At 43.9% G+C, this 72,089-nt stretch overlaps 2 long non-coding RNA genes across 7 annotated transcripts; one reads left to right on the top strand and one right to left on the bottom strand.

The window, feature by feature from the left end:
- Nucleotides 1-22,104: 22,104 nt before the first annotated feature.
- On the bottom strand, nucleotides 22,105-50,427 carry LOC112646112 (uncharacterized). 6 transcript variants are annotated; one of them, XR_003127465.3, is made up of 7 exons: nucleotides 50,278-50,427; nucleotides 44,435-44,606; nucleotides 44,186-44,345; nucleotides 40,768-40,952; nucleotides 25,793-25,913; nucleotides 25,475-25,560; nucleotides 22,105-23,035 (listed from the first exon to the last, which is right to left on the bottom strand). It is a non-coding gene; the product is annotated as an uncharacterized LOC112646112 (long non-coding RNA). The 6 variants fall into 6 exon arrangements; XR_007411092.1 differs by adding an exon at nucleotides 46,479-46,608 and having other exon boundaries at nucleotides 25,475-25,913; nucleotides 50,278-50,420; XR_004816864.2 differs by adding an exon at nucleotides 46,053-46,238 and having other exon boundaries at nucleotides 25,475-25,913; nucleotides 50,278-50,420.
- On the top strand, nucleotides 38,896-41,028 carry LOC125755218 (uncharacterized). The gene is made up of 3 exons (XR_007411093.1): nucleotides 38,896-39,397; nucleotides 40,615-40,684; nucleotides 40,777-41,028. It is a non-coding gene; the product is annotated as an uncharacterized LOC125755218 (long non-coding RNA).
- Nucleotides 50,428-72,089: the final 21,662 nt, after the last annotated feature.

Genomic DNA, 72,089 nt, shown 5'->3' with positions numbered 1-72,089 from the left:
TTTTTAGGTAGGCTCCACTCCCAACATGGGGCTTGAACTCATGACCCTAAGATCAAAAGTCTCTAGCTCTAGTCAGGGGCCCCTATCTGCCCTTTGGTAAACAACTTCTTATGTACTTGCAATATCCCACCTAATCGTAAAGACTTTCGTGCATTTGTCTCAATCCTTCTACTCAAAGAATTTAGAATCCACTGGGGGAGATATCACAGCCACCTTTGTACTCTCCCAGTACACCCCAAACTACAACCCACAATGTTTGGCACATACCTATTCTATATGGGTAAGTGGAGACCATTGATTTGGCATTTCATTATGCAGTGTTTCAGTAAGTCTTGTCTTTCAGTTACGCAAGTGCGCTTGCACACATTAAATGTCACACTCTACAGGTCAAATCCTGTTGTAAGGAGAGGTGCAAATACTTTTCATTATGCCAGCATTGTGTCATAACAAGTAGTTTGAAGTAGGGAGATAATAGAGGTTTGGGACTATGAGATTCTAGGTATGAAGAGATCCTGCTGCAACTCTTTTTGTGAATTTGACCTGTGTCTGCCTTAATGAATTTTGAAACTATCCTCCTTCAGGCTGCCAATTACAGTCAATTTGCACTCATCTAAAAATCATAAACAGTAAATTAAATTGCACATTATTCATTTAATACTTCCCTGTGGGCTTTTCATGTTTCCCTTCCCAAATTAAGACCCCATTGAGTGAGTAAGTAGAAATTCTTAAGAAATTGTAACTTCATTTTTCTAGGCTGAACTCAATTTCTGTCCCGAGTCCCCATTTCCCCACCCCCCACCCCGTAGATGAAAACGTCATCTTGCTAATGCACAGTGGACTCGGTTAAATGAACGTTCTTTCCTGCCTCTCCCTAAGGCCACCCCAGTCCCTTGACACGGCATTTAGGTTTCAGCACATCACCTTGTTAAATTTATGAAACGATCTTTCAAGACGAAGCCTTCTGCCCCGGGCGTGGTCATTCCTCCGTGCTGACATCTGGGGAGGCGTCCCCGTCTGATCTGAGACACGGCCTGAGTTAGGATTGTGTCCCGCCGCCAATCACTGTGGTCCTGGCTTGCAGCTCCGCAGTCGGGTTCCCCACCCCGGCGGCAGCAGCGTCACCTGGGGACGTGTCAGAAATACAGATCCTCGGGCTCCCCGCCAGACTGCTAAATGTGAACCAGCAATCTGCGCTCCAGCAAGCCTCCCAGGTGGTCCTCATGCATGCCCAAGCTTGAGAACCACTCCAAGGGAGCTTCTTGTCCTCACAAAGCATGATGTCTGGAGGTTAATGGCTATCGCTGGGTGACATCAGGGCCCCTCCTAGCTGCAGTGAAAGCGGGAGAGACACCAGGGAAAGGTGGCGGGGGGATGGCCGGGCGAAGGCCGCTGGGTCAGCCAAGGGGGCAATCCTGCCCTACAGTTGTCGTTCTTTGCATGCGGGGTCCCCTCTGTGTGTGTCGCCCTTCCTTCGGGGTCCCGAAGCTCCACCTGTTCCCACTTTGATGGTTCGGGGCCTCGGGGACCTTGGTTTCTCATCCTCCAGCCCAGATTCCAGCTGCTGTTACTCTTGCAGGATGCCAGGACAAACAGCTCCTGTCCGGCGGCCACCCCCTGCAGCTCAGGTCCTCAAACTCCTCAGGAATTCCTTCACCACCCCACTTTGGCCCTGGGGCACAGGGAGGGTGGGGGAGCGGCAGGGCACCCAGCACCCTCCTGGCTGCTCCACTAACCACCTCCGCCACCCCAGGGAGGAGTCACCTCTTTCAAAATCTCATCTTAAATAGAAAGAACAAACACGGGGACAGCGTGTATCTCCCACACATCTCTGACAGACACCAGGACTGCCTCTTAAAAGCCAAGCGCCGGAAGCTTTTTTTTCTCTGACTCTGTTCTCGAAGCAATGGGAGCCTCAGATACAGTGGTCTGTAGGAGGTGGGGGTGGAGGCAGTGGTTGGGGGAGAAGAGAGGGAGGGCGGCGGAGGCACTGAGGACTTGACAGCAGCCTGTCAAATCCGGGATGACTTCATAAACAGTAGCTGCTGTTTTCAAGAAACATCTCTGGAAGGGAATATTGTAGGAAGGCTGGAGTGTGTTGGTGGGGGGTGTCTCCCCAGTGCTGCGTCTACAACGTCCAAAATAGCAGCCTGCAAAGAAATCACAAACCCGATTATTTTGAGAGGAAACCTAGTGCAGTGGAAGGAATACTGGGGTAAGAATTGGAAGACTTGGATTTCTCTCCCGATCTGTCCTAGCTGGGTGTCCCGATGCGTCCTAGCTGGGTGATCGCAGCCAAGTCCCTCCATCTCTCTGGATCACGGATGATGGAACCCACAGAACAGAAGCGAAAACACCTGCTCTGCCTGCCCCGCGTGGATTTTCATACCCACTTTACAGATTCTGGTTGTAAAGGGTCAAAGGAACTAAGGCACATAAAAGTTCTTCGGAGTAAATCAGCATTTAAGCAAATGCTGTTTTATGAGCCAAAGGGGAGATTATGATTTGCTTTAATAGAGGCAGATTTTTTTTTTAACCAAATTAAATTCCAGTAGCATTGCAGCTTCTCTTCAGATGTTTCGAAGAGGTCAAAGAAACAAAGACAACGAAATAAAGAAGTGAAGGAAATGAGAGACAACAGAAAAGTTGGTTTCCCATGTAACCCAGCAGGTTATTTCAGGTCAAGTATCCTCACTGATTTCCTGCCTGCCTGATCTACCAATTACCGAGAAGAGGCATGTTGATGTCTCCAGCTGTAACTGCGGATTTGTCTGCCTCTGTCGGTTCTGCCTTAATATTTTGAGGGGTTATTTGGCACGTACACTTTTAGGATTGTTATATCCTCTTGGAGAACTGACCTCTTTATCATTATGCAATGCCCCTGTCTCTCCCTGCTAATTTTCTTTGTTCCAAAGTCGGCTTTTATCCGAAATTACCGGAGCTCTTCTAGCTTCCCTCCCGCTGGTGTTAACATGGTGTATCTCCCCCCACCCCGCCGCCTTTACTTTTTTCTCATTTCCCTTTTTCTTAATTGAAATATAATCGATACACAATGTTTTACTACTTTCAGGTGTACAACTTAGTGATTCAATGATCCTATACATTACTCAAGGCTCACCACGATGAGTGTAGTCACCATCTGTCACCGTACAATGTTAGGACAGTATTATTGTATTATATGCTTTTCATTTCCGGGACTTATTTATTTTATGACTTAAAGTTTGCACCTCTTCATCTGCTTCCCTTATTTTGCAACCCCCCCCCACCTCCCCTCTGGCAGCCTCCTCTCTGTTTTTAAGCGTCCGTTGGGGGGTGTTTCTTTGTTCTATTTTTTTATATTTCACATATAAGTGAAATCAGATGGTATTTATCTTTCTCTGACTTATTCCCTCAGCATTAGACCCTTAAGTTCCATCCATTTGCTGCAAACACCTTAACTTTTAACCTAGGGGCGCCCAGGTGGCTCAGCAGTTGAGTATCTATCTGCCTTTGGCTCAGGTTATGATCCCAGGGTCCTAGGATCGAGTCCCACATCGGGTTCCCCGCAGAGAGCCTGCTTCTCCCTCTGCCTATGTCTCTGCCTCTCTCTGTCTCTCCTGAATCAATAAAATCTTTTTTTTTAATTTTTTTTATTTATTTATGATAGTCACAGAGAGAGAGAGAGAGAGAGAGAGAGAGAGAGAGAGAGGCAGAGACACAGGCAGAGGGAGAAGCAGGCTCCATGCCCCGGGAGCCCGACGTGGGATTTGATCCCGGGGTCTCCAGGATCGCGCCCTGGGCCAAAGGCAGGCGCTAAACCGCTGCGCCACCCAGGGATCCCAATAAAATCTTTTTAAAAAAACTTTTAACCTACCTGAATCTCTGTATTAAAAGTGGCTTTCTTGTAAACAGCGTAACTGAGACTTTTCTTGTTTTATCCACTGTGACAAAACCGTCTCTTCATTGGTGCATTTAGATCATTCACTTTTTAAATTTTTTTTGGCCATTGGACATTTTTATTTTCAAAGTTCTTGGATTACATTGCCACATTTTTCCCCCAAAGATTTTTGCCAATTAATACATGCATCAGCAATTTAACATAATAAGTGCCTGCCGCAAGCCAATCCCTGCGAATAAATGATGGGTCCTTGTATAAAATCCGGTTTCTCCACATCCTTACTGGCATTGGGTTTGGGTTTTCTTAGACTAAATAAATATAAGATCCATTTTAGTTTGTGTCTCTCTGACATTAGGAAAGCAGAACTTTCATGCATGTCCGCTTACTACTTGGAGCATCTTCTGATTGTATGTATGAGTTGTCCATTTGTATCTTGAAGTGTTGATGGTTTTCTTACCTACATTCTTTGTATTGTAGAGATAGTTGCCCTTTGTCATTTTGTCCCAGAGACTTTGCGAACTGAGCAAGGCCTGGAGTTCATTTGGTCTAAATCCCTTGTCAAATGCTGGCCTCAAAAAAGATATGTCTATGATCTAATCCCCGGGACCTGGGACATGACTTTCCTTGGAAAAAGGGTCTTATTCGTAGACGTAATTAAGGTTAGACCATCACATTTAAAGGGGTTATTGAAATAGTTGGATTATTGCCATGCTTGAACTATTTTACTGTTTTTTATTCATTATATTTGTTCTTCAGGTTTTTTCTTCCCTCTTTTCTACCTTCTCTGGTTTTAATTGAACATTTTAGATGATTTCATCATATCTCAGCTCTTAGCCTATCAATTATAATTTAAAATAAAAATTTTAGTGGTTGTCCTAGAGTTTCCCGTTACATTTTTAACTATTCTAAATCCGCCTTCAAGTCACACTCTATCACTTCACATGTAGCCAGAGTGTGCCCAATTTGTCCCTTACGTTCATTATGACATTGCTGGTATTCATTTCACTTCTCTGTATGCTGTGTTTACCCAAAGAGTCTCTCCACTCAGGCAAGTCCACACTCAACCTCCAGCGACTGGTCAGAATTACCACTGAAGCGTCCCCTTTCATGGCTCCCAGTGGCTTCAGGTTCAGATGGATAGGTCTTGACCATGACCGTCTGGGCTTGCCTGTCTCCAGATTTCAAGGTGATAATTTGCCCTGCAACCTCAGTTCTCTAAGGGCTCCAGGAAAAGTCATTGGTTTTCAGTTTGTTCCACTTTTTCTTGTGGTAAAGCAACCAGAGCAATGGCTTCCAAGCTCTTTACATGTACGGGCTGAGCTAGAAGAAGCCCAGCAGGTTCTTTCACATCACGGAGATGATAGCTGTGTTTGCTGGTTTTTGAAAGCATCCAGCACCATCAGCTCAATGATGCTCTAGCCAGCTGGCCAGTTCTGTACTAAAGACAAAAAGCAGTTCTTAACCCAGATGCCAAGGGATAGCTCCATCTTCCAATCTGATCTGAGGACCCCCTGTGCATGGTATTACTGCACAAAGCAAGAACAAGTAAGTTTCTGCCCTGTGCTAATTTACAATCTTAGGGGCGCTGGTATGATTATTCCAGGATGTGACTGCTATCTTTCCATGCCCAAATGTCAACTGCCCTCCATACATAACCAGTATGTATACAGGAGCTCATCTCCCAGAGAACCACTATTAATTATACTCTCGTCCACCCAACAGCTCACCAGAATTAAACTGCTCTGTCAAAAAAAAATCTTTTTAATCAAGGATTTGATTATAGTATGTACTTTTCAAACACTTAAGCAAATTGTTGCTTTAAAAAAAGAAGAATTCTCATTTCTCCAGAACTATCAATCTGAACTTCCCAACTGGCAGCTCCATACAATGAGAATTGTGCTTGTATGGACGATCCTGCAGCACTACAGGATTCTGGAGGGCTTTTGAATCTTCCAAAAAAGATTAAATTATGTTCAGTAGCGCTTTCATGTTAAGTGCATCTTACTTATACCGTATTCCACATCGATGGGATCTGACCATTCATAGAGGCACAAGGTGACTCTCTTCTTGCCCAGAAGCCAATTCACTTTAGTTCAATTTGAATTACAAAGGTTTACTGAATACCTACCTCACATCCTGCAGCATGGTACACAGGGAAGGTATTTCCATTTATTCACAGGGCTCACAATCTCATGGCTAAGGAAAAATAAACAACTAAGCAAATAAACAAGTGAACAAACAGACCCCAAGACTCAGCACGTACAAGAATTGATTGAGTGAGTGTTTACACAGTGACCTGTAGACAAAGCCTACATACTGGCAGAGACCTGAGCCATCTGGGAATGTGACAAAGGGAAAAAATATTGAGCCCAGCTATGGAAGATTCTCATGAATCTGGCAGTTAGTAAAGGGGAGGATAGTATCTAGCCATGGGGAAAGTGATGAGAACTTTCAGGAAATGGAAGGAAGTCCAGGATTTCTGGAATAGGTAGGTGGAAAATGCCAGGAGATGATGCTAGGAAAGTAATCACAGAAGGTCTTGACCATCATGCTAAGAAATCTGAATGTTTTTCCTGTGGGCAATGGGACGTCAGCAAGAATTTTGAACACATGTGTTTGGTTGGGGATGCTTTAGAAAGATCACTCCAGGGGTGTCTGGGCGACTCCATTCGTTAAGCATCTGACTCCTTTTTTTTTTTTTTAGACTTTATTTATTCATGAAAGACACACAGAGAGAGGCAGAGACACAGGCAGAGGAAGAAGGAAGCTCCTCGTGGGAAGCCCAAAGTGGAACTCGATCCCAGGACCCCAGGATCACGACCTGAGCCAAAGGCAGATGCTCAACCCCTGAGCCACCCAGGTACTCCGTGCATCAGACTTTTATCTCAGCTCAGGTCTTGATCTCAGGAATATGGGTTCAAGCCCTGCATTGGGTTCTGCACTAGATATGGAGAAAGAAAGAAAGAAAGAAAAGAAAGAAAGAAAGAAAAGAAAGAAAGAAAGAAAGAAAGAAAGAAAGAAAGAAAGAAAGAAGAAAGAAAGAAAGAAAGAAGAAAGAAAGAAAGAAAGAAGAAAGAAAGAAAGAAAGAAAGAAAGAAAGAAAGAAAGAAAGAAAGAAAGAAAGAAAGAAAGAATCACTCCAGAAGCACCTGGGAAGCTGGAATGGATGAAAGAGGGAGATGGAACACACTCCAGTCAGAAAGCTACTGCACAAGGTTAAACAAAAAGCTAAGGGACAGAAGTAACAGAAAATGGAAATAGGTACAAGGTTTGGGAAATAATCTGCAGAAGTAGCGTCAATGGCACTTGGCAACTCATTGCATGTGACAAGTAGGAGTAGAAGATAGCCCTGAATAGTTCGTAGAAAGAGCTGTGTTCTCCCCTCCTATATCGCCAGGTGATGTTGCAGCTCCTACCATGACCAAGAGGTGGAGTCTATTCCTTTACCCCTTAAAACCAGTTCCAGCTCCACACTGTGTGGGTCCTGATCCAGAGCCGTACAGTTAGGCTGATGAGGGAGAGGATGCTGGAACCAGGTACCTTAGTTTGTGTTCCCCCAGCAACAGGCCTGTCACAAGGATTCAAATGTGCATAATCCCATGAGGAGGTGGTATCAGGAAGCATAGGTAGCAGAGCAGGAAGCCAGACCACAAAGGAAACCTTTGTTTGCAGACGGCTGTCTTCTCCTTGTAACCTCCTGTGGCAGAGAGACCGGTTTCTTGTCTCTTTCTCTTCTTATAAAGGCATTAATCCCATGATGGGGGCCCCATCCTCATGACCTCATTTAATCTGTTAAAACCCAAAATTCAACCAAGTAAATTTGAAGATCAAATTGGCTTTACGAAGCAATTCATGAATCGGGCAGCGTGCCATCTAGCAGGTGGTGAGCTGCTCCAAGGAGCAGTACACACAATGGAAGGTTTATGGAAAGAGAGTGGGGCATGCAGGGTATTTTATCCTGTAGATGACCTCTCCAGTGGAAGGAAATTTCAGATTGACCTCGCTAAAAAGTCACATTCCTGGGAGTGGTTGAAACTGTAAATAAGTCTTGGTTTACTGTCATGAGGAATAAACGACTCCAATTTTGGCTTGTCTCTTCTTTTTTTAACAAACCGTAATCTTGGGGATCCCTGGGTGGCTCAGCAGTTTAGCGTCTGCCTTTGGCCCAGGGCATGATCCTGGAGTCCCGGGATCAAGTCCCGTGTCAGGCTCCCTGCATGGAGCCTGCTTCTCCTTCTGCCTGTGTCTCTGCCTCTCTCTCTCTCTCTCTCTCTCTCTCTCTATCATGAATAAATAAATAGAATCTTTAAAAAAAAAAAAAACATGTAATCTTACCTCCCACAGGTCTTGCCTACAAATACCATCACCCTGGAGACTGAGGTGTCAACATGTGAATTTAGGGGACACACACATCTAGTCCATAGTAAGCCCTCTCCTTGAACTCCACCACCATAGCTCCACCCTCCTTACCTAACATTTGCCAGACCCATATTTCTGAAGTCAGGACTCTGCCCTGAACCTTACTACCACCTACACCCCTGCAGGTGGAATAAGAGTCCTCTATAACCCAAGCCCCGCCACTCACCCAACTTTGAGAAATGTCACTCTCCAGAGATTCCTCCTACAGTCCCACAGATCCTGCACATGAGCATTTTCGGGAACCAAGAGGCAGTTTTAAGGAGCCAGCATTTCCCCATGTCCCTGTTGCTCTGTCATTTGAACCTCAGGCTCTCCGTCCCCCACCTTCATACCCAAGTGGGGCCAGTTCTGCGGTGGATGTCTCACAGCTAACCCTCTCCCCCAGTGGTCTCCACTGTTTGCATCTCCACTGTGGTCTGTTTGTCAGTGGAGCCGGTGGTTGTGCACACGTCCATCCAACCAAGGGGCACTGGCACCTCTCCCATGCCAGGCGCTGCTTTGGATTCAGCAGTAGGATAGCAGAAGCCCCTGTCGCCTGGACAAGGCAGGAGAACGCACACAGGAGCATTTTCTGCATGGAGAGAACCTGCAGGCTGGCTCTGCCCCTCGCTAAGCAGCTGGCTCTGGGCAATTGTGTCAGCATCCTTACCTAGCAAAAAATTTTTAAAAAAAAATTGAAGCCTTTCTACAACCCAGGATTGTAGGAGACAAAACGAGGGGCAAAACTAGCCCTCGACTTGATCATGATTCCAGGCTCATTAGTGGTTCTGGGACACCAGAGGTGGCAGGACAGCAGGGTCCGGCTTCCCAGCGCCGGATCTGAGGACAGGCGCGCCTGGGGAGCCTCCCAGCGAAGTGCTCGCAGCACCGGAGCGCTCTCAACCGCTCGGTGGGAGCAGCTGCCAGGTCTTATCTCAAGGGCCATGTGCTTGGCACTAGGTCTGGTTCATAGGAACCGCCGAGCACTCTGGACAGGGGCGTTTACAGACCCAGAAAATCCTCCACACTCTTTTGGATTTTTTTCTTCTCTCTGGAGAAAAGCAGGAGTTAAGAGATTTATGGGGCCCCAGCCAGGCCCTCTCCCCGCTCTCCTGGCGATCCCATCGGCTCTGGGATCCCATCGGCTCAGTCCTCATCCCTGCCACCGTCCACAGCCAAAGGGCAAGGCTCACAGGGGAAGGCAGCCAGAGCTGCCCGGCCAGTTCTCTGGAGAGAAAGAAGGCGCTCCCCGAATGGCCAGAAATCATCGGCGGGCTCTAAAGCCACAAGCAGTGGTGATAGCACCCCGGAGCTTTGGACAAGCGCTCCAGCCATCCAGGATCCCCCCTGGCCTGAACCAGCCTAGCCCGGCCCCTGCCCTGGGGGTGCTCGAGTTGGCTTCTCCTGTTCCTTAAGGAATCCCCCACTTGCCGCCCCAGCTTAGAACATCATCAGGCCCGATTTGCCTATTCCCAACCTCTGGAAAGAGCTTAGAAATTAGACAAAAGATTTTGAGCAGCATTTGAGTTTGCTTCTGAACAGCAGAGGTATTGCCATCCGGGACCTGCAACCTTGAGGCAACCACAGGCAAGTCTGGAGAACAGAGGAGGGCATCCTTTTATGGAGGGGCGGTGGGAGGTGGGAGGGCTTGTTGGGAACAAATTTCACTGGAAGAAAATGAGGCCTTGAAGTGGCTGCTTCTCACTGGCTGCGGAGCTGCTGGGCAGAGAGGAAAGCGCACCTGTCCCTTTGGCGTCCCATGGATGGTGGTGCGTGATGCTCTCTCTTCACCACTTGTCCACTCTCCAGCCAACAAGGTTTCCTTTATCCGCTCTCACAGGGCCAAATACACACAGGTGCCACGTCAGCCTGTGAGTCCTACCTCCCCTTGCAGATGCCTGCAGAGGCACAATGTCAGGCAACACAGAAGCTCCCACCACGAAAGACCCACATGGGACTTCCCTGACTGTGACAGCAAACATGCTCATACGTCTGGCCCTGCTCTCATCCATCACTGCTATGCTGTAACTCACTTTTTCCTCACAAACACCCAACGGGGGATGTGTTGTTACTGTGATGTGGGAAAGGAAGCACAGATGGTTCTGGTTGGTCTCGTCCAGTGTCACTAGCAAGTACAGAGTGGGGATCCCTCTGCGGTCCCTCATTTCCCATCCAGAACCCTGTCCCCTGCTCTGCAGGACGATGAGTCCCAGGGCCCTCACCTTAGACTCCAGTGAGTATGGGTCTGACGGCTTCCGAGGGCTTGCAGGATCCCCTTGCTAAGGCTGTGGGATGAAAGGACTTGGGCTGAGCATGAGCATTTTTCTCTGGTTAGACTGTCCATTCTTCTCTTTCAGCACATACCCCGTTTCTGTCTTTCCTCTTCCTTTCCAGACCCCCAGGAGCCAGAGATGAACACACAGTCTTTGCACTGATGTAAATAACCATTGGTTCTATTGAACTCATCTGCTCAGGCTGTTGGTTGAAATCACAGCTCTGGAGTGCTCACCAAGCTCCCCTCAGCCATCAGGAGGTCTAGCTGCTTCCCTATCCAGCACGTTTGCTGTGCTCCCTTCCAGAAGGACCCACACTACAGAAGCTGTGTGTTCATTTTCTTGGTAGCCTTAAAACCCAATGTCTACCTATCTTGTCCTCGCTAACAATCACTTTCTCTCCTCTTCCCTCCCCCATCACCCCAAAAAGCTATCTCCTTCCTCCCAACCTGGCAGACCGCCTGGCCCCATCATTCTGTCCTGGGACCTTAGGTTTGAAGGCAGATAGAAACAGCAGGTACAGCCCGTAGCCATCACCCTTGGAGCCTGCCAGCCTCCCCCTCCCCCCTTCTCCACCTTGAACTGGAGCTCCCCTCACTTCTAATCGCTGTAACAATAACAGCTCAATGGACCAGGCACTTGTTATGTGCTAGGTATTTCTAGAAGCCTCTGCAAGTATTCTTTTGTTCATCCTCATAACCACCTCCAGGAAACAGGCACAGATAGAGGTGAATAATCTGCACAAGATCATACAGCTGGTAAGAAGAGATAGACTCTGGGGTCTCATGTGAAGCTTGCGTGGCAGATCTTTTGTCTTCTGGTTGAGTTGCGTTTTGTTTTCTGGGCTTTGCTGTGTTCTGTTTACATCTCTCCCTTATCTCCAGTACCCCCAGTATTGCTCATGATTTGATGCTTTATTATAGTTAGTGGCCTTAACCTTACTTTCTCTTCTTTCTCTTTCCCCCCGCATCCACTTAGTAGTCAAGTCCTGTGGATTCATTCATTTCAGAAGTATTTAGTGAGAACCTACGATGTGCCAAGCACGTAGTAGGTGAACATGATAGATGGAGTCCCATGCAAGTGGCTCTTTCAGGCCAGTTGTTCTGCGTCTAACCCCCAAATCTCCCACCCTCTGCCTAGGCCCTCATTCATACTGATTTCCACGCTCATCTGTGGAATTGCTCACTACCCCTCCCTGCTGAGCATTTTATGTCCCTCTGCTCATGACTGACAAATCTCACATAAGCCTACTTCAGATCAGGTTTCTGCTAGTGGCCTTTGCCTGGAGCTCAGACTCCAGTATTACCCACAAGATAACATGCCAGATCCGCAGTCTGGAGCTCTGGGCTCATCTAGGCTTGTTGGTTTCTACTTGCCCAAACATAATCCCCACTGCACTCCTGGGTTCAGGGACAGGATGGCATTTCTCAGTGGGCGACCCCTCTGAGCGCTGCATCAAGTCACTTCATGTGCCCCAATGAGAGTATATTATACTCTCCCCCCACCTTCCACATCAAAACCTCCAATGGTGGGATCCAGGAGCCTGGCTCTGAACCAGTTCCCTGGTGATTGGCATGCACTCCGCAGTCTGATACCCACTGGCCTAGGGGACAGCCCCTGGGCCCCACAGCCTGGCTTGCTTGCCAGGCCCAGGTTCACTCTATTGCATACACTGGGACCCACATGCCAACCCTTCCACCAAAACTCCATCTCCAAATCCTGTCCATCCTTCAAGGTACACCTCAGTCCCGCCTAGATTCCTACCACCCCTCATCCCAGTTGAAATCTTTCCTCTTTTGCTGTAAGAATATTCATAGGATTTGAGAGTTTCTTTGCATTTTCTACTTTCTAGCTTATGTTATTGTTATGTAATGTATGTGCCAGTCTTCTCTCTGTGATGAGATTGTAAACATTTCAAAGTGCTATTTCTTAATCAACTGACCAGGGTGTCTAAACACTGCAGCCAAAGCAATCCTTTAAAAATGTCTCAGTATGCCATTCTTCTGCTCAAAATCCTCCAATGGCTCCTCACGGCATTGGGAGTAAAAGCCACGTTCTTGTGATGCCCCATTAGGCCTTATATGGTTTGGTCCCCTTTATCTTTGTGACCTTCCTGATCACCACTCAACACATTGCCTCCTTGCCAGTCCACCAGCGTGCTTCTGCCTCAGGGCCTTTGCACTGGCTGTTGGATCTACCTAATGCCCTAATACCATATAGCACCTGGCCTACCACCTTACCTCCTTTTAGAATTTGTTCAACTGGCATTTTCTCAACAATACCTAACTTGTCTACCCTCTTTAAACCTGCAACTCATTCCTACACTCCTGTCTCCCTGCTGTACTTCATATCTTGTCCATAATAATAAGCATCATTGACTTATTATAAGTGGATTTATTATTATGTACTGTTTCTTTCTTCACTCCCCACTGTACTATAAGCTCCATGTGAATCTTCATTTTGTTCCCTGCCACATCCCATGCACTGAAACAGTGCCTAGCATAGAAAAGGTGCTCAATCCATATTTGGGGAATGAATGAATAAGTGAGTGGAAGAATGAGCTGTACATCTTCAGCCCCAGTTTAATGCTTTGCTCATCATAGGTGTTAAATTACTGGTTACTAATGAGAAGACCCCAGCATAGATCCAGTGAACTTTCTGGTGGCAGCTGCTCTGGACCCACTGGCACAGATTTGGACCTCATTCTTTCGGCTTGCATTTTTAGGACCAAACAAGAATCCTGGACAGACCCTCTGTGCGGTATAATAATAACAAACATGCTTCTCCCTGATTATATCGCAGAGGGTCCATCCGGGATTCTGGGGAAGAAGGCATGTTCAGGGCTCACCTGGCACCCTGTCCTCATGTCCATCCAAGCCAGCAGGTGGGGTGTTTCCTCTCTACTTGTCCCCACTCTGGGAAAAGTTCTCACTGCTGACCAGGGCCCTAGCTTTCAAACTTCAGTCTGATCTGGCTTCACATCTTGCTCTAATCTTAGCAACCATACCTCTTCGTGGCTGGTTTCAACTTCTAGGCCCATTCAGCAGCTGCCTTCTGCTGTGCTGTCCCCAGAGCCCATTTCCAGGCATTAGTTCCAGTCTTCCAGGCCTGCTCCTGCCCTTCTCTCTTCTTCCCAGTATCTGACCTCTGATTCCATTTCCCTGGCAATTGTTGTCTGAAACACCAAGACCCATAGCTCAATAGCTCCCAAAGAGAACCACCAGTCTGATTTGCAGTAGGCTCCCTGCACTGGACACCGTAGCTGCCTATCTCATCCCAGACCACGGAAAGAACAGGGCTCCTGGGCTCTGCATTGCCCACAGCTTAGCCTGTATCCAGGCCCTGCCTTTCTTCCTCCATTTATAATAATCAATCGACCACTAATCTGCTTTCCAGACTCACACTTCCTTGGTATCCTTACCTTCCTGGTGTGCTCCTGAATCTAGAATCCCAGCCTTAGCCTGTCCTGTGGATTCCAGACTTCTGTAAGTTGGGTCTCAATTTTATTCTGATTCTATTGTTATTCAACACCCACATGCATTTGGATCCTGGGAAGCTGGAGGGAGGTATGGAGGCAGAAAATGGAGTTGCAGGCCTGGGTGGGGCCTGCTCAGTGCTTTCCAGGACAAGAATCAGGACCAAGAACAAATAGAGTTTTGTGTGCTATTGGTAGGAATATAAATCAGCACAGCAACTCTGGGAAACAGTATATAGAGTTTCCTCAAAAAATTAAAAATAGAATTATCGTATGATCCAGTAATTCTGCTACAGGGTATTTACCCAAAGAAAATAAAAACACTAATTCAAAAAAAAATGCAACCCTATGTTTATTGCAGCATTATTTACAGTAACTATATGGAAGCAACACAGTGTCCGTGCATCGACAAAAGGATAAAGAAGATGTGGTGTGTGTGTGTGTGTGTGTGTGTGTATAATGGAATATCACTCAGCCATAAAAAAAGAATGAGATTTGCCATTTGTAACAACATGAACAGATCTAGAAGGTATAAGGCTGAGTGAAACAAGTCAGAGAAAGACAAATACCATATGATTCCACTCATATATGGAATTTAAGAAACAAAACAAAGAAAAGAAAAAGACAAAAAAAACCAGACTCTTAAATACAGAGAACAAACTAATTGTTATCAGAGGGGAGGTGGGTGGAGGAATGGGTGAAGTGGATGAAAGTGTTAAGAATACACTGTGAGGGACAACGTGGTGGTGCAGTCAGTTGAGTGTCCGTCTTTTGGTTTTAGCTCAGGTCATGATCTCAGGGTCATGGGGTCGATCCCGGCATTGGGCTCTGCACTCACTGTGGTGTCTGCTTAAGATTCTCTCTCCCTCTCCCTCTGCCCCTCCTGCTTGTGCTCACTCGCTCACTCTCAAATAAATTAATTTTTTAAAAACTTTTTAAAAGGACTACACTTATTGTGATGAGCACTGAATAATGTATAGAATTGGCAAGTCACTGTGTTATACACCTGAAACTAATATATCACTCTGTATTAATTATACTTCTATAAAAAAAAGAAAGAAAACTGGGGATTTACCCCAAAGATAAAGATGCAGTGAAACGCCGGGACTCCTGCACCCCGATGTTCATAGCAGCCATGTCCACAATAGCCAAACTGTGGAAGGAGCCTCGGTGTCCATCGAAAGATGATGGATAAAGAAGATGTGGTTTATGCATACAATGGAATATTCCTCAGCCATTAGAAACGACAAATACCCACCATTTGCTTCAAAGTGGATGGAACTGGAGGGTATTATACTGAGAGAAGTAAGTCAATCGGAGAAGGACGAACATTATATGGTCTCATTCATTCGGGGAATATAAAAAATAGTGAAAGGTATTAAAAGGGAAAGGAGAGAAAATGAGTGAGAAATATCAGAGAGGGTGACATAAGAGACTCCTAACTCTGGGAAATGAACAAGGGGTAGTGGAAGGAAAGGTGGGCAGGGGGGTTGGGGTGCCTGGGTGACGGGCACTGAGGTGGGCACTTGACCGGATGAGCACTGGGTATTATGCTATATGTTGGAAAATCAAACTCCAATTTAAAAATATACAAAAAAGAAAAAAGAAGAAGAACAAATGGAGTTTCAGGGTATAATATGAGCCACATCTTTTCAGTCCTGTCCTAACAGGTTAGAAAGGATGAGAGTGGGCCTATACCTGAAGTAGTGAAGGTAACTGTCAGCATCTTCTGAATCTGATGTCATTAGACCAGAAAGCTATAAGTCTTCACCTGCCTCTGGCCAACTTTCCTTGGGCTTTGCTAAAGAAGGGAAAGGGGACATAAAGTGTCAGCATTGGTGGGGAGAGGCAGAGAGTGGCCTGGGCTCCCAGAGTCAGAGTGCTATCTGCATGTATGAGCTTCCTGTTTGCCGCTCTAACAAAATACCACAAACTTAGTAGCTTACAACAACAAAATTTGTCATCTTATAAGTGTAGAGATCAGAATTCTCACCGGCCAGTCTAGATGTTGGCAGAGCTGGTTCCTTCTGGAAGCTCCAAGGGGAAAATTGTGTTGTTGTTGTTGTTGTTGTTGTTGTTGTTGTTGTTTTCAGCTTCTAGTGACAATCTGTAATCCTTGGCCAAAGCACCCTGCTCCAACCTCTGGTCCATTAGCACATTGCCTTGTCCTCTGATTCTGACTGTTACCTCCTGCCTCCTTCTTATAGGGACCCTTGTGATCACATCAGGCCCACCTGGATAATCCAGCATCATCCCTCCATCTCAAGATCCCTAACCAATCACATGTACAAAGCTCCTCTGGCTGTGTCAGGTAACATTTGCAGGTTCAGGGATTAGGCCATGGACATATTTGAGAGACCATCATTTCAGCTTCCCACAGTCCCTGTGGGGTCAAGGCCCACCTCATCATATAGCTGGGCCCACTCATCCTTCCCTAGGTTTATCTAGGAAATTCATGTCAAGGTGAACCCCCGGGTTGGAGAGGAAGTGAAGTCCCCTGGGAATCTATCAATAAAGGGATCCATGAGAGAGACAAGTGGCCATCCCAGCCCTCCTGCTCAGGTCTAGGAACATCTCACATGTCACTTGGCCCTCCCACTTCGGAAAACCTCTGGAAGGATCTTCTCTGGTCCATGTCCTCCCCTGGCTGCTATGTGATCCTGATGGAAGAGGAGGCCAGAATTCAAACCCGGGCAATCTGGCTGCCCAACTCCAGCACTGGGCCATCCCACCTTTCCTGCTCAGGACTTAACACCAAAAGATCATTCTGTGTGTGGTTGGGAAAGAGGAATGACTAGGAACACAGAGGATTCTTAGGGCAGTGAAAATGCCTAGCATGATACTATCTGATGGATACATGTCCTTGTACATTTGTCCAAACCCACAGAATGTACAACACTGAGCCTGAACCTATGGGTGACAAGCACATGTCCATGGTGGATCATTGATGGTAACAAATGTCCCGCTTTGGTGGGGGCTGTTGATAATGGGGAGGCTGGGCATGTGCAAGACCAGGAGGTAAGTGAGAAACCTCTGCGCCTTCCTCTTAATTTTGCTGTGAACCTAAAACTTCTTGAAAAACATAGGAACATAAACTTAAAAAAAAAAAAGTCAGGGCAACTGGGTGGCTCAGTGGTTGAGCGTCTGTCTTCGGCTCAGATTGTGATCCTGGGGTCCTGGGATCAAGTCCCGCATCAGGCTCCCCGCAGGGAGCCTGCTTCTCCCTCTGCCTGTGTCTCTGCCTCTCTCTGTGTATCTCTTGTGAATAAATAAAATCTTGAAGAAAAAAGAAAGTAAAGTAGACACCAATGAAATGAGGCAGCCTTCAGTTCCTAAGTAATTACCCAAGAGAAGTGAAAGTGCACATCTATAGAAATACTTGTACCTGAGCGTTCTTAGCAACTTAGCAACTCGTATGTGTCTGTACTTTTTCACAATAGCCAAACAACGAAAACAGCCCAAATGCTCATGTCACAGGAAAAGATCAACAAACCGCAGTATATTCAGATAATGGAATATTACTCAGAAGTAAAAAGAAATGGACTATTGTAATGCAGTAATATATATATATACATATATATATATATATATATATATATATATATATATACAATCTCAAAAATCATTCTGGCGGGAGGGTGGATGGTGAGGGGGAGCAAGAGAACAGAGAAGTGAATCAAGAGGATCTTGTAGCTTCAAGGTAAAAGACGTGGGTGGCAGGCCTGCAATGGGAGCAGCAAAAACAGAGAAAAATGAATGGTCTTAAGGTAGACTTAAGATCTGGAAGAAATTCGGCAGATTCCTCGGTTTTGAGCCTGAGCAATAGAGTAGATGATGCCTTTCCTAAGAGAGGACCAGGGTCCCTGGGGCTGGTCCCGGAGCCCCAGTATCCTGGCCCCTGGGTAGCCCCTGAGGCCACACCAGCCCTCAGCCCCATTCTCGAGAAGGCCCAGCACCCGGACGCCAAGGTTAGCCTGTGTTGGCGGGCCTATGCCAAGAACCACAAAAGCCTCATTTTATTTAAAACACAGGGCTTGGCCGAATTCCCTACCTAGACAGAGACAAGCCCATTACTTCATCTTGTGAGCTGCATTACAGCCTCTGTTTCCGTGTATCTATTAGCCAGGCCTCTGAGCCGAAAATCCAGCCAGTCCATCAATCACTCCTCCCGATGCCCACAGACCCGGCAGCAGAGGCCAGGATCCCAGCTGACATCTGACATCCGTCGACGTTGGCGCATGGGACCGAACCCCCAAGACTTTCCTGCTGGCGCGGAAGGGGGCCTCGCTGCTTTATATTTTTAATTAAAAGCAGATTTTTATCAAACTCCCCCCAAATCTATTGGGGGAACTGTAATTTTGCTTCCAATCTTCCTATTTAATACTCCCCTAATGCCCATAAAAAGCTTTGGAGTTTCAGCTCATGATTTGAATCTTTACAGATAATTAGCTGGTAGGATGACTTGGAGAGAGAAGCAGGTATATATTTTCACAACTTGGTCGGGAGTGGGTGGGTAAGCTGTGGGAAAAGCGTCCCCAGGCAGTCTTGGCACATCTCCGCTCCTGAAACATAAACATGCAATTCATTTAAAGGCACATTCATTTAGGTTCCTTAATTGTGGCCATAAAAACTGCTTTCCCCTCTTACTTCTGCGGCTCCTTATTATAATGCCACTTGGCTCTCCCTGCTTCGACATCCCCCTGCACGACCCTCAGTATTTCACCCACCCTGCCCCTTGCCCCCTCCACTCACCCCTTGCTCCCTGTGGCCCCTTAGCAGTGGACAGGCCTTTCCTGTGTCTCCCTGCCCTCCTGCTCCTCCAGCCCCCTGCTCCTCCCTCATCTCCGTTTCTCTCCCACACCACCCAGCGACGATCACCTTCTGCTGACCGCCATCTCTGTGGGTCAGGAACTATGCTTTCACACATGTACTTACAAGCCTTACCACAATCACATGAAATGGTAGTGCTACACACACACACACACACACAACCACACATGTACTCACACCACACACACACACACACACACACAATGTGCGCATATATTTCTTTGACATTTGAAGAATTTGAGGCTCCTAGAAGTGGCATGGGCCCCTGTTTTCTCTTTATCTTTTGTCCCTTTCCACTCCTCTCTCTCATATTCTTGATAAATAGATGATAGATAGATAGATAGATAGATAGATAGATAGATAGATAGATAGACACAGAGATACATAAATAGACATATGCACAGACAGGTACACAGATGGACAGACAGACTGACAGAAGGGTGAATATGAGGATAGTTAGTAAAAACAAGACAGGTATAGACACACAGACATAGACATAGATGATGTAGAGATAGATGATGGATGGATAGATCTATTAGACTAGATAGATGATAGATAAATGGATGGGTGGATGGATGGATATATCTATTGGTGGATGGATGGATGGATGGATGGATGCATGCATGCATAGAGAGATAGAGAAAGAGAGAAGGTAGGACAACAGCAACTGGGAAAATTAACCCAATACTTCATTTCCCCTTTCATACATCTTCCCATGCAACCTTCTCAGTCACATTTCTCCTTCCACTTGCCAGCCCTCTGCTCTTCTGCTAGCTCAGTGAAAACTCCATGAGGTAAATGGTAAAGTCTGGAAACAACAAGAAAGTAACTAAGAGGCTGCGTGGCTGCCCAGGTGTGAATCGGGACACACGAGACAGTGGGTGTGAAGGCTCTATCTTGACACACAGTAATTGAATAGAGTCAAGGTCCCAGGGAAGGTGCTTACCCCGTGGTTTCCCACCTTACTGTGCATTTGAATCACCCAGATGGCTTCTCAAAACACAGTTTGTTGATTCTGATTCAGTAAGTAGGGCTTGAGAACTCACATTTCCCACAAGTTCCCAGCTGGTCCAGGGACCTCACTTGGAGAAGCTTTGCTGCAAAGCAATGATCAGAGGTTAACGTGGCTATTACGGTGATGTTAAATCATGTCTCTTTTAATTAAACCATGTAATCTGGCATATTTGAAAATGAAGGAAACAACAGTGGTTTGATTGTTTTCAAGGGTGGGTCAAAATGTCAGAGGATAACTGACTTGAAACGATCAACTGAACACCCCGCCCCATGACACTATCTGTAACTCTCATCCCCGCTTACTGTGGTCCTACCCATCTGCGTCCTTGTCCTGCACAATGAAAACAAAACCTTGCCTGTCTCATTTTCCACTGGAACTCTGAGGCCTAAAACTCTGTCTGAAATTCTGGATGTGTGTGTGTGTGTGTGTGTGTGTGTGTGTGTGTGTGTCCCTGTGTGTATCTGTGTACCTGTGTATGTATGAGTGCTGCGTCTGGCGAATGAGCCAGTGAATGGATAGGTTGCCCTATAGAGACTGCCATGAAATGGGCAGGAGAGTGGGCACAGAGCCCGCCCACCCGGGCTGGAGGCCCAGCTTCACCATGTGTACAAGCTCAGAGTCCTGAGCAGGAAATCTCTGAAATATCATGCTCCTTCCCTAACAAGTCCTCCTTCCCCAGGCAGAGTCCTGAGCAGCTCGCACAGCCTCTGGAAGTACACTTAGCTCCTCAACTGAGGCATCTGACTTCCCCAGCCCTGTTCTCGTCGCTGGCACCAGCTCAGAAGAGACCCAGTGAAGGGGAAAGTCCTTCCATCAGTACTAAAAATAATCGCATTGATCTCCTTCTTACTGTGGCATCCTTCCCCCCACTTCGGGTTTTTCTTGCTCTTCTTATTTAACATACCCTCCTCTGGGCTTTACACTTGGTACGAGATCCTTCTGGCTTTGATAAGAGATCGTATGACCCTCCCTGCGATGTCACATTCACAACTGTTCCCCTCAACCAGGACCTAACTTGCACGGCCCGATGCAAAATGAAAATGAGGGCTCTTTTGTTTAAAAAATTCTTAGGAATTTTAAGACAGGGACAGTGGAGCATTAAACCACCATACAGAACCCTGTAAGTGTGGGATCCTGAGCTACACGACACAGTTTGTACAGAACCCAAGTTTCTAGTAGATAGAGCCCCTCACCCACTCCAGAGGAGTTCTGTCCTCGCTTGACATTTTGTCTGTGGGATTATGAGTGATCCCTGAGTTCGCATCCCTCCTGGGCGTTCGTCAACTCCAAGGCAAATATTCTATGCCCTCTACTCCGGTGGGGTCCCTGTAAAGTAATTTCTCACGTGGCCTTCCCTGACCCAAAAGAACACTCAAACAGGTGGGTAAAAGAAACCCCTTAGGGAACTGCTTGCACCCCTTTCCTTCCCCCATCCCAATCGCTGACTCCTAGCAGAAAGCAGGAGTATTCTCTCAGCAGAGCAGTGAGCACTGTGCAATGAACTTGCATGGAGTTGCACGCAGGTGCCTGCAAGGATGGGCATTTCCTCTTGGAGTGAAGGAAGCAGTGAAGTCTTAGGAACCACACCCTGATTCTAAAAATGGGTCAGCTCATTATTGGCAGGCGTTCTCAGAGGCCTCGAGGGCAAAATAAGTCAAATACAAAACGGCTATTAACTTCCTCAAGTTTCGAACCAGCTGGGGAAATTAGAAAAACTAACATAAAAATAGAGCTTGCAACCCTGACAGTGACTTAACTGAAAAGCATAAAGAGGACATCAGTCACAGGGGAAGGGTCCTTTCCCTGGCACAGCATCTCTCTAGCGGGACTGAATTTAGAACTCCGCTGGGGCAAGGTTAAAGGAAATTAAAGGAGTTTTTGGAATTTGGGCTGTGTTTTAAAATCACGGCAGGAGCTTTTAAACCAAAACAAAAGCAAAACAGCCCAGGCGCTATGGAGGGCAATTCAATAAGAATTCCTTCTGGAGGAAAAGTTACTTTTGTAACTTTTTATGTAGAATATTTTAAGAATATACAACATAGAACTCTATGCTCAAGGCTCATCCAATATCAATAATTAATGGGTCAGGACCAATCTTGCTTCCCCGCCCTCACCTCTTCCCACCTCCCTCCTCAAAATACAATTTTTTTGAAGCAAAACACCAGATGTCAAACTTCAGAATGTATCTCTGAAAGACTCTTTTTTTTTCTAAGATTTTTATTTATTTATTTATGAGAGACACACAGAGAGAGAGAGAGAAAGAGAGAGAGGCAGAGACACAGGCAGAGGGAGAAGCAGGCTCCATGCAGGGACCCCAGTGCGGGACTCGATCCCAAGACTCAGGATCACGACCTGAGCCGAAGGCAGACTTTCAACCACTGAGCCGCCCAGGAGTCCCAAGAGATATTGTGGTTTTAAAACATAACCACAATATCCTATCACACCAAAAAAAAAAAATAAAAATAAGTAAATAAACTCTCTGTAATAGTAATTCTTCAAATGATTCCTCAAATAATTTTTCAAAATCTGATTCTCCCTGTTTGATATATTTCTTTACCATTGACTTCATTCATTCATTCATTCATTCATTCGTAAGGGGATAGTTTATTGAATACACCACAAGGGAGCAGTGGGCAGGACAGCAAAGGAGAGGCTGTCTGCACGCTCCTAAATTCTTTTAATCTGTAAGTTCCTGCTCTCCTTTTTATTAAGCGATTTCCTTTTTACTTTTTCAAATGAAGAAATGAAGACAGGCATCCTGTGGAGTTTCTCACTGGAAAACATACTGTCCTCTCCTTTCTTAAATTAACGTAGAGGACCACACTTTTACCCTGTTTTCTCTTTAGATAAGCTCTATGCCCAGCGGAGGGCTTGAGCTCAGAACTCCAAGATCAAGAGTCACATGCTGTACTGATTGAGGCGGCCACGTGCCGCCCCCAATATTTTTAGCTTTTTTCACTAACTCCTGGAGTTTGCTTCCTCCTGCAATGTAGAGAGGCTCACTCCCTCCCCCGGGTGCCTGGTACTCTATCATGAGGATGTGCCACAGCTCCTTCTGGGTTATTTCTAGTTTGTCGCTATTACAAATAGAGCTGACGTGTAGAGCCTTCTGTGTATGACTTCTCATAGTTTCAGACTCCTTAGTAGATCCAGGGTTGAGAACTTCTGATCTAGAGAGAAAAGCAGATGGTTAAGAGACCTAAGTTTGGGTCCCAGCTCTTATCTCACCTTCCTCCTTGTAAGATCTAGATCATAGTATCTGGAAAATATCTGGATAATAAGCTACCTCATAGAGGGTGGACAGGGTTTAATGAGATAATGTATGCAAGGTAATCTATCCTCAGCACAGTTTAAGAGGTTCGTGTTGCTGTTATTGTTGCTGTGAATCTTTAAATTTCTTATTTAGCCTCCCTGTTGGGTTCCTCGGCTATCCTGACCATCTCAGATGTCGGCACAACAAAATCACATTGTCGCTGCAAAATTTCTTGCAACAGCTATGATCTCTGAGAATGCAGAAAACGGTACTGTCTGCATCACCAGGATCACAGAGGGGGGCCCCACGGGAGATAAGGAGCTTCAGGGTGGTGGCACCCTCACCCCGGGAGCTGTCCCTACAGGGCTTCTTGCCTCAACTGAGTCAGTAGGACAACCTGTCAATTCACTCAAACCACTAATTTAATTGATTTTTTATTTTCTACTAAATTGACAGACTGAGTAAATGGACCAGATTGATTGGCTGTTTTGATACCATTTAGATCCAGCTTGAGTGGAGCTAATCATGAAGAGGGAAATAATTATTATTGACATTGCTGCAGTGATCAGACACCCTGCGAACAAGGACCAACAGAGGAGCGCTGGGACCCTTCCTGTGTCAACCTCTTCACGTTCCACCCGGTCCAGGCTCGGAGGACAAACCCTGCCCAATGCACTGTACTGCGTTACAGAGGAGACCAAAATAGGGGGCAGATGGGCAGGAGGGAGGTGCTTTGGAAAGGATCGATCAATACTTACATGTGCATGATTATCCAATTCTGCATGAATAGAAGAGCTAACAGATCTGAGGGGACACAGACACTCCCCACGACAGGGTGAATAATGGCCCCCATAATCCCGGGGACCAGTGAGTGTTATTTAACTGGAGGTGTGATTAAATTAAGGATCCTTAGATGAGGAGATTTTACTGGACTATGTGGGTAGGCTTAATGTACCCAGCACTGTCCCCATAGGAAGGAGGCCAGGAGGGGATTTGGCCATGGACGAACAGTAGGACAGATGAGGATGGAAGCAAGAGGTAGCAGGGCCGTGAGAAGGCCCACCCACACTGCAGGCAGACTCCAGAAGCTGGAAAAGGCAAGAACATGGATTTTCCTCTAGAACCTCCGGAAGGAGCCAGCCCAGCCGATGCCTCGCCTTTAGCCCAGTGACACCAATTTCCGACTTCTGGCCTCCAGAACTGTGAGAGCGTGAATGGGTGCTGCTTGAAGCCACCAAGTTAGTGGTGTTTTCTGACAGCAGCCACAGAGAACCAACACACTCCCACCAGTGGTCTGCTGGCTGCAGTCCTCAGCGGGACACTGCAGGGCAGGAGGGGAGGCGGAATGACCAGCAGGGGTCCAAAGCCATGCTGTTTTCTTTTCTTTTTTTTTTTTAAAGATATTATTTATTTATTTTAGAGAGAGAGCGAGAGAGATCACGAGCTGGGAGGAGAGGGAGAGGGTGGGATTGTGACCTGGGCCAAAGCCAGATGCTTCACTGACTGAGCCCCCCAGGTGCCCCTGCCGTTCTGTTATCAATGTGGGTTCCATGTAAGATTACATTGAGGGAAAAGAGATTCTTCTGACCTGGGGGGAGACAGCAATCTGAAATTGAAAAAGTTGATATTTGTGCATCCAACATGCGGAAAACTCTTGGATCGGTGCCTGGCACACCGTGAATGTACCATGACTGTTTCGCGGCAGTGGCCGAGGCGGTTATTTCCTGCTCCGACTCCTTCATGGCACAGATGATAATACAGCTCCGAGCAGCTGGGTGACTTGCCCATTGGCAATCGGCTCTTAGATGCGGAGCTGATACTAGAACCCTGGTCTGTGTAACCACAGTGTCTCCTGCAGCACCCCCCCCTTGGGGTTTCTCCCAAATAGTTAATGCCACCAGCTGACTGTGCCTTACGTGAAAATTAAACTTGCTGCATAAAAGCTGTTTTTCTCCTATGCCTTGTGTCTGTATACAGAGCCACTGCCAAATTCCAAGGAGGGCTGAGCACTCCGGGAGCTCCCAGTGTTGCCCATCCCTTTGGTGGGCTCCAGGGCCAACAGGTGATCTCGGATGAGCAAAGGGAGAGCTGCTTCTGGTCCTAGCGCCCCCCCAACCCTGTACCCAGCAGCCAGAGAGGAGAACGCGGTCTGCCTGCAGAGCAGATTGCTGCGGAGATGGGAGCAGCCAGGCCGGGGCTGGTGAGGCGGTGGCAGGGACAGCTGCCGGCCCATTAGGAGCACCCCAGTGAAGTCTGGGCCCCACCACAGCTGCTCACAGCTGGGACGCCCCTGAGCAGCGCAGCAGAGGCAACAGTCTCCGGCCTCTGGAGCGGGGGGCTCTCGCCGCTCAGTCACCTGCTCTGATGTCCTGCTGAGGAGGTGTCCTGTGGGCCAAGCACCAAGCATGAGGAGGAGGATCTTTCAGCCCAGCCAGTGCTTCTCTGTCATCGCACCGCGGAGCATAAGGGAGAAAGAAAGCACAGGTGCGTCAGGAAGACACAGCCCGGTGTCATCCCACTCCCAGGGCGCTCGTGGCTTCACCTAGAGACGCATGGCCTCTTCTTGAAATAAAGCTCCTCACCTGCGATCAGGGTTCTCAACTAGCCGGTCCCTACTCACCGCGCAAGCCTTCCTTCTACTTGTCCATTCTGCCAAACGGGATGGGTTACTCACTGGCCCCCAAACATGCCATCCCACTGGAACACAAGCTTCATGACGGAGGTGACTTCGAGTGTCCTTTCATTGCTGTGTCCCATTCACTGTGGGCCTGGCTCACAGTGGGCCCTAGAAATATCTGTGGAGGAATGAGCACCACTCATTCGGTGCCTGCTAGGATGTCCCTAAGGCTAAAACTCAAGACAAATCTACGTAATGCCCTCAAGGACATCTTCTACCAGTTAAAACATAAAATATCAGTATTTGCTGACTATAAGAATACCCTATATAACATTGGGTTAATAACATGTTTGTAGTTGTCACATCGGGTATCAACTATACTTCAATAAAATAAGCTCACAGGGTAGATGTGAAAATCAAATGAGATACTCTGTATAAAGCACTGAGCCCAGTCACTGACAGAGTACAGCCCGGTCGCTGTTAGCTATTATTATATTGCTGTTTTTACAAAGATTACTAAAACAGCATTCAACGCAGGAGACAAGTCAACAACTTCAATCCAAAATGAGAGGTGTTGTCACAAAAAGGTATGGACAAGGCTCTGTGTGTTCTCAGCCTCTCTCTCTCTCTCTCTCTCTCTCTCTTATTTATTATTTGACAGCGAGAGACAGAGACAGAGAGAGAGACAGAGAGAGAGAGAGCAGGGCGAGGGGCAGAGAGAAAGAGAGAATCCCCAGCAAACCCCTGCCAAGTGTCGAGCCCCACACCGGGCTTGATCCCATGACCTGAGATCACAACCTGAGCCAAAATCGAAAGCTGAACACTCAACTGACTGAGCCACCCAGGTGCCCCAGACTCACACTCTTAACATGTATCTAGAACCACAGCCTTGTCACACCGTGTCCATCAGCCCCATTCTAGTCCAGGCTGCCCACGTTTCTCACTTACGTGATTTCAGTGGCCCTCCCAACTCTTCTCTCTGCCCACCCCAGCACCCCCAGTCTATTCTTAACCCAAGAGCCAGGGGTTCTGCTAGAACTTCAGTCGGCTCAGATTGCTCCTTTGTTGAAAATCTTCCAGTGGCTGGCAATCTTTCTCCAAGTAAAAACCAGTTATTACTGCCTATGGCAGTGGTTAATTTTATGTGTCAACTGGGCCACAGGATGCCCAGATAGCATTTTGAGTATGTCTGTGAGGGTGTGTCCGGATGAGATTAACATTTAATCAGTAGACTGAGTCAAGCAGATAGCCCTCCTTAATGTGGGTGGGCCTTGTCTAATCTGTCGAAGACCTGAACAGCCCCAAAAGGCTGACCAAGAAGGAACTCTACTTGCCTAAATTCGAGCTGGTACATTGGCCTTTTTCTGCCTTGAGACTCAAACTAAACCACTGGCTTGGGCCTCAAGCCTCCTGGCTTTCTGACTGGAACTGCATCGCCAGCTCTCCCGGGTCTCCAGCTTGCAGATGGCAAATCGTGGGACTCCTCAGCTCCATAACTGTGTGAGGTAATTCCTCACAATTCTTTTAATTATATATAAATACATATAACATATACTTATATGTTAATATTATATATACTAACCTCTTCCAATATAAACATGGATTTATATCCTATTGATTCTGTTTCTTTGGAGGACCCTGCCTAATACACCTAGAGAGCCATGGGTGGTCTGCCGCCTGCCCCAACTCTGACACTGTCCTCTATACTACCATCCTTCTACTTCCCCCTCCTCCTCGGTTTTTCTCCAGCCATGTTGGACTTGCTGTTCCCCGAACATGAGAAGCCCTCTGCCTAGAATGCTCTTCCCTCCAGGATATAAGGGCCTCATGTCTTCTTTCTAGTCTCTATCCAAATGTTATATGACTATGAAGTTTTTCCAAACCTACTTACTTGTGTATGTACACACACACACAAACACAGTCTTTTTACTTTATTTCCTCTAAATTGCTTTAATGTTCTCTATAGCACTTATCAATATCTGACGTGCTACATGTTTACTCATTTGTTTAATACCAATCCATCCATCTTTTCCAACTAGAATACAAATTTCTTGAGAGTAGCAACTTTGTCTCACTCATGGCTCTGTTCCTATCACCTAGACTGGCACCCAGCACTGGTACCTAGTCATGCTTTATTGTCTATTTGTTGACTGGATTAATGAGTAGATTAAAATTTCAAGCTCCACTGTAGAAGGAGAGAAAGGTATTCTACATCGGTGGCAATAGAGGATATATAGAAGGTTGGTAGAAGATCGGGGTTTTGCTGAGCGCTGCTTGGGAACCAGACAACAAAGGATTCAGGGGTTTGCCCTCCAACAGGGACCTGGAGGACAGTCATCCATGCTGCTGATTAAAGGCTGATCTTTATGCTTTAACAGCCTGCAGAGCAAAGAGCATGTTTGACATCCTCGCCTATAAATTAGGGAGCCCAACCAGGATATAAGCTTGAGGTGAGCTGAGTGAGTAGCCCCATGAAGGGCCAAGATTGTCCTCAGAAAACAGCTCTGGGCCTGCTCCAATACCAAGATAAATTAGAGGCAGAAGCCCTAAAGTTCAATGCCAATGAGAACAGCTGCAATATTTTTAGTTGGAAATAGCCCACCAGAGTCATAAAATCTCAATGAAGAAATCAAACATAGAAGGCCTAGTTTTAAGCAATGTGACATCCTGGTAAAATCTCCAAGAGAAGCTGCTGGTGAAATATTGCCCCAAGTAAGTAAATGAGTTGTCTCACAAAAAATGGTTGTCAGAAGAAAGAAGTTGAGAAAGCTAAAGTTACAATGTACTTTGTGGACAGAAAGGAAAAACAGGTGCTGGAACTGGAGAGCGCTGGCCTGGCTGTGCTAGAGGAGTAACCAACCGGGGGACCCAGCGCGCGCTAATCATCGTCACCCATGAAATGAGGTATTAATTGCTCTACCCTATTCCATAGGGTAATAAGAGTCCAATGAGAAAAGTTTGCAGAAAAGACTTAAAGAATTATGAGCCCCATTTAAGTGTGAAATAAATAGCAGTGGTCTATCAGCAAGGAGTTTTAAACGAGATGTTCCACAGATGGAAGTTAGGTGGACAAGGATTCCTGCAATGGATTAACTACTACTAGGGAAGCAAGAGTAACTTAATACTACATCTATGACACAGCTCGCATCATGAAAGGGCTTCCTTCCTTCCCGTCTTTGCTACCCATCCCAGTCTTGTGTCAATCAACATCACATTGTCAAACTAGACATGGACAACAAGACACCTCCTAGAGTCCTGCTGGCAGTTGTAATCAGCAACCACTGATTATAAATATCATACATGTTCAAAATGACGTGTGTTCCAGGATATTTATCACAGCCTTGTTTATAACAACAGAAAAAGATCTATTACGGTTCAGTGTTGATTTAAAAACACAAGATACCTCAAAGAATGAAATTCTATGCCACAATTCCTAAGCTCTAAGAAGCTCTTTCTATACTGATATGACATCATTGCCAAAATACATGAAGTTTAAAAAAAAAAGGAACAGAATGGTGTGTGTGTAGTTTGCTACTATTTATATAAGAAAGGGAGAGGAAAAGAAGATACATGTGTGGGGGTTTTTGCTTGGATCCACAGAATATCTCTGAACATATACCCATGAAACAAAGAATGCTGTTGCCTCCAGGGAGAAGGACTAGACATGAATGAATTAATGAATGAATGAACGAACAGGAGACAGGTCGAGCGATAGATTATTCATTATATATCCCTAATGCCTTTTGAGTTTTGTCCCACATGAATGCATTTCCTAAAAATTTAAATTAAAAATAAAAGGCCAATGTAAAATACACGAGATGTGCTCATTGAAGAAAATTTCAAAGCAGCAAAATATACAGAGAAAATAAGTATGACTCCATAGTCTCATAACTGGAAATGCTTATTATTAATGCCTGATATATTTCTTTCCAGCTGGGTTTTTTTTTTGCATATTTTGCATAACTTTGATCACTTGGCCTATAGATTTATATCCTATCCTAACATCATATCATAAGCATTTTCCCATAACACTAAAATGTTTAATGGATGATTTCTACTCCATCTGATGCAAGTAGCATGATTTAACTAGTACCCTCAAACATTTAAGCAGTGTTCAATTTGTGGTAATCATTTTTGGGCATTGATCTCTGTGGCTCTGATCATATCTGCAAGCTGAATTCCTAAAAATAGATTTACTGGCTGGAAGGATATGAATTTTTTTTCAGTTCCTTCATACAGATTGCCAGAGTCCCTCCAGACACTTGTACCAATTTACACCCTAGCAGCAATATACGAGAGCGCCCTTACACGATGACCCAGGGCTGGCTGATGTTACGGCAGGATGCCAATTCTAGCCATTCATTCTCCAGCTTTGGATCGGAAACCAATAGAAAGAACAAGCTTTCTGAGAGCCTGCCTGCAGGCATAAATTATACAAGTTTGCTGATTTCTAAAACATCTTCTCTGGATTCCTGAGGAAGGTATCCAGAATTGATAGATATTCATAAAGAATGACACTGTTCCAAGTATTTTTGGAAACACTTGCTGAAAGAAAACACTATTTCATAAGGCAACTTTCTCTACCTACAACCAACCACTCCCAGCTTTAAATGAAGCCACACAACTGTGCCTCAAAAGGATACCAACAGTACATGGATTTCAAGTGGTTTGAGAAGCCAGACTCCTGGTATGAACATGGCTACACCAATAAGGATCCATCTCCTGCTTCTCATTTTACATCTTCCCTCACTAAAAATCACACAAAAGCCAAAGGAGCATTTAATCTGCACAAAATGTAGTTTCTACAGAATTCAGAGATGGATATAACCCAGATTCCAAAGGGCATACAAAGGACACCCAGACTGGGGGTGCTTGGGTGGCTCAGTGGTTGAGTGTCTGCCTTTGACTTAGATCACGATCCCGGGGTCCTTGGTTTGAGTCCTGCATCAGGCTCCCTGTGAGGATCCTGATTCTCCCTCTGCCTATGTCTCTACCTCTCTCTGTGTGTCTCTCATGAATAAATAAATAAAATCTTTTTTTTAAAAACCCCCAGATTGGCTGAGGTTGGGCTGTGAATTGGGGGAAGGGAAGAGCAGAAGAAATAGGGGTGACAGGAATGCCCAGTGGGATAAATTTCAGAAAGTACCACCTAATTGACATGCTCAGAAGGTAAGGGCTATTTACAGGGACCAAGTGAACAGAACTGGTGACTTGGGCCCTCTGGGGCCCAACTGTCCCACTGCAGCAGACAGGAGAGAAGACGCACAGAGAATCACGGCTGAGCCATGGCCAGTGGGAGTCCGTCTCCAAGGAACAGAGAGGCCGTCTGGACCCCTCCCCACACAGGATCTTCTAGCAAATAGTCGGCCCAGAAAACCCAACCCATTCTGTGGTGAATTACATGAATGAACAGCAACAACAAAAGCATTATTATTACCAGTCATTCCTGGAATATAGATAATAATACAGTTGCCCCTTGAGCAACATGGGTTTGAACAGCTTGGGTCCATTTATATGAGGTTTTTTTTTTTCCAATAAATTCAGCACAGTACACTCTAAATGTATTTTCTCTTCCTTATGATTTTCTTAATAACATTTTCTTCTCTCTAGCTGACTTTATTGTAAGAATACAGTATAGAATACATGTAGCACACAAAATATGCGTTCATCAATTGTTTATGTTATCAGTAAGGCTTCTGGTCAATAGTAGGCTTTCAGTACTTAAGTTTTTGAAGAGCCAAAAGTTACAAATGGATTTTTGACTGCCTAATCCCTCCATTGTTCAGTGGTTAATGTAGTAGTCATAGTATATATAACATCAGATAGATTATAAGTAGATAACAACGGCTATAATAATAATATAAAAAACTGGTTTGGGGTGCCTGGGTGGCTCAATCGATTAAGCATCTGCCTTTGGCTCAGGTCATGATCTCAGGGTCCTAGTATCAAGCTCCCCCATCTGGCTCCCTGCTCAGCAAGGAATCTGCTTCTCCCTCTGCCTCTGCCCCTCCCCTTGTTTGTGCTCTCTCTATATATATATATCAAATAAATAAATAAAATATTTTTAAAATAATAATAATGTAAATAAATGGTTCAGCACCAACAGAGACTCTATAAGAAAAAATATGGTCAAAGGGCAGAAAAATCACTGATTTTCAAAAAATTCTCAATGAAATGTGGCTGGCAAAACTCAGGAAAGAATTAGAAAAAAATAGAACAAACATCACAGAAGCCTGATCACAGGAGTGAAGTGAACACAAAATAAAGAGGTACAAAAGGGAGAAGATGCTGCAAAAAACGTAAAAAGGGACATGATGGATTTGCCAAACTTGAATAAAGCCACAAAATGAAACAAGGAGTCGCAGCACCCAAGAGATATGAGCACAGATATAAAAGACAGGAGAGCCAATATTAGACTCCCTTAAAAAAAAAAATAAAGTGAGCCAGAACAAGGAAGGAGAACAAATATTTAACAATACAACTCAAGAAAACTCTTCTGAAATAAAAGGCTTGACACTGCTAGCTGAAAAGGAATACTGTGGTCAGGGAAATCAACCCAGACGAGTCAACACTGACACATCTCCTTGGCAAAGCCATTGGACTTTAAAGGTAACTTTGATCTGGTGTTTAAAAGTTTGATTACAAGAGAGAGAAAAAAAAAACAGGTTGACTTCAGATTTCTCCCCGGCAAGGGTGTCGTCCACCCTTGACGACACCAGAGAGCTACCGAAAGCTCCCCAGGGAATCTCTGTCTCAGCCAAGAATTTTCTATTTATCCAAATAGTCCTCCAAGTATAATGACTGCAGACAAACAGTTGTGACCCTGCACACACCCCAGGATCACTGGCCTGCAGCCCTTTTTGAGGAAACTTCTAGAGGTAAATTGCAATCATGTGAGCTATGTCTGAGGTGCCAGAGCAAAAGAATTGGCTGAGTCTTACATACACACAGCTCCGAGCAAAAAAATGAAACACACACAGATTTGGATGACAGAGGAGAATATGAGTGTCATAAGCCCTGACGATCTAGGAACGATACAGGAACAAAAAAGTGGACAAGAGAAGACAAAGACAAAAGGCGGTGGATTAGGAAACATAATGTTACTGACCAAATTTAGGAGAAGTCTGAATTAAGGAGAAGAAAGGAAGGACAAAGGGACAGAAACACATTAGGTTTATTACATACTGGGAAATCATTAGAGACTGTAGAAAAATCGGGGCTAAGAGAATTATATAAAGCTATAATTAATTTTATGAAGGTAACAACTAGAACAAAAATACCAACCCTTCTAAATATCAGAACTACACACACACACACACACACACAGCAAAGATCACAGAGTAAAATACTTAAGAAGGAGCAATTATAAATACTTGAGAAGAAGGACACATAAAATATGAAAAACTAAACCCAAACGGACCTATCTGTATGTAAATGAGTTTCAATCATTCTTGAGAGTAAAAGTTTTTCAGGTCATAGCACAAAGAAAATCCAAACTCCAAGCTGAAAAGAGGCAGATGTAAAACAAAGTAATTAAAAAAAAAAAAAAAAGCCTGGGGGCTCCTGGGCTACTCAGTCAGTCAAGTGTCTGACTTTTGATAGTGGCTCAGGTCATGATCTCAGGGTAGTGAGATCGAGCCCAGCCCTGCGTGGGGCGTGGAACATGCTTAAGATTTTCCCTCCCCTTCTGCTCCTCCTCCCTCCTCACATTTACTTTCTCTCTCTCCCTCTCTTTAAAAAAAGAAAAAGAAAAAAGAAAAGCCTGGACAAAGGTATACCAAGCAAAGGCAAACAAAATGAAAGCCAGGTTTGTGATCTTAATATTAGACAAAGTGGAATTGAGGCCAAAAAGCATTACATGATTTAATGCTAAAGAGTGCAATTCACAATTAAAATATAACAGTTATGAATATGTATATATCCAATTACCTAGCAGCAATATTCCTAAAGCAGAAGTTACTCAGACATATAGAAAAGGAAGCAAAAACCTGCCAGCAGCAGAAGACTTTAACTCAATTCTCTCAGTCCGTGATAGAGTAAGTCAGCAAAACATACGGTAAATCGTTGGTCCTTTACACCCAGCCATGCCAACTCTGGGGTGTATCCTTCAGATATCCTTATGCCCACACAAAATGACATGGGCACAGGCCATTTAATTCAGCAATATTTACAAAGGTGTGACTCTCCTTCTCACCAATAAGGGACTAGTTAAATATTATGGTATAACAACTCAATGAGCTGTACCATAAAGAAAAAAGGGACGAGGGTCTCTATGTATTGATAGAAAGAACTCCAACTCCACTATAGGTTTAAGGGAAATAGAAAAATCACAACGTACTGAAAAGTGTGTGTGATATACTACCTGTGGTGTAAAAGAGAAATAAGAAGAGAATTTCACATTTGCTTTTATATATACATGAAGGGACTCTAAAAGGAGACCCAAGAAACTAGTACTAGTGGTTAGCTATGTGTGGTAGAGGGGAGGGGAGGGGAGGAAGTGAGCCAGGGAAAGGGGGGCACTTTTTACTGCAAACCACACACATACACACACACAGAGACACGTGCACGCGCGCGTGCACGCGCGCGCACACATACACATGCACACATACACATGCACACATACATACGCACACACATAGGCATCTGGCTATGAACATGACTGCATTACCCCTTTATTTAAAGGCCACAAAATCCTGTGTGCAAAAGGGCTCTCGGCATAGTTTCTATCTGCTAATAGATAAAAAGTAAAATCAATGTCAATGTAACCCTCTGCTTTGTTTATAAATACTTATCATTCCCCTCTGAAACGTGAGCGGGCCCAATTAAACAAGCTGTAGCAAAAAAGCCTGTGGCGTCCCCTTAACCCTGTCCCTAGAAAGCCAAGTCTTATTCTCGAGGCCTCTAATCCGGGCTGTACAATTTGGCTATGATTTGAACGGTAGCTAGCTCCAATTGAGATGTGCCGTCACTATAAAATACACTCCAAAGTTCAGAGGCTTTGGATTGAAAAAAGAGTATAAAACACCTCGTTAATTTTTGACATTGATTACATGTTCAAATAATAATATTCTAGATATATTGGGTTAAATAAAGTATGTTATTTCAATTACTTTCACCTGTTTCTTTTTACTTTCTTAACTGGGCTGCTGGAACATTCACCATCACAAACGTGGTTCAGTGGGTGGCACTGCTTTTGTGGGGGAAACGTAAGCAAACAGGCTAGATGAGATCATGCTGCATAACAAGCAACCCTAGAAATCACACTGACTACGACAATGCTCATTTCTTAGTCCTAATACAGGAGCAATGTGAATCAGCAGGGGACTCTGCTTCTGCATCGGGTGAGGTACCCAGGCTGACAGAGGTGCCATCCCAACACATACGCTCCTAGTCACAGCAACGGTGAGAAGGGAGCTCAGTGAATCACACACTGACTCTCAAAGTTTCCTCCTGGAAGTAACACGCATCACCAGTGCTCATATTTCATTGGTCAAAGCGAAGCCCATGAAAATGTCTGATTTCATGGTGAGCGGAGAGGTGTGATCTTCTTACATGATGAGAAGAAAAAGACAGAAATACCTGATGACAGAAATACCTAATGAACCGCACACGTGACCAGTCATCTCACTGTATGTCCTATGCAAGGCTAAAGATGATGTCTACTCAGCCACAGGTGTTGATCCCAAATGACTTGATCCTGTTTTTTAGAGTTGACTTCCATTCAGAAAGAAAATAATTTGGGGGAATGCACAATGACATGAAGCCCTCCTAAGTCCTCTCATTTGACCTGCTAACACTTAAATACTTCCAGTAACTGGGGTGTCCACTCAATCAGAAAGAGATCCAATGCCATGTTTGGCAGCCTGTTTTTACAAATTTATGCTGAGCCGAATCTGCTTTGTGCTTTGGACGCTAATTCAGAGCCATGCAGTATATATTTCATCCACCTGTCACCAAAGAGCTTTCAAATATGTGGTGACATCTACCACTTCAGAAGCTCTCCGGGCTATCTCAACTGTTCCTTGTAAAATGGTGTCATATCTTCCCACTACCTTGGTTCTTGTACTAGAAGGCCCCCATCTCAGATAGGACATTGTGCATTCAGGTCCACTGCCATGTGCTTTGTCTGGGCCTAGCCACATCACATGCAAATAGAAGCTTTTTATGCGATTGCAGAGGTCTGCTCAGATCACATGATCTTCCCCTCTGTCAAAAGCATTGGACACATCTACACTGGGGCTACCTTCAGCCTGGGCCCCAGAGTGATAAAATGCACGGAGCAGAGACCCACAGACCCACAGCAGCACACCTAACACATAAGCGAGAAATCACTATTTGCTTCCGGATGCCACTGAGGTTTGAGTCTGTTTATTGCATGGGCAAAGCTTCCCAATACAAAAATAATCCCAGAGTGGCTGTGTTAAGAAAGGTTGGATTTTTACTATATGTCCCACTGGAAGGAGATTTTCTCCAAATGATACTTTGAACCGCAGTGCAATACCTAATTTTATTTATTTATTTTATGAATATTTATTTTATGAATATTTATATAGCAGTGACTATATGCCAAGAACTATTCTAAGCACTTTATGAAATTCATTTACTCAAGCTTCAGAGAACCCTATCAGGTGAGTTCTCTTATTATCCTCATTCACAGATGAGAAAATTGAGATAGAGAGAAGTCCAGATCACAAAGCAGGTAGGCACCAGAGTCAGAGTTCAGACCCAGGCTGTCTGGCCCCAGAGTCCATGTCCTTAACCACTACATTACGCGATTATCATAACCGTTAATATTTATTGAGTTAATTTACACTAAGCACATTCAATCTTACTTGATTCCCATAATAACCCCAGGAAGCTGAGAGAACTGAGGCTCAGAGATACAAAGTTACTGACCCAAGGTTACCGAGTGACCTTGATGGCAGTAAAGCCCATACTCTGCGGAGAAAACTCTTTTTCTGTAAAGAAGAAACTTCCGAATACTAATGGAGGCAATCAGATGAATTCTTTCTGTTCAAACCTGGCTGGGGGCACAGAAGAATCCACCAAATCTTACTACCTCTACATTTCCAAGAATTCTCTTTATGTGTATCACCGTCACTGTCACAGATAAATGTGGCTGTTGCTGGCTGTCTACCCAGGGGAGGCACTGTGCTAGGCTCCCTTGCCCCCATTAAGACTGGAGGAATAGGCTGGTGCTAATTAGGCCTGACCTGGTGACAGATGAAATAAACAAACACCGCCGTGGTTGGGGAGGCATCCAGCACCCCGGTCAGGTGGCTCTGGTTTTCACAAGATTGCACAGCAGCCAGCTGCCCCAGACGGTAGCAGGGACAGAAAACACAAGATTCCCATCCTCCTCCTATTATTATCTCCAGGGAGGGCCTCGGCATTAACAGAGCCGTGTGAAATGGACAATTCACACATCTTCCGAGTTTCCCAACAACATCGGTCCCCGCTGTTGCCACAGCCACCTCCAAGTCTTCTAGCAACAAGAAGAGTATTAGACACAGACCAGCAGGGAAGCTCATGCAAACAGGCGGTGTGCATGTGTGTGCATGCATGCACCACACACACACACACACACACACACACTCCCTACAGTCCTTTATCCGCTCCCCAGAAATGGCAAGGGATATGGAAAAACAAGGAAAAAGGCAAACATTCGAGGAAGGGCTCCTCTTTCACTGGTGGGGGCTTCAGAAGAGCAGGTGACGTCTGCAGCCCAAGGTGACAAGTCAACAGCTCAGAGAAATCTCCCTTCTCCAGACTCTTTCGTCAGGGTCAGACAGACCGCTTCTGAAACCAGGTGGCACAAGGCCTTCCGAGACCTTGACCAGTACACTCACCACCTGCAGACAGAAGAGAGCCTGGGAGAACTAAGGCCCACCTTGATGCCTGCCCTCCTGGAGCCTCCTGGTCTCACATGAAGGCTCAGCCCCTCCCAAAACTCTGAGCTACTCTTGCCTTTAATTAGGGAAAATTAAGGAACTCTGGTCCCATACTCTGAGCGTTCAGACTTCAGACAGTTCTGCCCTGATGATGTACCCTAATTCCTAAAACTGAGTATTTTTCCCCATTGGCACCTATATTAGAGTTCTCCAGAGAAACAGAACAAATAGGATGCACACATACGTATCTATACGGAGAGATCCGTGATGAGGAACTAGCTTATATGGTTATGGAGGCTAAGTCCACCATCTGCCACCTGCAGGCTGAGGAACCAGGAAAGCCGATCGCATGGTTCTAGTCAGAGAACTGGGAACACGGACCATGTAAGTCGAGGTTCAAAGACAGGAGAAAACCAATGTTGCAATCGGGCAGACAGGAAGGAAGCAAAAAGGGTGAGTTCCTCCTTCCTTCACCTTTTGGTTCTTTATGCAAGCCCTCAAAGGATTAGATGATGCCCAGCCACATTGGGGAAGGCAATCTATCTTGCTGAGTCCACCAACTCAAATGCTAATCTCATCCAGAAACATCCTTACAGACACACCCAGAAATAATATTTGATCTGGGCATCCTTCACCCCATCAAGGTGGCATATCATATTAACCATGACAACACTTATACCCCAGCCTCTGGCCCCCAGACACTGTTGGATAAACTGCACCACCAGTTCCTCCAGGTTGGAGACCCACTGTGTTTTTGCCAAGCTCTCCTCTCAAGGCCAAGTTCCTCGTCATAGAAATCCACCTGATTACTTCTTGCTGAATCACTGGTTGCCTGCCAGTCATTGTCATTTTATTGGGTCCTGGGGAAGCACATTTCATACTGTAATAAAACTTTGAGGTTACATGTCCCCCACCAAACCCTAGAGTCTCTAGAGCAAGGGCCATGTAGGTTCTGGGTCTTATTCATCTATGTATCCCTAACACCCAGCCTCCCCGGACGCCTCCAGCAATTAGTTACTGAATGAGCCCCCTTCACCAGCCATGGCAGTCCGGCATTCCCAGCTGGGTGGCCAAGATGCAAAAGGTTGGAAGGTTGAGGTTGGCTCAGGAGAGTTACCATCAGAAGGCAAAAGACACACCTGCCTCACAAAGCCCAGCTGAAAGAGACTATAAGTTTTGCCATTTCTGTCACCGTTGCTATGGGAATAGAATGCCTCATATGTGGCGCATCCATGTAAGTGGAATATTTCTTACAAGCATCATCCTGAGTAGAATTTCCACCCCTGGGCAGCATCTGATGCCGTTATAATTATAGGCCCTTAAATCTCAAAAAGGGGGGACACATCTCCCCCCCCCCACTCTTCTGCTCTCTCCTTTTCCCCCTCAGTCTGGTCCCCTCATCTCTGTCTCCCTTCCTCTCCAGCCTAAATGCTCAGATAACTAACTGGCTTCTCTGAATCTTCTTTCATAAAGATCAGCATCTGATCTGTGCAGAGGAGGTAACAAAATCACCACCAGGTCTGGGGGACATTGCAGGCAGTTTTATCTGCTCCGTAACAACAACGGAGGCGATGCTAACATAGCTGCCCTCACTAGCTACGGCCTGGGTGGTGGACAGGTGCAGAGAAGGGAGGAAGCAAACAGTCACGGAGCAGCTACTTGGCGCTACTCTTTCCAGCGGTGTATTTTCTTATTCACGTAGCAAGTCCAGGCAAGAAGTATTACTGCCTCCATTTTTATGGATGAAGCAACTGAGCCCTAAAGATCTCAGGTAACAAGGTATAAAGAAAGCCAAGACTTGAATTTAACTTAGAGTCTTTGTGTCCCCATCGGGTACTCTTTCCACGAAGCTTGAGTTGCCTCCCACAAGTAATGAGGGAGGAATATCCCCACCAATACTTTCCCCTCCCATTCCCCTTCCATTCCATCTTCGGATCTTCAAATTCGGTGCCTTCGGTTTAACCTCTGGCCTCCCTCCTTCCTTCCCTCTGTATTGCTGGGATAGCCAAGGGTTGGGAAGGCAGAAAGTGAGGGGGAAAGGATTGGCCACACCATGTTATGGGTTCCCTGGTCCTCATTTATTGGCTGGTGTGAGGTCATGTTTCCAACCCACCTGCCGTGTCTGGGAGGTTTTGATGGACACTCTGTACTATTTGGGGGTCCCTGCCTCCCCAGCCCCATTCTCTTGTTCTGGTCCCTGTTTCTGCTCTGCCCTATCTAAAGGCTAAGATTCTCAAAGTGTAGTCCCAAGCCAGCAGCCTCAGCATCACAGAAGAACTTGTTAAAAAGACACATTTTCGGGGCGCCTGCGTGGCTCAGTCGGTGAAGCATCCTACTCTTGGTCTTAGCCCAGGTCATGATCTCAGAGGTCATGGGATCAAGCCCCATGTGGGGTTCTCCACTCAGCAAGGGATCTGCTTGTCGCTCTCCCTCTGCTCTTCCTCCTGCTTGCTCTCTCCCTCTCTTTCAAATAAATAAATAAAATCTTTTTAAAAAGATTTTTTAGACCCTACCTCTGGACCCAGTGAATCAGAAGCCCTGGAGGAGGGGCTTACCCCCCAGCAAACTGTCTTTTAACAAGTGCTCTAAGGGTACCTGGGTGGCTCAGTGGTTGAGCGCCTGCCTTAGGCTCAGGGCCTGATCCTGGGGTCCTGGGATCGAGTCCCACATCGGGCTCCCCACAGGGAGCCTGCTTCTCCCTCTGCCTGTGTCTCTGCCTCTCTCTCTCTCTCTTTCTGTGTCTCTCATGAATGAATAAATAAAATCTTAAAGAAAATAAATAACAAGCACTCCAGGTGATCCCCCAGCACTCCCAGGTTTGTGAGCCCCTGATTTTAAAGGCTGTTGTCCTGCCCAAAGAGCACAGCCCTCCTTTCAGCCCTCCCTCCACCCCTTTATTTCCCACAGGACCCAGTTTGAGAGGGGTGGCATTTCGGTGGCAGGTGAGATTTAAACACTGCTAAAACTGACATTTTTCCTCATTTCCAGTTCTGTCAGATACCTGATTGCAATTTTATAATACTCCAGAGGCCCCACCCTCGGCAAATACCGATTCAAAGTAAGAACAGATTATTTTAAAATGGTTGTTGGCACATTGATGGCACTGGCCGGTTTTTACTGACTAATTAATCCTTATTTGACCTGAATTAGTGCCTAATCCATGTAAAATGATGGAGATTTGCTGGAATGCAGTAAATTTGAGAATTAAAAACGAAGGCATGGAGGAGTGGATTCAGCATCAGACCATCGTGAGGATTAAAGTGCTTCTTCAACTGGTACATTATTTGAAGTTTGATTTTTCCTGCTTTCTCCTCCTCACACACCTCCTTCAAAGAAGAAAAAAAAAATTACCAGAAGACACAAGCATATTGTCTCCCCTTCTCCCAAATAAAGGTAAACTGACAGCGCTTTCAATGAAAGGCTCTGCATGATTGGAATTAAATGTCAAATACGATTTTCTGTTGGCAATTCAAAGTGTTGGTGTCAAAACCATAACTGACAGTACGACTGCAGATTAGGATCTGTCTGGAATGGCAGCATCACACTGCGGGAAGGTTTATGATTTAGTAGATTAACACAGTTCTCTTCACGCTACCACTTAAGAGATAATTTGTTCAAGCAGGAGCCGATTAGATTGTGGCTGCCCACGAGCAGGACCCCCTCCCCGAGGCTCTGTCAGGCATCTGATGGCACACCCTGCCCCCCGTGGGGTCTGCCATCATTACGGGTGACAGGCAGCAGAGGTGAGTGGCCACAGCTGCCAGCAGCCCGGCTGTCAGGAGCCACCAGTGACGTCTGCTGGCGATATCTCAGGGAAAATGGAGTTCCTATTGATCCAACCAATATGAAATGGCCTTCCAGGTTGGAGATTTGATTTATTTAGCTTCTGTGCCTCAGGTGGGATGGAGGGAGGGGTGGGGGAGGAGGGGCCTGCTTCCTGGCAGGTCACTGATTCATGCACTCCACCACTAGGTTTCTTGCAGCTCTAGAAAAGACATGGAGTTCAGAGCCCAGAGAGGTTAGGAGAATGGCCCAAGATCACAGAGCTTGGGAGGAGAGGGAAGCGTAGTTCATATCGCTTGAGACTCACAAAGTGAGAGACACCGTCTCAGGCATTTTTATCTCCAATGCCTTGAGTAATAGTCACAAAGACTTTGATGTTCTTAGGAACCCCCTAGGTTAGGGGTGTAAGTAATGTGCATAGGCCACAGCAGGTGCACGGCAGACACGGGTTAGGGCTAGGTATCTAATTCCCCACCGGTGCTCTCTGCAACATCTCGCAAAGTATCCCTAGAATAAATATTCCAACTGAAAAGGGGATAAAGGGGCTTTGGAAACTGTGCTTCCATCTTGCACGCATTGCATGTCATTTCTGCCGAGCGACAGTCCATAGGACCCAGATAATAAAATAAATAAAATGGATGTTCTGTGTCTTGACCGGCCATAAATTGTAACCAGTCCTCTGCAAGCCTGATTTAAGAGTTTCATCTCGCACAGACCATGTTTGCTCTTCCTTTTTTTCCCCCCTTTTGTCCCCACTTCTAGGCAAGAAGGAAAAACAGTGGAAGCCGTCAGTTCAGAGCAGCATTTATATTATCCAACAATGGCAGGATGTGACAGCATAGGAGCCTCACAAGATGATGTTGAGACTCTGGTTTTAGAATGTTTACTCTCTTCTGGGTGAACTCTGACATCCAAATGCATTAATGCAGTGCCATTTGCAACTCTCATGCCAATCTCTATCCTTGTACGTATCAGAATTTTAATGCCTGCTTCCCTGTTTGAGTTATGGTAATTTATTGTAATAGTGTATTTTGACCTTTTCAGTATTTTGTATTTTTATTGGATAGCTGTTTCACCTCTTCCCTGGAGGGTTAGCCAGGCTGAAAATGAGAGAGAATGGTAAGACCAACCAATCAAAATACAGAATATTAAAAAGGTCAACACACAAGAGCAAACTACTAATTTGGCAAACACAAACATGAAAAGAATGAAAGCTCCAAACAGCATGGTGGCCAGAGCAAGAACGAGTGGTCAGGAGAAAGCTAAAGCCGTCCTCTCAACTTACAGCAGAGCAGTTAGTTCAACCACTGAATGTCAACTAGGCCATCTTCAGAACCAAAAAAGGGTAGAAAATCAGGGCAAACTCCAAACAGTGTAAATTGTACTACTCTTTCTGTCTCTACTGGTCAATGCAAATGGCAAAGCAATGTGATGGGGTCTTAAAGTCCGAGCCCAGAGATGCCAGGGCACTTGCAAATATAACACACAAGAGCCAAAGGATGCACCAACTATAACATTTAACCCTCCACCTGCAGGGAGATGAATGTGTCAGGAGTCTGGAACTGAGGTTATCTATTTTTCTTTTGAAACTTTCTAGGAAGGCAATTCTTCAGTCTCCCTAATTGATTCTTTCCAGTTGAACTATATATTAATTAAATAATAATAATAATAATATCTTGACAATCAAGATTAATACAAACATTAAAAATCATAATTTTATGTTATTTATTTTAACATAAATTTCATGTTAAAATTGTTAAAGCAATTTTATGTTATGTTCTGTTTTAACATAAAATTCATTTAACATCAATTTAACATCAATTTAACATGAATTACCCTTCACAATCCCTTGGAAACAGCATGGAAAGCCTAACTTTTGCAAAATATTCAGAGGACCTAAGATAAGTACTTCTCTAAATTCTTTTAAATTCCAATCTTTTCTGCTTTCTGCTTGATCTTCATTTTCTATGATTCAGTTGGTTGATTTCCTATCATTGAATTGTAGCTCATGAGATCCTTGTTTGTTGAGGTTTTCAAGCAATATGAGCCATTCTACTACATACATCACTTTCGTCAACTTCATGAAATCCTGTGTTGCTTACACATTGTGCAATTTCCATTTGCTTTTGATTCACACTCTGCTGCCAAAACATCTGAAAATCATCTGCAAAACTGGCCAAATAGTGATGTCATACAGGTTTGTGTTGAGCAGAGTTATATTTGAGTCGGGTCTAATTTTTAAAGTCTGCCAGCGAATATTTAATGACTGTACATTCCCTCTGTGAATTTTTAGCTACAGGTACTCTGATAATGAAAACTCAAGCACATGGACCTCAGACTTACCTAGGTGCAAACCAGAATATTTCCAATATAAAACATTCCATAACAGGTATTAAAAAGGGATTGTTGGAAGTATATCCAATTATTAACACTTTGTTGTCTGACTCTTATGAATGGCTGCCCAAGCAAGTTACATTGTAGGATAAGAAGTTGGGGCTAGAACCACATTGTAGATTTGCAACGACCATTCATTAAGAGTATTTCATATGTACCATACTCAGATTACACTTCTAAATTTAAAAACACTTAAAAATATGGCACATGATCCCTGTTTTCAAAAAAACGATCCTTTATTAAACATTTACTATGTACCCCAAACTGTACTTTGCATTTTATATGCATTATATTATTTAACTCTTATCATAGCCCAAGAGAAAGATAACAATACCTACAAGTTATAGGTACTGAAATAAGACCCAGACATTGAGCAACTTACCTGAGATGAAATATGTAATTAGTGGCAGAGGCAGAGCTCAATTCTGACTCCAGGCCCACACTTCTATGCACTCCATCACAGGACATAGAAAAGGCATCCAGAAGAATTAAGCTATGTGGTGAGACTGTAGTATCTTTATTCCCGTCTTTGTCCACATTTTCTAAATTAAAAGTGACTGCTTTTTAGAATCAGAGGGGGAAAAAAACTAGTTTTTATTAGAAGAAGTTAAGGTTAGAGACTGGAAATCACCTTATTGTTTGTGGCTAAAGGAAAAAACTTTGCAGAGACAAGGGGAAGAAAGTCTGGCCGAGTTTCAGCTTCAGGGAAGATTCCCAGCTGGCAAGGAGCCTTCAGATGGAGGGTATGGCACGTCCTGTAAGTTCCTCTGACAAGGACACTGCCCACTCCACCTACTGAGGAACTTGAAAGAAATGACAATATGTGGTGGAAAAGAACATTGATCATAGTCAGAGACAAGGCCACCCACCACAACCTATGAAGGCCTATCTGCCTCCCTGTCCCCTCATCCCCTGGGTCCCACCTACTGCTCAGTCCTCTCCTCTGCTGTGAGGCCAACTCTGGCTCAAGCCAGAGCACTGAGCACCATGGGAGAATGACTACCATCTCCAAGACCTCAATTCCCCAAAGGGGGCTCCATCTTCCCACAGGCCTCCCGGAGACTGCCCAAGGCTGCCCCAGCTTACCTGGACCCCCTGAAGGCACCCGTGGTCTAGCCCTGCTCAAGCTGCACTCCACAGCACAGCCAGCCACAACAGTGAGCTTTCTGGAGCTCAGTGACACTGCCAACCCAACGCCTGAGCCATCCCCGGTACCAGCCACCACCTCCCATCAGACAAGCTCTCCATTCAATATCAGCCTATTCCCGACTGCTTCACTCAGGCTTCACACTGGGTGTTACAGGGAGCTGAGATTCTGATCTCCTAGCTGCCACAGTGTCAGGTGAGCCCTGGACCCTTCTTTGTCTCAAGCAAGTTGAGTGTACGAGATAAACAGGACCACCCTGCAAATGTCAGGGCATGCAAAATTTGAGGAGCACTGACTTTGAACCACCCTGGTGGGTTTTCTTTGTGCCCATACACCATCTGCTTCCAACCTGGTTCATCTTAGACCTCCTGACCTCTTGCTTCATCCCTGGTATCTAAAAAATTATAAACAATGGCATTGTTTGTTTACGGTCTGTCAGTCATTCTTCTGAATGCTTTACATTTATATAGCTATGACAGGAATTATCACTTCTCTGGGCCTCTTCTGCTGCTCTGGACCCCTGAAAAACGGGGACAGTGGCAATTTCTCTGAGACCCCTTACAGTACAGTCTTCTTGGGAGCTCCAGGGATTACTGCAGCCTCCTCTCCCTACATGGCTTGAGGGTATGGGCACCTTTCAAGAAAACAGTCTAGAAACGGAAAGGAACACTTTCTCCAGGATGTTGTCTTCAAATCCTTAACCCAAAAGAAATTGTTGGAATTCCTAGTAGAAGTGAGATTATAGGAGGAAGAACAGACATCTGGCTGGAAGAAGCAGGTTGGTAATGAAATGGAACCCTAGACTGGTAGATGGAATTGTGGAAGATGAGCCAGTTGGAAAATGAAGTTCAACAGTAATAAATCAGCTTCAGGAAATTGTAATCACAGACCCAGGTCCAGAAACATGATGGTGTGCAGTAGAAAAGAACACTGACCAGAGTCAGAGACAGAGACAAGGCCACCCACCACATCCTATGGAGGCCTATCTGCCTGCCTGTCCCCTCATCCCCTGGACCCCACCTGCTAACCAACAGCTAATATATAGTATTTATTCAAGGAAGATGATTCCAGAATAAGGAATGAGAGTTACTGTAACACATACCATTTCTTGGAGCTCCCAGTACCCCTAAAAAAGAGCCATTCTTCTTTTTCAATATATGCCTGCTGTTCACAATCTCTTGGGTTATCATCAAATGGTTTCCATTTACTTCAAATGACATTTTCTCTGCCTTGAGGCTTTACCTATCAGCACTCGGTGTTGATATCCATTGCTGTGGTGTCACAACAGCTACCAAACCATGCACAGGGGTGACAAGCACAGCCTGTCATCCTCACCCAAAAGTAGCTCAGCATACACCCTTTGCAAACATTGGTTTAAAAAATTTTTCAATAAAAAATAAGATAAATATCAAGTCTTATCTCTGGTGAATCATGGATTCTCCCCCTACCACACACACACACACACACACACAAACACACACACACACCTTTTTCCAGGCTAAATCATTTGTGATCATTATTTCTTTACCTTGACTCTTCTGGTAATAGATCATCAAATCAACTTTTGTTCTAGGGATTTTTTTTCAGCTAGTTGACACCTAGAGGTACTGAGCTTGACAGTAAGGATCTTTTTCTTTATATTAATATAGCACCTTACTCTAGAGAGAGTTAAGCATTTGCAAATACCAACTAATTATTTATCACAGGTATTTCAGGGAATTAGACAGCTCCAAGTTACAGAAAAAAGTAAAATCAATAACTGTTTCTTACGTGATTACTGTCCATGCAATGCTTATGCATTTCCATGCATTAGTCATACTCCAATTATGGTCTAAAGTAACTACTGACAAACCAAGAGCTAGTAGTATAATTATAGGAGGTTTTACAAACAGTATGTGGAAGAAGACTAATAGATTGAGGGTCAGAAGCCCAGGGGGGTCTGTGAGCTTATACCATGAATCTCAGTTTTCTCATTTGTAAAATGAGAAAGTTGTAGCTCTCTTAAGTCAGCAATACTGAGCTTATTCTAAGTCATGTGGGCACTCTGCTCCACAAGCAGGCCTACATCAGGAGTGAGGGAGACAGATGAACATTTCCTTTATGCAGAGAGTTGGTTGCTATCTTTCTCTTGCCCCTCTAAAATCAAGGCCAATTCCTGTCTTTACTTCTCTAGGAAGATTTCTCTGACTCCTCTGGAATGCAGTGAACTTGCCCCAAATGAACCCTGATACTATTTTTTTAAAGATTTTATTTATTTATTTATTTAAGAGAGAAAGGGAGAAAGAGAGAGCACGAGCAGGGGAGAGGCAGAGGGAGAGGGAGAAGCTGACTCCTCACTGAGCAGGGAGCCCAATGTGGGCCTCAATCCTAAGACCTGAGCCAAAGTCAGACAGTTAACCAACTGAGCCACCCAGGTGCCCCAATCTTGATACTATCTTAATACTGTATACCAGCAGGGATCATATACTGCTGTGTATTTTTCTTGTTGTTCTTTATAGCTTGTCCAGCAAACTAAATTGTAAGCACTTAATGGAAGTGCTTAGGTTTTCAAATCCTAATTTCCCCTAAAACAGAGCATAAACCCAGAAGGGAAGGAATCCTTTGTTATATTTTTTAATCCTTTGTTATTTTACCTGTTTATGTCACTAGTAATGAATTAGGAAAGAGGCCCTTTATGAATATCTAGGGTCCCAGAACATATAATTATGTCAATAGGCTCTCACTTCCACCAGGCAACTTATATGTAAGCCAAGACTTAATTTTAGTCTTATTTTCCCCATTCTTTTGTCTCTTTCCTGCTCTTTCCCTCTGCTTCCCTCTAAGTGTGCCAGCATTACCACCATGATGTCCTTTTCTTTGAAATTCCTCCTTAAAACATCCCTGCATGAATAAGCAAGGGGCAAATGGTGTTACCAAACTGATAGGAAATCTCAGACCAAGACTTCAAACTGCCATGGAAGAGAAAATCATCACACATTAAAAATAGAACTTGGAGAGAAAAGAACATGAACCTTCTTGCTTCTCCCCAGGGTGAAGAGCTATAACTCCTCCTCATCAAGAAGATGGCAGACCACTGGGTATTTCTGAGGACTATGTCTTACTCCAGACCTAATAAATAGAAAAGTGAGAAGGGACAAAAGGGATGAGTTCTACCTATTTTCTCAGTAAAGAATACCTAGAGAATTCTGCTTCTGGCAATATGGTGCCCCAAAATACTCTGAAATAGCCTTCTACCACAAAATAGTCAAATGATGGAAGAATTACAATGAAAGTAAATGCATTCCTGGGCTCACAAGAAAATAAGTAAAATCCTCAAGGGCAAAAAAAAAAAGGTTTTATAAACATCACATCACACATCCAAGCAAACACCAAAGTTGAGTTGCCTTGGGAAAATGTCGATTCCAAGAATCTAGAATTTTGGAAATGAACATCCACTCCTAAGAGCATAGGAGACTGAGCTTGGCATCCAAGCAATGCAGGAAAGGAGAAGCTAAGAACCCTACATTAACCAGAGTATCCCAGGGACCACACTCTTAATCAAAGGAAGGGCCAAGAAGGAAAAGGATATAAACATGTTAACACATTACACAAGTTAGATAGAACATATAAATGTTGTTCTCTAGAACACATGCACTATTTACAAAAAAATAGATATGTACCAGTCCACAAACAACTCTAAAAATATTTTCAAGAATTGGGTATCCTGCATACCATATTCTCTTGCTACAGTACAATTGAGATAGAAATCAATTTTTAAATTAACTTAAAATAACAATTAATTTGTAAATTTGAAAACATACTTCTCCATAACTCATGAATCAAAATTAAAATGATAGAAATGTTTAAATATTTATAATTAAATAGAATGAAAATACTATGTATCAAAACTTGTGGCATACAGATAAAGGAATATGTAGAAGGAAATCTATATTCTTTTTTTAAAAGATTTCTCTATCTATCTGAAAGACAGAGAGTGTGCAAGGGGTAGGGACAAAGGGAGAGAGAGCCTCAAGCAGACTTCATGCTGAGTGCAGAGCCTGATGCAGGGCTCAATCCCATGATACTGAGATCACGACCTGAGCCAAAACCAAGAGACAGATGCTTAACCAACTGTGCTACCCAGGCACCCTGGAAATCTAAACGCTTAAATTCTGACCTTGAAAAGGCAAGGCTAAAAATTAGTGTATTAAATTTCCAACTTCAGAACTTGGATGGTGTGGAAGGTAGGCAGACAAGAATATAAATCTAAAAAGAGTGAAAGAAAAGGATGACAAAAAAATAGACATTAATGCAATAGAAAACAAAGATAAGTAAAAGGAACGAACAAATCCAAGAGTTGATTGTTTGAAAGGATCAATAAAATACACAAATTTCTGATGAGGTGTAATGAGGCAGAAAGAGAGAAGTCACAAAGAAATAATAGAAGAAATTTTCTAAATGACATAACTAAGGATAGAACAGGAGATAAAAAGATAATACAAGAGTATTATGAAAAACTAAATTGGGATCATTCCAGAAAAGCTAAACGAATTCAATACTTAAAATCCTATTTATGTTCATCTTCCCCACTTCATTCATTCAAATCAATTCAGAGCAATTAAAATCTTACTGTAATGTCACATAGCCACCTGATTCCTTTCCTTCTGGATCCACTCAACCTTGGCCAAAGTAAGTGCATTTGAGGTCTAGGTTTCTTTTTCAGCATTTTCACAGACAGAGAAATTGCCCACAGGAACATTAACACCTTCAAAATGTGATTATTCCAATCTCTCGAATGTCTGATCTTTCCAGAATTTCAGGGAATCATAAGGAAACAAAATAGCATGAGGTCTGTTTCCAGAATATTGAGGAAAATCACTTAATACCCAAACCAAATATGACCATGAGAGTAATTTATAATCTTAACATCAGTTCCCAACCAGATATGTCTCCTAAACCCAATATCTCATATAATCTAGATCCATGCTGCTATCACCCATCGTAAGTAAGGAGCTCATATTCGTTCAACATAAACAACAACAATAAACCAAAGGAATGTAAAGGAGTAACAAAAGAATTCCCACATGGTTCAGCTTTTCCAGCATGGCAATCAAGCCATGCCAGGTGGTCAAAGTCCACCACCTACAAAGTTAACACTCGTTTAAAGAAAGAATCTCATCGAGACACCAGATTTGCGCTAAGAAAACACCTCTTGGAAAGTGAATAAAGGACCAGTCCACCATGTCCTTCCTCAAGACTTTCTTTTAAACTCACTCAATAAAACTTATTTCCCTCAACAATTTGTGTATGACTCCCTCTGTTCTGTCCCAACCCTGAACACTTGGCACCTGAACAGGGCTCCGCCTGGTAACATAGTGGCTAATCTCCATCAAAACCGGTGGCCTCGCATCCTCCCCTAATCCCAGGAACATGCCAGACCCCTCCTTCTGTATTTCTCCAATTCTGAAGGCTCTCATTTGTGCAACATTTCAATTTCTATGGTGACTGCATCTTCCTTCCATTCTAGAATGCCTTAGCTTTGTCCCATATTGTTTGCCTCCAAGGAGAGCACCCCCCTTCGTTTCCAAATTTCCCCAGCTGGAGTAACTACCCACTTAAAAATTTTCTGAATGTCAGCTGCCTCTGGGAAATTTCCCAAACTGGCTCCCAGTAATGTCATAAGGTCCAAAATCCCGTAACTCTTGTCTTCTTTCAACATTTGAATTCCCCAAGTCTTGACAGCTCAAACTCTACTTTCCCAGCACACAGGTTCAGATGCATTTTTAAGCCTTTGACCTGCCCTTAGATGAGCATCTTGGTCCTTCCCAGCCCCTTCTGAGCTAAGACATTTTTGACTTCTCAATGTTGATCTTCTGTTCCTCTTCCCAGAGATTCCTCCAGAGCTAAAAGACTGAAAACTTTTAAGTTGATCCCATTTCTTCCTGAGTTACCTCCCAAGATCTGAGCACTTTCTGTTCACATACCAGTTTCTAAATAATCCCACTCACTTATCTCCTTCTCCACCTCCAGTGAGTGCACTTGATGCTTAGCAGTGGGAAATTGCTTGATTGTCGCTTGTTTGCTTCATTCTTAACCACTCACATTTGGATAACTCCATTAAGTTGTTCCCCTGACTCAATCTAAGAAGATTACACACCACCTGCATACAGAACCCTCATCCCCATTCAACTTAATCTGTTCTTGGATAAACTCCACCAACTCCCAATGCTTAAACCCATCCACTATGTATTTCTAGGGAATATCCTTGCTGAATGGGGTAAAAATCCAAAATGAAAACAAATGCAAAACTCAACAACAAGACAATAAGGTGAAATTAGAGTCTATTAATACTGAGTCATGCCACAATCCAGATAGTAAAGGAGTTTTACACCCGAAGTCTGCTTATTTTAAAGTGAGCTTTTTCAAGAGACCAGAAGTTTCCATCCCTGCCAAGCTCAGATTCTTACTAATCAAAATCAAGGCACAAACTCTCTCTCTGAGTTTTGCTAATGAAAACCAGAGCTTCTCTTAACAATACAAGTTTCTTCAGGAGGCTAAACCCAAACCCCCAACTTCTGTGCATAAACTCACCTCTGCCAGAGAACAAATGTTCATTATTATAAAGAGTAAATGGACCAGATCCGGAATGCTTGGCCAGCACTGACCATGGCTGCCCTCATCCCCGTCCCTGCTGTATTCCCAAGGGAGTCCAAGGCTGAAGCTTTGGCTTTGGATCCCTACCTGGCCAGAAGCCTGGTGAGCTAGGCTGAGCCCCACATGGGATTAAAAGGATCCTCTGGTCTCTTTACCTTAAGATGTCTCTTGGAGCTCTTGAGGAGCTTGTTAGACTGTTCTGTGTCCCCTTCCCAGGGGTCCCTCCCTGACCCCAATCAGGTGAGCTACTTCTCAGCCTGGCCTTCTCAGAGCCTGTCTCATCATACTATCTGCTTCACCTTCTCTGTGGAAGAGAGAGAGAGAGAGAGAGAGATCCAATCCTGGGAGGAGAACTTGAATCCAATTTCGCTCCTCCATTGAGTCCTTGAGGTCCCCAATCTGTCTTCAACCTCCTCCTGCCTCAAGTCCCAAATCACTCCAGCAACAATTTGTGTAGCCAACCTACACAGTCCTCACTTCAAGCATCAAACAGCAAAAATAATGGAATAAAACCTTTGACAGTCTTCCCCTCTCAGAAGTTCAAAGGAAATAAGGATGAGATTATGGCCACTAGAATCTGTCCAGCTGATTATTGGTGCCAGTGGTGACAGGCTGCTGTTTACTGATTCATGGAGTGATAAGTAGAAAAGGAGAGAGTCTGCAGAGAGCAGAGCTATATATATTCCTGGAGCTGTGTTCTCCCAATGTAGCCACTTGAATCAAGCCATATGCACTGTGGGCTGACTTTGATTCTCGTAACAACTGTTTAAAAGCGGACAGGGGCAAGGCTTCCAGATTTGTTGACTCGTGTTGTTCTTGGGGAAACAGGGGGAGGGAGGGTTCTGTTTCCAGCACTTCCCATGGGAGGCTGTTTCCAAAGGAACACAAATCATTCATTGGAGGCAGGATATGTTAGTAGTAGTTTTGGGTTAGCAGCAACATATGCCAGGGCCTTCCGAGAGGTGTGGGCTTAAACAGAAGGAATTTTTTTTTTTTAACTTATATTCGCCAAAAACGAATTCCTCTTCCTGGCATATTATAAGAACTAACAGTACTCAGATGTAATTATAACATATTCTGAAAGATTTATAATGTCCCATGAGTGCAAGAAGAATTTTTAACAGAGAAATTCTGGAATAAGACCCTGACATGGATAAGATAAGCAATGCTAGAAGCTTGGACTCTAGTGATGATTTTTTCCTTCACAGAATCATATATTCATACACTCATTCAACAGGTTTTATGTGCCAGAGCTGCACTAGGTTCCCAGGATGGGGTGAGGACAAGGTCCTTCCTCACAGTGCAGGGGTGCTTCTGCAGACAGGAATGCCCTTCTGAGGGCTCCACATGCATATAAACCACCTCATCCCCATTCTAACTATTCAGTCCAAAAAAAGATCCATTTTTCTTGTGGTCAAAAGACCGCTGGTTCATTCCTATTCTAGAACCACCCAAAACTACAGATCATCACATTTCAAAGTTAGCAGAGGATCCCTGGTTGACCGATTGCCCTGCTGGTTGAGTCCTCTCCTCTGACAGACCCAGCAAGGCAGCAGCAACCTGAGCCTCCCTCATTATGTCCAGTGACAGGAAGCTTGCTACTCTATTAGAAGCTCTTCTCAAGAGTCCTGGGACTCTCAGCACACTTGAGTTGAGCTCAGTTCCACCCCCTTGCTACTTCAGATCGTTGGGTTCTACCCTTTGGAGCCATGCAGACCAAGACCAATCCCTCTTCCCCAAGACCCTAAACATGGATACAGGGAGCCCTCCACCCTGGCCAAGGACCAGCAGCTCTTTGATCCATTCACCACATAACAAACACCAGCCACTGAGGCTTGCTGTGTGTCATAGCACTTGCCAGAGACATTACCTCTGTTTTTGCCATTTAACCCTCATAAACATGCTATGAGGAGTTCATGCCCGTTTCATAGATGGGAATACTGAGGCTCAGAGAGGTTAGGTATTTTACACAGAAGTACGCAGCTAGTACGGTAGAACATGGGCTTGAATCCATGGTTTTCTGACTCTGAAATTCATATCATGTGCTCTTTCTCCTGGTCGCTCTCTTACACTTCAACTTCAGTTTGTCCATATATTATAGGTCTGTCCATCAATCTTTCATGTTCCTTCTTCCTCTAAAAGCACACCCAACAAGGGTGCCTGGGTGGCTCAGTCAGTTAAGCATCTAACTTATAATTTCGGCTTAGGTCACAGCCTCAGAGTTGTGAGATCGAGGCCTACATTGGGCTCTGCACTCAGTGGGGAGTTGGATTGAGATTTTCTCTCTCCCTTTCCCTCTGCCCCTTTCCCTGCCCATGTGCTCTCTCTCTTTCAAATAAATAAGTAAATAAATAAATCCTTTTTTAAAATTAAAAAGTAAAATCACACCCATGCTTGTCTTGGCATATCTACCTCAGTTTTAATTATTCCCTTATAGCATTAAGTTATTGGTAGGTAAGGGACTAGTAGAATTATAAAATGGATATCTATAATAACCCAACTGTGTCCCACAGGAGTAGAATAAGGACTTGCACTTGAACTATTCAACAGCCTTCTATTCTGCCCAACAAAAGTTGGAATGTTCCCAATACAAAACACCAAACTAGGTAAAAGGAATACAAAGAAGATCGCAAAAATGGCCATCCCATCAAGGGATACAGGGCAGTAAATGAGTAGTCATGAGACATGAGAGTGGGTCTCTGTATGAAGAGCCTTGTGGTCCTGGTAGAGGGAGGAATAAGTCCTGCCAGGTGCTGGAATACAGAAGTAGAAGTTAGGAAGGACTTTGCAGAGAGACATTCTCCATTCTCTCTCAAGGGATGGAACTTTTTAACAAAGAGGTCAAGGGTTGAGAGGGAGGGAGTCCAGGCTCATTCCAGAATAAGCAAAGCCATTATGAAGTGGCCTGGTGTCTTCCAGGAACACAGAATTTTCTGGTAACACCAATGTACCAGATATACTAGGGGGAGGTAGGATAGACTAGGAGGTCAAAAATAAGCTTTTGGGATGAGATAGATACACTAAGCCTTGACATTTGGACCTTGTGGGGAGTCATCAAGAATATTTCTGTGATACAATGAGATACCACCTCACACCAGCGAGAATGGGGAAAATTAACAAGGCAGGAAACCACAAATGTTGGAGAGGATGAGGAAAAAAGGGAACCCTCCTGCGCTGTTGGTGGGAATGTGAAATGGTGCAGCCACTCTGGAAAACTGTGTGGAGGTTCCTCAAAGAGTTAAAAAATAGACCTGCCCTACGACCCAGCAATTGCACTGCTGGGGATTTACCCCAAAGACACAGATGCAATGAAACGCCGGGACACCTGCACCCCGATGTTTCTAGCAGCAATGTCCACGATAGCCAAACTGTGGAAGGAGCCTCGGTGTCCATCGAAAGATGAATGGATAAAGAAGATGTGGTCTATGTATACAATGGAATATTACTCAGCCGTTAGAAAGGATGAATACCCACCATTTGCTTCTACATGGATGGAACTGGAGGGTATTATGCTGAGTGAAGTAAGTCCATCGGAGAAGGACAAACAGTGTATGTTCTCATTCATTTGGGGAATATAAATAATAGTGAAAGGGAATAGAAGGGAAGGGAGAAGAATTGGGTAGGAAATATCAGAAGGGGAGACAGAACATGAAGACTCCTAACTCTGGGAAACGAACTAGGGGTGGTGGAAGGGGAGGAGGGCGGGGGGTGGGGAGTGAATGGGTGATGGGCACTGAGGGGGGCACTTTTTGGGATGAGCACTGTATGTTGGCAAATTGAACACCAATAAAAAATAAATTTATTATTAAAAAAAAATATTCCTGTGATAGAAGCCAATCTATGGGGCAGCCCGGGTGGCTCAGTGGTTTAGCGCCGCCTTCAGCCCAGGGTGTGGTCCTAGAGACCCGGGATTGAGTTCTGCATCAGGCTCCCTGCATGGAGCCTGCTTCTCCCTCTGCCTGTGTCTCTGCTTCTCTCTCTCTCTCTCTGTGTATCTCATAAATAAATAAATAAAATCTTTAAAAAAAAAAAAAGAAGCCTATCTATGTCTTACAAAGATATATCTGACAACATGGTTGCAAATTCTAGAACCCTTGTGCTCGCAATAACACCAGCCAAGATCACACTTACTCTTTTTCAGCCGTATTACATCGTTTATTCTCAACTAACACTCCCTTTCACATATGGTGCCGTCAGGCCATGTCTTTCTAGTCATGAGCAGTTGAACCTGTGTTTGGGATCTTACATTTATCCCAATGCATTGATCTGCTTAAATTTGGCTCTCTCCCCCTCTCATTTACACCCTTCAGGATATTGATCTTTATCTCCATCATGCTTACTAAGCTTCCAGCCTCAAGTTGTATATGAATTTAATAAACTTCTTTCCAAATATTCATGCAAATCACAGATTAAAAGGGAAAAAATCATAGGCAAGGGCAAAGCTCCAAAGCATGTCACTAGACACTTCTCATTGGATTAACATTTACTTTTAAATCAGTCCCTTTAAAAATAAAAGCTCTTTAATCAGTAGCTATTCCACTCACTTGTCCTTTTCCTTGCCAAACGCCTTGCTGACTGTCAGCATTCTGGATGAAGTTAATCGCGCAGAACTTGCTCGTGGTGAGCCCACGCTGGCTGTTAGGTCTGTGGTTTCCTTTTCTAGGTGCTCACATGCCAGGCCTTTCATCTTCCATGAGGCACTCCTGAAGCCTCTTTTGTTGCAGACCTCATCTCCTTACTTGGTTGGAAATCCGACCTCCATTTACTTCTCTCCAATTTTCCAAACCACTTAAGTTCTCCATGGTTCAGAGAGACCACCCATAGCCATTTGGGTGATCTAATTTGACAGGTTTCTTTCAGTAACATGGTATATAATTTTCCAGCCTAGAATGCCACAAATGTCTATTTCATTGTCTATAAAATCGAGACTGGAATAGCAGTGCCGTATAGAGTGCTTTGCTAATTAAATGGCATCATGCACATAAAGAACCACTGTCTGGCATATAGGAAACATTGCCCCAAAGAGTGTAGCAAGCCACCACATGGTTTCCTCCTGACAGCACCTCCAGTTCAATTGGCCTAAAAACCCACCTCTTCTAAAATCTGCATTTGCTTCTAAATTTCCTAATTCTATACATGATGTCTATTCTGACAATCACTCAAGCTTGACACTCAGAAACATCTTTGATCATCACTTGCCTTCTCCCCCACATCAATCATAGACTTTACCCCCACAGTGCCTCAGACAGCAGCCTTTATTTCCATCCCATGGCCACTATTATGGACTGAATGTTTATGTCTCCTCCAAGTACATCCATTGAAGCCCTAACCCCCAATGCCACTTGTTTGGTGATAGATCCCATGAGAAGATAATAAAGGATCAATGAGGTCATAAAGGTGGGGCCCTAATCCAATAGGGCTATTGTCCGTAAAAGAAGAGGAAGAGACACCAGAGATCTCTCTCTCCACCATGTGAGGACACAGTGAGCACACAGCCATCTACAAGGCAGAAGATAGTCTTTGCCAACAATCAAACTGGCCAATACCTTTGGCCAGTCTTGGACTTGCCAGCCTTCAGAACTGTGAGTAATACATTTTGGTTGTTTAAGCCACTCTGGCTGTGGCTTTTTATAGCAGCCCAAGCAGACTAAGACAGCCACCAGGTTACTTCAGGTCTTCCCTACTGTTTGTACCAACAGCCTCCCGATTCTTGGCCCAACTCCTACCGTTCTCCACTCCAAATCATCTCATCCACTGCTGCCAGCTGACATTTCTTAAATTCTGCCCCTATATCACTGGTAACTTCCTACTGTTTACCAAATTGAGTATAAATTCACCACTACTTTCAAGATAGTCCAGGTAAACTTCACATATAAACCCTCTTTATGATCCAAATCTAACCCTAAAAACTCCTACCCCCATTCCTGTTCCAGCCAAATGAAACTTCTCATTATTTCTAAGAAACAGCTTCCATCATTTGCATTTTCTGATTGATCTCTACACTCAAACAGAAAGACTAGCTGACATAATAATGACATAATCAAGTAGAAGTTTATTACTCTCATAGAACAAATCCAGTGAGACTTGGGAAGTTGCTGCTCTTGGTTTAGTGGCTCTATAATGCCACAGAGACCAGGAACTCTTTATTGTTGCCCTACCTCAAGGTTAAAATATGGCTACCACAGCTCCAGACACTGAATCTATGTTCAGTGCATGAATACAGGAGAAGAAGAGAATGGACAAGGCAGTCAGGCCAGTCCCCTTTACTAGAAAAAGTCAAAATATTCCCAAAGTCCCCATAGATTCTCAAGGTAACTCATTGACCAGAGTTGGCCCTTACCTGCAAAGGAGGCTAGCAAAGTAAATTATTTCATCTGAGCTAGGTATACACAACAACACTCACAACAAAACTGGGATGCAATTAGCAAAAATAAGAGTGGGCAGTTGATAACTGGGTGAGTGACCATTGTAGCCACAGTACCTGGCACTCAGCTGAGATGGGAGAAATTTTATCTTTATTTCTCTTCAAACATCAACCAAAATTTCCTGCACACAGTTTGTGTTCAATACAGACAGACAGACTTGTTGTATTACCAGTTCATGATTGCCTACAAGTGGTTCTGCAATCAGGAAGTATTTGCTGGTCTCTGTTAGGTATATTGGAAGAAAACAAGAGTTAAAGAAATTATACTTGTCCTCAAGTTAGAGATACAAAGTGACTGCTGCTAAAATACTTCCCCAAAACACAGTCATTTTGGGGTCCATTTCACATACCGGCACCAACACTCACCTTTGCTCGGTGATACCTTTCTTCGTGGGTTAGTATATAGAATAATCTTCAACCAGAGCTTGGTCAAATTGCTCTGACATCTGCATTTTTCTGACTTGATTGAACAAGAGTTTCCTATAGATAGGTTGAGAAAACTTTGTTCTAAAGCAATATAATGAAACATTGCTACATAAAGAATGTTAAAAATCAGGAGGCAGCCCTTAGATACAATGCTACAGAGTAACAATGTATAAGTAAATATTTAAATTAATCCAGATGATCAAAGAGTGCACAGTGTACATATTTTAATCACTGGTAAGATATGGTCTGTGCAGGGGTGTTTATATATAGATAGTGATGGGTCTGGAATAAAATTAGGATAAAACTTGGGCAGCCCCTGTGGCCCAGCGGTTTAGCACTGCCTGCAGCCCAGGGTGTGATCCTGGAGATCCAAGATCCAGTCCCACATCAGGCTCCCTGCATGGAGCCTGCTTCTCCCTCTGCCTGTGTCTCTGCCTCTCTCTCTCTCTCTGTCTGTCATGAATAAATAAATAAAATCTTAAAAAAAAAAAAGAAAGGAAAGAAAGAAAGAAAGAAAGAAAGAAAAGAAAGAAAGAAAGAAAGAAAGAAAGAAGAAAGAAAGAAAGAAAGAAAGAAAGAAAGAAAGAAAGAAAGAAAGAAAGAAAGATTAAAAATAAAAACAAAGAGAGGTTTTTAAAAAATATTTACCCAAATCTTCATAGTGGTGATCTCTGGGCACTGCACTATAATTGGCTTTCTGGTTTTGCTTGTCGGTATTATCCAGATTTTCTCAAATGAATCTGCTTTGCTTTTATAATTAAAAGAAAAAAAGGGGTGTTTTTGTTTTTCTTAACTTTGGGGAGTTTTAGGAGGCAAGCCAGCCTTCAGGTGCCTCAAGTGATGATCCAAATTCTATTAGATGAGACAAGGGCTGGTGAACTTGCGTGGCCACAAATTTGAGAGAGCCTCTGTTTATGACCTCAAACCATTTGCAGTGCAGGAATGAGACACGAATCTTTATTTGCAGCTTTAGAAACACAAGGAGCAAGATATAAAGACAGTTTGAACCTGGAAGTAGGTGGTGCACAACAGAAACTAATTTTCTATAGAGGTTTACTTATGCATTTCATATCTTCAGAGATTCCCATTCACTGCAAAGTGTGACCGGAAAACAATGAAAGTGTTCAGCAGGGAGGAAGGATCTTCAATGCTGTGAATGCTGCCACCTGTACTTTGAGCCTCCTTGAATAAACAAACGCTGGAAAGCTCATTGCTCTTCTTCTTTTGTTTTAGTAATGGAAAACCTTTACACAGGATGGACTCACATCAATTTGATGACAATGACCATGACATTCAAGTGATTCCTATTTTACATGCAGTGCTGAGCTGAGTGCCTGCTTTATCTTACTATTCACATGACAAAGCAGCTGCTTATCAGTTACAACTGGAGCAGAAAAGGCTGGGAAGTCTAGGCAGCCTGAGCTAATGGTACTATTGCTGCCGGATCTGGTGTTGCTTCCCAAATTAACCCCTGGAAATCTCAGCAAAATCATGACCTGCCCTGCAGAAGACTGGTTTCAACAAGTTATTCTTTCCATTTATGAGGTGCTATAATTAAGGCTCACATCATATGTTAGTTACTATAAAATAATAGTACTGAATTAAAGGCATACTATTACTTTTTATATAAAAAAAAAGACATGGAAAGGAGTTCAAAGCTATACTTCTGACCCAAGGATATACAATGAGAGAGCCCAAGTAGTAAGAAAAAAAGACCTTGAAGTTATAAAACACTACAGGTCATCTAAGTTTCTGGCTGCATTAGACATGTTCTGAGCTTGAAGGGGAAAGAATACAGGATTGGATTTTCTTCTAGGTTGTCCTACCTGGATCCTAAGTCAGGGAGGAGGAAGGGATTCAAGAGAGCTGCTCAACCCAAAAATGAATTCAGTGCTTTGGGCTGTGCCTCTTTGGAAAGTGAATTTCCAGGAGGATGAGGGTCTAATGCTATAGAAAGGCCAACTTTCCGAGAAAAGGTCAACTATAAAAAGGTTGTTGTCAACTCAGCACGACCAGCCTTTTGGAATGTCTCCTCACCTAAGTATCACATTAGAAAAGCATTTCCCAGAATCCTTTTCCCCATACAGTGCTGAGTTAGAATTTCCCAAGGAAATCCAATTATGTGGAGGGAGATTTGGAAGCCCATCGTTTTCTGGGGGCAGATGAAGCAACACACAAAGTCAGAGAAGAGATCCATGGAAGCTTCCCAGAGAACTCTTTTGAACTCCGCATCTTTATATACAGCAGGCTAAAATTATTGATGATAGATTACCATACACTTAAGTTCCCTGTATCTTCTGATAGCTAAATAAATCCCTAAATCCTACAATAAAATTATTTGTACCTGGAGCACAGAGCATTTTCTTGGGCAGTAAAGCTATTCTGTATGATACTATAGTGGTGCATACATGTCATAATACATTTGCCAAAACCTATAGATTGTCCAACACTAAAAGTGTCCCCCTAATGTAAATCATGGACTTTGAGTGACAGTGATGGGTCAATGTAGAGTTACCGGCTATAACAAATGTACCACTCTGGTGTTGGATATGGGAGACTCTGGGGGTGGAGTATAGGAAGTATATGGGAACCCACTGTACTTTCTGCTCAGTTTTGCTTTGAACCAAAACTGCTCTTTAAAAAAAAATCTATTTTAAAAAAATTCCTTGTACACAGAGTGCGTGGACTAGCTTCTGCTTTCCAAACCAAACCTGATGAACCCATGGATTTGCTAATTGAAGTATATTGGAAATTTTAGAAAGAACAATTTGAAGACCATAATAAAGGTGGAAACCAGATTGTGAATACAAATCTGAAGCATAAATCCTTTCTAAAGAGCATCTAATCAGAGTTGTTACTATATCCCCTCCAACCTTGAAAAATTGCATTTTTTTTTTGTTTTACTATTTTACAGTTCTGATATTTTCCCCTTTATTACATCATGTTATGTTAGGCTATGTGATGATGTTCTGTTTTATGTTATTTCTGGGGTTCCTCTCTCTTTCCATGCCCTCCACATTCAAATCTTGCCAAGAATACATGAGGGCTCCCAGCATAGGTCCTGGCACAGAACAGTGGCTCACTTCCTGTGTTATTAACCATCTATGCTATACCTGTTCTTAAAGATAATCCCTGCCTTCAAGGAATTTGTAATCTTTTAAAGACAATACTTGGATAACAGAAGAATAAGAGAAATTTTAATAGTTTAACATAGCAATTAAAGAAACATCCCAAGGTCACGTGTGGTTAACTGCCAAAGAGAGAACGCGGGTAGGACAACAGGAGTTAAGAGGTGGCACCAGCACTCTTGAATATTCATCATCTTGGAAAACCTTGAGCACTTTGGAAGACCAGACAGTAGGACTGAGCCAAGGAATGGGAAAACTGCTTTTCCTTCTCAACATCTCTCTCCAGAATCTTTTATATCCAGAAGGATTCTCCAGGTTGAACGGAGCCAGATATCTAAGTGGATTAATTGTCATTTATAACAACATTTTGAACCATGAAGCAGGGGTTACCTCTCATCATTCACTCTCCACTAAATTGTGCAACTGTAATAAACAAATAAATGAAACCTACCTCCCTGCCAAGGATGTGCTGCTGTCATCCATCCGCCACGGTCATCAATTAAAGGATTAAATAATGAATGAGCTGGCAAAGTTCAACTATAATCTTCAGACCCAAACTCCAAAGACGCTCCATGAACAGCAGTGTGGAATTTATGGATTTCATTTTCTTCCACCTCACTCTATGAGGGCACATGGCCGTAAGCACCCCCCTGCTCTGTTGCAAGCACACACACACACAAACACGATCACAGGCACATTTGCACAATTGTGTTCCTCCCACACACACTCTCCCATGGCTTCTCTTGCCATTTGCGTGGCTTTTTCATTTAGGTAATGAACTTATTAATCATGGAAGGAAATGTATTTATCTTGGAGGGAAGTTTCTTTAATCCTTTAGTTTAGACCCGGAGAGCTCTGGTAACCTTGGCCAGCCATCCCTACCTGGAGTGAAGCCAGGAGAGGAAGGCGGACACTCAAAACATCAAGGAAGCATCTCTCAGTTTGACATGTGGGACAGTCACTTGGAAGAGAGGCTGTGGCGCAAAGGGGCTTCCAGCTGCCCTGGAACACCAACCTGGGATGCATATTCTCCAAAGGCCGGTAAAGCTTAAGTATGCATGAGTTCAGCAAAGATTTAAAGACACGAAGCCCATTTATAATGCAATACTGAGAGCTTGTTAGAGATATTGATTAATCATAGTAGTAATTTACATTTATAAATCCTTTACAGTGGGATAGGCACTGTGCCAAATACTTGCCACGGATTATCTCATTTAAGCCTCACAATAACCCAGTAATGTAAACACAGTGATCAACCTGGTCTTTGAAATGAGAAAATCTGGTACTCAGGGAAGTTAAATAACCAAAATCACAGAGCTGGTCTGTGAAGAATTGAGATCCAAAACAATGGATTCCAGAGCCCATTCCATATCGTAGCCCCATGCCTGACTGCCTGCATTGTTTTCGCCTTCCTAAACTTTTGAGATTCATTGTATAGAGGAAAACACCCATTACTATATTCTCCACAAACTCTTCCTTCATAACATAATGAGAAGCAGACATGTATATGCAGGCACGTGTACACATGCACACATATAAATGTGTGCACATACATGCATGGATACACACATCCATGTGTAGCAAAGGAGGGTGATTACATCTGGACACAAATACACATGCATATGCACACAGACATACAGCCAAAGAAGGTGACCAAGGGCAATACAGAGTGCACCCTTAACTCTCTATGCCTACTGGGCAGGACAATCAGATTGATTCAAGCTTTCAAGCACAGTCTCTTGAAACATTCCTGCTACACCCCAAAGCATGAGAGGAGTATCCCAGACTTGTTACTGCCCTAACACTAGACAGATAACATCATCTGGGAGTGCTTTGCATTTTAGGAAACAGAAAGTTCCTGATACAACACACACAGAACTACATATAGACCAAAAGTGGGCAAAGAGTGTCCATCAGAACCCACAAATGAGTGATCAGCCATCAGCAGGCTCTCTCAGAACTCACCCAAGGGAATAATGATTAGGTCTTGTGCTTGGCAAACATACTGCAAGGGCCTTAGTAAAGATAAAGTGTTTCCACTGAGGCCATGTCAATGCTGTTGCATACCCCCAGCCCATGCCCTTCCACTCCAGCACCAGGACAAATAGGATCATCCGACCGATCCATCCCCTTCCCTGTCCCCCCTGACAGCTATCCTCCTGAGACATCAATCCTTCCTGATTGCTATTGTCGGCAGCACTGGCTGAGGCTGGTCCCAGGCAGAGGGGTATAAAAGGGAGCTCTATGCCTTCTTAGGAATGATCATGGCTCCCAAAGTCCTGGGGCAACTGTGGTCCCCATAGCTCCTTGCAGAATTTGCCTTTGTCTTCCAAAGGCACATGTGGCATCTGGAAACAGTCCTATGCCTTAAAAGCCCCATCTGCTCCCTGATGGAAGCTGCCTGTGTGAAGGCTACCCATCCCTCTGTTGTTTTATAAAGAGCAGAGCCTCCTTCTCTCGTCTCTAAATAAACTTCTCTCCTAAACACAAACACTGACATCCAAATGTCTGGTTTCACTGAGGCTCTTATCTCAATTTACTCGCTAGGGGAACCAAGTCCAGTGTGGTGTTTTATCAAAGTCCCTGCACCTCCCAGAGGCATCACTTCAAAAGAGCAAAGCTGCAGCCTCCCTCACCACTCATGGCCTGGCTGAGGTCAAGAGGACCAAGGAGAGCAGTCTGCCCCTCGAGGAAGTTACACAGTCTGAAGGGGAGGAGACCACAGGACAACTTGGCATTTGTGCCAATGCTAATCATGCAGCTGGGTTGCTGAGCAGAGCTGGGCTTGGTCATAAGGTCATAAAGGCAGGAATAAATATTCCTTCCAATGTTGTGATTCAACAGTTAAAAAAAGTCATTTTTTTTTTGTTGTTTTGTTTTGTTTTTTAAATGATAGGTCTCTGTGCTGGATGGATTCTTGAGGCCAGAGAGTTTGGGACACTCTTCCTTAAAGCAGAAGGCTGGCTAGGAACATGCTTGACTGGAAACAAGAAAAAGAACACCCAAGATTCAGATATCCTGGGTCCATCTAGGCTCTGCCAGGAAGTCCTGTGCCAACTCCAACTCTGACCCACAGGGATATCTCCGCTCTGTGCTGTGACCTCTCACCAGTCCTTGGTTTGCTAACGATGCTCAGTATCTCCTCTCTACTCACATTCTCATTTTAGAGGATAACCTCCTGACCCCATCCCCACCCAGAGCCTGCAAGGGTCTTGCATGCCACATCCAGGACTGGTTATCTGCCCCAAACCTCTCTCTGGATCACAGCTAGTTCAACTGCACTCTTCAAGAGATTTCACCTTAAAGCTCCAGAGCTGTGGATAGGCAATTGATACAAGACACTAAGACAGTAGTCATGGATTCAAGCTAAATTCATTAGCTTTGCGGCTCTGGGCAATTACTTTAACTACTCTATGCAGTTGAATGCCTTGAGAGTCTCTGATAACCTTACAATAGAGACCCTCTTTCACAAATTAGCGTGTGTCCGAGTTTCTGTTCCTGGTGAGTATATGATGCTCAGCTAGGTCTCAGAGTCTCCTCCACTATCGGTGCCACATGGAATTAGTTCTGCTTCCTATCAACTGGGGCCAACCCCTCCATAGCCCCTTCAACAGACCACATGCAGGACAGGCTGTCTGTGAGGCTCTGATGCCCTGTGACTCCTCTTTTGCACAAGTCCACTCTCACTACTCTGCCCATAGCCTCTCCCTTCCTATCTGTACTTCCTAGTAGGACAAATTTGAACATAGCAAGTGAATAGAAGAAGGAAAGCAGCTGGCTTTATGTCACTGTACATTCTGGATCATTTCTGTGGGAATCTCCTACAGCAAGGGCAGTAAGAAAAGCCCACAGAGCTCTGAGATTGGCAGTGGGTCCTCAATGCTGGTATCCATTCCTCCAGGTCTTACTGCAACTTATAAGTCTATTACATGGCTCCCAGTCTGCACAATTAGCCCCAAGACAGTAACTCAAGCTCAAGACACACAATGCCAAGACAGTGTTGTCACTAGGGTAATGACCTCACTATGTCCTTCCAGCCACTGCCAAAAACCACTATCCCAGGAACACAAAGTCATCCTGGGCATCTATAACAATCTTAGATTGGAAGAAGACCAGTATAGAAAAAAACTCTTGCTCATAAGCTACTAAATACTAAGGATTTCCAGATATGTTTCCCCGTGTAATCCTTGCAACAACCTTCCAATGTTGGTGTGTGCTCTGGTAGGGATACATTACAAATGATCCTCTAGATTAGTGTATGAAATAACAATTGGATTTTGCTCATGATTTTTTGAGTTAGGAATCTGGAAAGAGCTTGGCTGGGAAGTGCTCATTTGGGACCTTTTACACAGTTGGGTCAGGTGTCAGATGCACTTTAGTCAGGAGGGATTGACTAGACTGGATGTCCTACATTGTTCACACAGATGGCTGTTACTTTACGCTGCTGTCAGCTGGTTGCTCAACAGGGTCTGTGGACATGGTCCCTCCAATGTAGCCAGACGTTTCATGTGGTGGTTGACTTCCCCAGAATAAGTGTCTCAAGATACCAGGCAGAGGCTAAAGCCACCCTAGCCACAGAAGCCACTCAGCATCACTCCTGCCCTATTTTTTGGCTGAAACAGTCACAAGATTCACCCAGATTTGAAGAGAGGAGACATACACACCTATCTCGCAATGGGAGAAGTATCAGAGAATTTGGGGCCAGTTTTTAACTGCCACTATATGGTTGTCCCCAGTGTGAAGTTGGGGGAATTCAAGGAAGATGGCTAAATTGTCAAAAATCGTATTCCTAAGAATTAATGGAATGGAAATTCCAACCAAGCCTTGCCTGATCCAAACCAAGCGTCCCTTTGGCAAAGTCACAACTGTCCAGTAAGCTGTGCAGTCCTACTTTCTTTGCCTTGCCAATCCAAGGGGGAGAGAGGTCTATACATGCATTCTATCTTCAGAAACTCTATAGAAATTTTAGAAACCCCTCTTCTTTTCTTTTTTTTTTCTTTTTTTCTCTTTTTAATGTAATCACCAACTGACCATCTGGTTGCCTTGCCTCCCTGAGTTATTCCAAACCAACAATTAAATTCTACCACCCCCACCTCCATGTTGCCCCCCACCCAGGGCTGTAGAACTGAAGACATTAGGAAGTGATGTCACCAGGCTGAGGGCCAGAACAGAAGGGAGCTCTCCAACTTGTCACCACTCTGCCTGGAAATAGTATCTTCCTAAGGCTGAAGCCATATTGTTTCTTGCTCTGAAAGGATGGATGTAGCTATTGAACTAGAAGCTCTAATGTGTGCAAGATTCTAGAGTTTGAGAGCTGAAGGAGCACTATGACTCCTCCAATTGTTCATTTTGAAGATACTCAGAGATATTTCCTGCTTGTCCATCTGGAATGATAAGCACAGACGTTATGAGTATCAAACATGAACACCTACATCATCTGAACTGCTCATTGGAAAGAGTTCTCATTTCCAAATGATCCTTCAGGTAATCATAACAGATTATAGACTTAATTGCATCCTGTCCATAGATACTGAATGTTTCAACTGAGTGGCTTCTGTTGCCAATTTTTCCCCCTCAAGGATGAAGGAGTCCCTGCCCTCGCATGCTATAAGAACAGCCTTCGGCCAGTCCAATGACCAGGTGGTACTGAAAATGCTTTCTAGATACCAGGTAAGCCCTGGTTTTGCAGTCCTGTAGTCCTGGACTTGAATCCTACTTCTGCCACTACTTCAGCCCACTACTCATCCTCTTCAAGTCTCAAGTAGTTGACAATCAGATGTAGACTAGAAAAGCATTTTCCTTATTTGGGTTGTTGTAAGATCATGCCCAGTGAGACTAAGTGATATAATGCCTAACACCTGATAAGCACCAAATAAATGTTAGCTGCTGCTATGATACCAGAACTCCAGAACTAACTAGGAAATTTCAGGGTGATGCTGAAGCACAGGCTGGAAGGAAAGATTTCAGGGGCCTCACAGAAGTTTGAGGCAGGCAAGGAAACAAACCCCATGAGACCAAATAAGGGAAAGAAGATGCAGAAAATCAGGCAGGATCTGGCATTTGGAAGATTAAAGTCAACAGAAACCACAAATAAGCAAAAATCTTCTACTACTATGTCAGAGGCCCTGTGTCTCACAGAAACTATTCTGAAATGTTGGACAACCCAACATCCACATCCAGAAAGAAAAACTTGTGAGGTCAAATAATATATGATGTCTTTAATCTGGATGGATAGTGACATTAAGAAGTAACATTTATTGGGGTGCCTGGGTGACTCAGTTGGTTGAATGTCCAAATCTTGGCTTCAACTCAGGTCATGATCTCAGGGTCATGTGTCAGGCTCCACGCTCAGCATGGAGTCTGCTTAGGAGACTCTCTCCCTCTCCTTCTGCCCTTTGTCCCTGCTTGTGTTCTTTCTCTCTCTCTCTCTCTCTAATAAATAAATCAATCTTTTAAAAAAAGGAGTAGGGGCATCTTGGTGGCTCAGTGGTTGAGCGTCTGCCTTTGGCTCAGGTCATGATCCCAGGGTCCTGGGATTGAGTCCCACATTGGGATCCCAGTAGGGAGCCTGTTTCTCCCTCTGCCTATGTCTGTGCTTCTCTATGTCTCTCATGAATAAATAAATAAATAAATAAAATCTTTTTTTAAAGTAATACTTATTGAGCATCTACTATGTGAAAAATCTGGTACAGATACTTCTGCATACATTAGATCATGGATTCCTCATGTTATACTGAAGAATTAGAATCCTTGCCCCTATTTGTTTAAAGGTAAAGAAAGCAAGGCTCAGAAAAGTTAGTGTATTCAAGGTCATGGAGTTAGGATGCAGATGAGCTGGAAGCTGAAACCCAGCTAACTCAAAAATTTGTATTTTTTTCACTCTATCTTGAAGTTTTAGAGAAGACCAGCATGTATTGAAGGTCTCTGAGAGACGTTGGCTCCTCTGTAGTGAGAAAGCATAAGAGAGTTGTCCAAAGTTTCCTTGTCACAACTCCTTATTTTTTCCTTTCAAATTCCATTGATCATCATCTCCTTATTTTTTCCTTTAAAATTCTATTGTCAGATTCCAGTTGTCATTTCCTGCCAAAGAAGCAAAAACATGAAGATTTGACTTTGAATCTGCATTTTCCTGACCTTTGCATTTACTTCCTCTGTAATCTTACTTTTGCACTTCCATTCAAGCACATGAAGGAGTTGCTAGACCTTTGCTTAAGCAGTTTGTTCTCCTGAGAAAGCACTGTATTGTCAGCACCTAAAACAGAGGCCCTGCTCAATTGAGAAAGAAGGCTGCCAATTGTGCAAGAGATTTTAACAAATGGAACGCAATTACAGATTGTTCTTCCAGATTTTAACTTGCATGAAATAAAATATACACTAAAGTTACCCACTGAAGAGTGAAAGTTAGATCATGGGAATGACGAAGAAGTAGCCTAACACATGGTATTTTTAGTGCTGTGCTGAGAAGCCAGTGGTGATTTTCTGTTTCAAAAAGCAGCATTGTTCTATATTACATTCAGAACTGTGGTTTGTCCCATGGAATGTAGCTGAACATTTTGTCCCCTGTACCTAAGACGCTTGATGACAGTGTTTGCGTGCACTTCTTATCCAGCCCCATATATGGCACCAATCTGGAATTATTCTTTGAAGGGGATTTGAGCTTAGCATTGCATGGGAAATGCCTGTGTCAAGAATTCAGTAACATGTTAGTACACTGTGTCAAAGCAACTATGCTAGTGAAACACTTCATATTGCACCATCAGAGAATAATAGCATTACACACATATCAGCATATGCCATCTAATCGAGTTTTCAGAAAATACTGTGATCAATTTACCGGCAGTCATTGTTTTTCTTTTCTTATGTGAAAGATTGGAGTTTCTGGCATTCTGGATCAGCTATTAAAACTTTCTTTTCTTCCTGCGTTTTCCCCAAAGAAACTGAAAGAAAAAATATCTGCTTCGGGTATGATCATATAGTTCCAGAAAGAAGCTTGCTTGTCTACCCCAAGTATTGCCTTCTTCAAATAATGAAATGGAAGCCGAAGGAGTATAAACAATGTGCACAAATTTGCCTAGATAGGGAGTGGTGGAAACAAGTTTATTGCTGACTTATAGACAGGTGTGGATAAAGTAAGTATTCAGTTAAGGCAGGGCATAATTCCAAGGGCAGAAAAATGAAAGTTAAGGGGATATCTGGTTTTTAAGTAAGAAGATACATGAAAAAGCATATGGTACACATAAGTGCTTAATAAATATTTGTTTATTTAAAAAAATAAAAGAATAAAATAAATCAAATTAATGAAATGCGAAAAAAATATTTCATCTGGTTTGTATCTGGTTTAAATTACATAGAAAAAAATACATAGTTTCTCATATTTAAAAATAAACCTTTTTAAGTAAAGGCAAGGAAAGTACTATGCTCTTGGGGATAGGACAAGAATCTCTAATTTTATGCCAACTCAACATACAAAATCTCAGATTGATATTTTATGAAGCAACATCTAGTGATATATAATTATCTGAAAGTTCACATTTGTAAAAATCCTAAATGTCTAAATAACAAATTATAAAAACTATCAATAACATGCAATATTGAAGCATCTTATGTATCTTCTGAGACAAATTATATCTTGGCACTTGCTGCAAGAGAAAAATCTCTTATAGAAGTCAACAGACTTTGGGTTGGGTCCTATATTAGCCAATAACCAGCTCTGTGGCCATGGGAGAGTCATTTAACTTTTCTGGGTCTCATTCAGTTTCTTCAACTGTAAAATAAAAATGATCGGTGATGTGATCATCATGGTCCTTTCTTGATCAAAAGTGCATGATTTTTTTTTTCCCCAAAGGACTGAGAAGAAGAATATAGACAGTGATAGATATGACCATAGCCCCAAGGGTTGCTAGAAGCCTTGCTTAAAGGAAGAAGCCACCATCCAGGGGTCCCACTGAGAACAAGAGACATCCTGGGAATCCAACTCTTTGCCATTCTCCTTCCACTATCTTTCTTACCTCCTCTACCCCTTTGGGGAATTCAATACATTGTAGGAGTTCAAAGGCAATCTCGATTTGAAATCTCTGCTCTGCTTTTACAGTCTGAGGTCTTTCCCAAGGACCTCTGGCTTTCCCCTACCTAACGCATTGTCTCTCTACATTCGTAACTTGTAATTTCTGGAATGTCTCAGCATAAACACCTTTCAGAAAAGGCACGTGCAATTTTGCAAGGGAAGGAAAGTGGGAAATAAGATTCCAAAGTCAAAACTTCAACTTAGAAAATATTGTAAATGTTAAGGGAAAAACTGAAAATTTAGCTGGAACGTGACAGTAGGTAGTAGCCAAGATAGGATAACTATGCCCTACCAGTAACTGGGGATGGGGATGTTCTGTTTTGCATTTTAGGAGGTCCCAGAGCTTCACATCAGCATTTGACTTGTAACCAGTCTTCCAGGTTAGGAATTTGGGTGACTATGAAAACAGAGTTTCAGCTTCTTAAAAGGATGTGTATTTTGGGTGGATTGGCTCTAATTTCCTTTCCCTGACTCTTAAGTGGGTTGTCCATTATTTCCTCCCAATATATTCTTTCTCCCATCACGTCAACTCTCCCAACCACTATTCAGTGCTTTGACATTTATTGCTAATAAAAATAATACTACTTATCATCTGAAAGTTAGTAGTATAGTTTGAAAGTTTTATGTACATTTATTTTTCCTTGGATTTATGTCACTCTCTCCTCTAAGCAAAGAATAAATAAATAAGAGCACTTTATCAAATTTATAACCTACTCAAATTCAGAGATTTCTGAATAGGAAACAGACCAGGGACACTTAGCCAAGATTAACTTAACTAGAAAACCAAAACCTTGCATATGGTGCTTTGAAGAAAGATGTGAGTCTTTAAAGGTTGTGTCCACACATGAAACGTGAAGTGGATAACTAGGACAAAACTACCTCTGTAACAGAGGACTTCTAGCTTTACCTTTTCCCAGAAATGCTCAGGTAACAAAGGCAAAGGAGGTTTCCTGGTCTCAATTATATCCTAATAATTGTTTCAATTCTCTGCTTCCTTCTGAGTGTGAAGATCCAGGCTAAAAGGCTTTAAAAAACAGGCTGAGAAGGTTTCCCAGACGTGAAATAGATTTTACAAAAGAAACTTCTGGCAAGTTTAATGTAAGTAAATCAGAAACATATGGACTATGTTTCCCTCAAAATACCCATGGGCTTGAAAGCCCAGAAAACACATAAAAGTAAAGGGAAACTGTTTTCCAAAGCTAAGCTTATTTGAGAAACTGCATGCTATAACAGGAAGCCTGGCTCAGCTCCCCGAAGCAGGGATGGAGCCAGTGGCCAGGCAGCCCACCAGCCCCTACCCCAGTGCTTATGCTTATAGTCCTCATTTCTAAGGATGATGTGATTGATAGCACTGTGACCTGTGCCTGTGGGTGTGACTGAGAAAACCATTGCTTAGTGCTTCCCATACTGAAGACATGACTTCATAGCTCCTTTGCAACCATCTGTAGTGAATGTTTACACAGC

Source organism: Canis lupus, chromosome 6, assembly GCF_003254725.2.
Source record: "Canis lupus dingo isolate Sandy chromosome 6, ASM325472v2, whole genome shotgun sequence".
In the NCBI taxonomy this organism is placed as follows: Eukaryota; Metazoa; Chordata; class Mammalia; order Carnivora; family Canidae; genus Canis; species Canis lupus.
This window is presented reverse-complemented; position numbering and strand designations above follow the sequence as displayed.